General features: G+C 44.6%; 2 protein-coding genes and 1 non-coding gene across 7 annotated transcripts; all 3 read right to left on the bottom strand.

The window, feature by feature from the left end:
* Window positions 20,588–56,251, bottom strand: FBXW12 (F-box and WD repeat domain containing 12). Of its 3 annotated transcripts, none has more exons than XM_005684240.3 (10): window positions 56,112–56,251; window positions 52,225–52,262; window positions 47,900–48,060; window positions 47,359–47,477; window positions 43,413–43,622; window positions 28,182–28,340; window positions 26,597–26,807; window positions 25,352–25,530; window positions 25,133–25,260; window positions 20,588–21,182 (listed from the first exon to the last, which is right to left on the bottom strand). In XM_005684240.3, exons 1-10 carry the CDS (start codon window positions 56,199–56,201, stop codon window positions 21,074–21,076), a joined length of 1,404 nt encoding a protein of 467 aa, XP_005684297.1. In that variant the 5' UTR covers window positions 56,202–56,251; the 3' UTR covers window positions 20,588–21,073. The 3 variants fall into 3 exon arrangements, with proteins under 3 accessions (XP_005684297.1, XP_013821691.1, XP_005684298.1); XM_013966237.2 differs by having other exon boundaries at window positions 47,900–48,025; window positions 56,112–56,248; XM_005684241.3 differs by lacking the exon at window positions 52,225–52,262 and having other exon boundaries at window positions 56,112–56,248.
* Window positions 48,475–48,546, bottom strand: TRNAC-GCA. Its single transcript has one exon. It is a non-coding gene; the product is annotated as a tRNA-Cys (tRNA).
* Window positions 58,967–67,669, bottom strand: CDK20 (cyclin dependent kinase 20). Of its 3 annotated transcripts, none has more exons than XM_018052528.1 (8): window positions 67,293–67,669; window positions 66,818–66,931; window positions 64,102–64,290; window positions 63,737–63,858; window positions 63,474–63,536; window positions 62,206–62,362; window positions 61,623–61,778; window positions 58,967–59,928 (listed from the first exon to the last, which is right to left on the bottom strand). In XM_018052528.1, the coding sequence occupies exons 1-8, from the start codon at window positions 67,365–67,367 to the stop codon at window positions 59,731–59,733; spliced, it is 1,074 nt and encodes a 357-aa protein (XP_017908017.1). In that variant the 5' UTR covers window positions 67,368–67,669; the 3' UTR covers window positions 58,967–59,730. The 3 variants fall into 3 exon arrangements, with proteins under 3 accessions (XP_017908017.1, XP_005684296.2, XP_017908018.1); XM_005684239.2 differs by having other exon boundaries at window positions 62,239–62,362; XM_018052529.1 differs by having other exon boundaries at window positions 64,102–64,253; window positions 66,822–66,931.

Raw genomic sequence — 71,343 nt, 5'->3', positions numbered from 1 at the left:
GTTAGGTTATTTATTTGACTTTTTTCTTGTTTCTTGAGGTATGCCTGTATTGCTATGAACTTTCCTTTAAGCACTGCTTTTATAGTGTCCCACAGGTTTTGGGTTGTTGTGTTTTCATTTTCATTAGTTTCTATGCATATTTTGATTTCTTTTTTGATTTCTTCTGTGATTTGTTGGTTATTCAGAAGTGTGTTGTTCAACCTCCATATGTTGGAATTTTTAATAGTTTTTCTCCTGTAATTGAGATCTAATCTTAATGCATTATGGTCAGAAAAGATGCTTGGAATGATTTCGATTTTTTTTAATTTATCAAGGTTAGATTTATGGCCTAGGATATGATCTATCCTGGAGAAGGTTCCATAAGCACTTGAGAAAAAGGTGAAATTCATTGTTTTGGGGTGAAATGTCCTATAGATATCAATTAGGTCTAACTGATCTAATGTATCATTTAAAGTTTGTGTTTCTTTGTTAATTTTCTGTTTAGTTGATCTGTCCATAGGTGTGAGTGGGGTATTAAAGTCTCCCGCTATTATTGTGTTATTGTTAATTTCCCCTTTCATACTTGTTAGCATTTGTCTTACATATTGTGGTGCTCCTATATTGGGTGCTTATACCAAAAGGCAAAGACTGGCCGAATGGATACAAAAACAAGACCCCTCTATATGCTGCCTACAAGAGACCCACCTCAAAACAAGGGACACATACAGACTGAAAGTGAAGGGCTGGAAAAAGATATTCCACGCAAATAGAGATCAAAAGAAAGCAGGAGTGGCAATACTCATATCTGATAAAATAGACTTTAAAACAAAGGCTGTGAAAAGAGACAAAGAAGGCCACTACATAATGATCAAAGGATCAATCCAAGAAGAAGATATAACAATTATAAATATATATGCATCTCTAATTCTTAATCCAGCACCACAGAGTACATTATAGCCTTCTTCCTTTATTTTTAGTTTCTTTCTCATACAGAGAGAATGAGAGTTTCTTTATCTGTAACATATTCACTTCTTACTCACTCCTAGAATACACATATATTGGCACCACCTCCAATCCTTTTCTAATTATTTTTGAACACATAAAGTTAACACATTTCTAAATGTAAGAACAATTAAACTTATATTTAAAGCACCTCTCTTCCTGTTCCTATTCCTCTATTACCATTTCCCCATCCTTTCCACTTACCCTTTCCCATCTCTGTCACCTCATTCGCTTTTAGTTTATATTTTCTGTGGTTTTTTTTTTTTTTTGGCACATATGTATATTTTGCTGTTTCCTGTCCTTATATTAAAAGTAGACAGTTCATGAGGAAGTTCTTATCTTTAAGTCTAATCTAATACCTAAACAAATGATAAAATCTCAATTATTTAGCAACTTCAAGTGGGTATATAAAGAAATGACAAATAGCTTTAGAAACTAAACTGAATTATTGAGTTTTCCTTTTTTTCTTTGTCCATTCTGGTCCTGATGGCGTGCGTGCTAAGTCACTTCAGTGGTGTCTGACTCTGCGACCCTATGGACTGTAGTCCTCAAGGCTCCTCTGTTTCCATGGGACTCTCCAGGTAAGACTATTATAGTAGGTTGTCATGCCCTCCTCTAGGGACTCTTCCTGACCCAGGGGTCGAACCCATGTCTCCTGTAGCTCCAGCATTGCAGAAGGGTTCTTTGCCACTGAGCTACTGGGGAAGCCCTAAAGTCCTAATTAGGAAACACCTAATGAGATGGTTTGGAGAAGGCAATGGCACCCCACTCCAGTACTCGTGCCTGGAAAATCCCAGGGACGGAGGAGCCTGGTAGGCTGCAGTCCATGGGGTCGCAGTCGGACATGACTGAAGCGCTTAGCAGCAGCAGCAACAGCAGCAATGAGATGGCTGGATGGCATCACCGACTCAATGGACATGAGTTTGGGTAAACTCCAGGAGTGGTGATGGACAGGGAAGGCTGGTGTGCTGCAGTCCATGGGATCACAAAGAGTCAGACACGACTGAGTGACTGAACTGAACTGAAAAGCACTTACCATTCAACCTAAGTGTAAGCGCAAAATAACAGCAGCCATCCTGTTGCCATTCTGGTCTACTGAAGTATTCATTTGTATTTCTAAACTAAGAATATATGCAAGCTTAAAAACTTCTGATCAATAAATATAAGGTTTGAGCTAAGTGTATCTCTGATGCCACTTAGCTCCAAGGTTCTGTGAGCCTCTGTTCCCATGGTGCCATGGTTCTAATATTCCAAACCAGAGGAGAATCATTTTACTGAGACATTTAACAGGCAGTCCTACTCTCTTGTTTTGGACTTCTTCTACCGAAGTTTGAACATGGGTGGAATGAGCTACACAGTGAAGAAGGGCACAAGAAAAACAGGAGATCCTGTATACCTGCGGAAGGCCCTTGTGTACAACCTTGGAGAGGAGAAGAGAACCAGGATCCACATTCAAAAACTTCAGCAGGCTTTAAATATGCGGTTCAGGGAGATCGATAAAGAGAAAGCAGCCTTGAAGAAGTTTTTGGTTAAGCTTCAGCAGACAACTGGGTATTTTCCTCAAACGCCCTTCTGGTGACCAATGCCAGTGTAGGTGAGGAGTCCCGTGAAAGGTCCAATACAAAACACATCTGCATCTCCTTCTGTTATCGCTGTGACCCAAGAAAGCATTATAAAAAACCATTGGGACAAGTAAAAAAAAAAAAAAAAAAAGACTATACAATTGAACATAAAAATGAAATGTCTAGAAGAAAATCAACAAGTATCTCCTATGAAAGAGAGACTAGAGCATTATTTTTTCCAGATGATTCCATATATTTACAACTTGAAGAGACTAGAGCATTATTTTTGCAGATGGTTCCATATATTTACAACTTGAAGTGGTAATATGCAGTGCATATATTATTTCCATTCAGAATTTTCCTTGAGACCAGAATAAAGCTTAGCCATTGTAGAGATCTTTCTGATATTGATGGTAGCATGCATATATTTGTCTTAATTCTGTTTTTTTCTCATTGATGTCATTTTCCATTGTTTTTCTATAGTTTTATAGCATGAATAAAAGTTAGTTTGAGGAACTTCCCTGATGGTCCAGTAGTTAAGACTTCATGCTTCCAATGCAGGGGATGCAGGTTTGATCTCTGGTCAGGGAACTAAGATCCCACATACCACGTGGCAGGGTCAGAAAATAAAAATAAATAAAATATGAACAATAAAATAATTTTTTTAAGTTAGTTTGAAAATAATGATATAGTAGGAAAAACCTAGAATCTTGATTCTTTAGTTGTTTGTTGTTGTTCCGTCACTCAGTCATGTTCAGCTCTTTGTGACCCCGTGGACTGCAGCACACCAGGCTTTCTGTCCTTCATCATTTCCCAGAGCTTGCGCAAACTTATATCCATTCAGTTGGTGATGCCATCCAACCGTCTCATCCTCTGTCACCCTCTTCTCCTCCTGCCTTCAATCTTTCCCAGCATCAGGGTCTGCTCTTTGCATCAGGTAGCCAAAGTACTGGAGTTTCAGCTTCAGCATCAGTCCTTCCAGTGAATATTCAGAACTGATTTCCTTTAGGATGGACTGGTTTGATCTCCTTGCAGTCCAGGGGACTCTCAAGAGTCTTCTCCAACACCACGGTTTCAAAGCACCAATTCTTCAGTGCTAAGCCTTCTTTATGGTCCAACACTCACATCCATACATGACTACTGGAAAAACCATAACTTTGATTATATGGATCTTTATTGGTAAAATAATTTGACTCTTTAAGGGAACTTGATCAAATTTAGGTTTGGCCATGCATTACCTGTGTAATCCTGGATTTAGAAACGCTTTTCTTTTACCCAAGATAGAGATAATAACACATATCAAAACACTGCTTTAACAAGACAATCTATATATAGATTAAATGAGATAATATATGTACAGGGGTACTGCAGACACCCCCAAGTGGTAATAGTTGACATTGTAGTTAATTTTGTTTTAAATATTATTTTATGACTATATAATAATTAACTCATTTAAATTATAACTCAGATTCTCTTCTTAGCTCTTCTACTAACATTCTGTCTCCAAACAAGTCCGTTTCCATTCCTAGGCCTTGGTTTTCGCAAGGCTATAATGTGAAAACTGGACTGAGTGAGTGAAGTTGGCTCAGTTGTGTCCGACTCTTTGCAACCCCGTGGACTGTAGCCCACCAGGCTCCTCTGTCCATGGGATTCTCCAGGCAAGAATACTGGAGTGGGTTGCCATTTCCTTCTCCAGGGAATCTTTCCAACCCAGGGATCGAACCCAGGTCTCCCGCATTGCAGACAGACGCTTTATCGCATTGCAGACAGACGCTTTACCGTCTGAGCTGGCTCAGAGGTTAAAGCATCTGCCTGCAATGCGGGAGACCTGGGTTCAATCCCTGGGTTGGAAAGGTCCCCTGGAGAAGGAAATGGCAACCCACTCCAGTATTCTTGCCTGGAGAATCCCATGGACTGTGGAGCCTGGTGGACTACCGTCCATGGGGTGGCAAAGAGTCGGACACAACTGAGCGACTTCATTCGTAATGTGAAAACTGGACTAAATCACCCCTAAGGTCCCTTTCAACTTTAAATTCTTTGAAACTAAAACTCCATAGTTCTACTTTGAAATGTGCTTGTGGGACAGAAAAAGGATCCAGCAATCAGAAAACATGTCAAGGTGACTTCATGGCCTTGGATATATTTTTCCTGTTTAACCCTGACTTATCTACCGATCCTATGTTTAAAGAAACATGCTATTCAAATATGATATATTCTCATGATATATTTGCTGGGTGATGGCAGAGCAAATGCACCTCACTTCTTGAAAGCCCTTGGGATTAAGTTGCATGTCTTTATTATTTCTTTAGGCTCTACAGTGAAATAGACATAGATTTTGCTAGATATTACTGTTTCAGTTCAGTTCATTCGCTCAGTCGTGTCTGACTCTTTGCGACCCCATGAAGCGCAGCATGCCAGGCCTCCCTGTCCATCACCAACTACCGGAGGCTACCCAAACCCATGTCCATTGAGTCAGTGATGCCATCCAACTATCTCATCCTCTGTTGTCCCCTTCTTCTCCTGCCTTCCATCCTTCCCAGCATCAGGGACTTTTCAAATGAGTCAGCTCTTCGGATCAGGTGGCCAAAGTATTGGAGTTTCAGCTTCAACATCAGTCCTTCCAGTGAACATCAAGGACTGATCTCCCTTAGGATGGACTGGCTCGAGTCTTTTCCAAAACCACAGTTCAAAAGCATCAATTCTTCAGCGCTCAGCCTTCTTTATAGTCCAACAGTCACATCCATACATGACTACTGGAAAAACCATAGCCTTTGTTGACAAAGTAATGTCTCTGCTTTTTAATATGCAGTCTAGTTTGGTCATGACTTTCCTTCCAAGGAGTAAGCGTCTTAATTTCATGGCTGCAGTCACCATCTGCAGTTTTTGGAGCTGCAAAAAATAAAAACACTGTTTCCCCATCTATTTCCCATGAAGTGATGAGACTGGATGCCATGATCTTTGTTTTCTGAATGTTGAGCTTTAAGCCAACTTTTTCACTCTCCTCTATCACTTTCATCAAGAGGCTCTTTAGTTCTTCTTCACTTTCTGCCATAAGGGTGGTGTCATCTGCATATCTGAGGTTATTGATATTTCTCCCAGCAATTTTGATTCCAGCTTGTGCTTCATCCAGCCCAGCGTTTCTCATGATGTTCTCTGCATATAAGTTAAATAAACAGGATGGCAATATACAGCCTTGACGTACTCCTTTCCTGATTTAGAACCAGTCTGTTTTTCCATGTCCAGTTCCAACTGTTGCTTCCTGACTTGCATACAGGTTTCTCAAGAGGCAGGTCAGGTGGTCTGGTATTCCCATCTCTTTCAGAATTTTCCATAGTTTATGGTGATCCACACAGTCAAAGGCTTTGGCATAGTCAATAAAGCAGAAATAGATATTTTTCTGGAACTCTCTTGCGTTTTCAATGATCCAGCAGATGTTGGCAATTTGATCTCTGGTTCCTCTGCCTTTTCTAAAACCAGCTTGAACATCTGGAAGTTCATGGTTCATGTATCAGTGAAGCCTGGCTTGGAGAATTTTGAGCATTACTTTACTAGCATGTGAGATGCATGCAATTGTGTGGTAGTTTGAGCATTCTTTGGCATTGCCTTTCTTTGGGATTGGAATAAAAACGAACCTTTTCCAGTCCTGTGGCCACTGCTGAGTTTTCCAAATTTGCTGGCATATTGAGTGCAGCACTTTCACAGCATCATCTTTCAGGATTTGAAAGAGCTCAACTGGAATTCCATCACCTCCACTAGCTTTGTTTGTAGTGCTACTTCCTAAGGCCCACTTGACTTCACATTCCAGGATGTCTGGCTCTAGGTGAGTGTGGGTGATCACACCATCATGATGATATGGGTTGAAGATCTACAGTTCTTCTCTGTATTCTTGCCACCTCTTCTTAATATCTTCTGCTTCTGTTAGGTCCATACCATTTCTGTCCTTTATCGAGCCTATCTTTGCATGAAATGTTCCCTTGGTATCTCTAGTTTTCTTGAAGAGATTCTCTAGTCTTTCCCATTCTATTGTTTTCCTCTTTCTTTGCACTGATCACTGAGGAAGGCTCTCTCTCTCCTTGCTATTCTTCGGAACTCTGCATTCAAATGGGTATATGTTTCCTTTTCTCCTTTGCTTTTTGCTTCTCTTCTTTTCTCAGCTATTTGTAAGGCCTTCTCAGACAGCCATTTTGCTTTTTTGCATTTCTTTTTCTTGGGGATGGTCTTGATTCCTGTCTCCTGTACAATTTCATGAACCTCCGTCCATAGTTCATCAGGCACTGTATCAGATCCCTTAAATCTGTTTCTCACTTCCACTGTATAGTCATAAGGAATTCGATGTAGGTCATACCTGAATGGTCTAGTGGTTTTCCCCACTTTCTTCAATTTAAGTCTGAATTTGGCAATAAGGAATTCATGATCTAAGCCCCAGTCAGCTATTTGTATACCTTCATGTATACTTTAAGTTGCTTATATTTTTAAATTGTACATATGTCCATGGGGTCGTAAAGAGTCAGACACGACTGAAGTGACTTAGCACACGTCTTTCCTCCATTTTACTGCCTTTGTATTTCATCAAGATCAGTGACATTTTCACAGAAATACAGTGATATTTACGTGAGTCTCTTTCAGGGTTCTTCATTCTGTTCCAATTATCTATATTACTGTTTTTTCATCCAATACGACACTTGGTTACTGTAGCTTTATTGTAAGTCGTGAAGTCAGGCAGTGTTGGTCCTCCACCTTCAGTACTGGCAATTCTGGGTCTTTTGTCACTTCAGATATATTTTAGTATCACTTAGTTGACAGCCACAAAATAATATGCTGGCATTTTAATAGGAATTGCATTGAACCTATAAATCGTTGTGAAGAATGAACATCTTGACAAAATTGAATTTTCCCATCCATGAACATCTACCTATAGTTCTTTTAAAATTTCTCTCATCAGAGTTTTGTAGTTTTCCCCATATAGATCTTATATGTATTTTCTTAGATTTACATATAACTAATTTTTTTGAGTGTTAATGTAAATGGTAACATATTCTAAATTTAAAATTCTACATGTTTATTGCTGGTATAATAAAAGTGTTAATCACCTTTTGTACATTAACCTTGTATCCTGTAAACTTGCTGTAATAACTTTATTAGTTCCAGAAAATTTAAAATTCTATATAGACCATCATGTAATAAATTAACATCTTATTTCCTCTTTTCCACCCTCTGTAACTTTTATTTCCCTTTTTTGTTGTTACCACATTACCTAGATCTTCTACTATGACGCTGAAAAGGAATGGTGAGAGGACATTGGCCTTGTTCCTGCTCTTAGTGGAAAAGCTTCCAGTTTCTTGCCATTATGATATCAGCTGTAGATGTTATCAAGTTGAGAGTTCCCCTCTATGCCTAGTTTACCAATTTTATAAAAAATGAGTGATGGATTTTGTCAAATACTTTTTCTGTATCTACTGATATAATCATGTGATTTTTCTTTGTTAGCCTGTTGATGTGGTACATTAATGGATTTCCAGATGGTAAACCAAACTTGCATACCTGGAATAACTTCTTTGCATACATTTTCGTTTTGATTTGCTAATATTTTGTTGAGAACTTTTGCATTTATATTTATGAGAGAGATTGCTCTATAGTTTTAAAGGCTATCTGGTTTTGGTTTTAGAATAATGCTGGCCTCATATAAAGAGTTAGGAGGTTCCCTTCTGCATCTTATCTTCTGGAAGAGATTGTATAGAATTGGCATAAATTCTTCCTTAAATGTTTTAATTCACCAGTGAACCTATCTGGGCCTGCTGCTGTTCTGAAAGGTTTTAAATTATTGATTCAATTTCCTTATTAGATACAGGCCTATTCAGTCTTTTTCTTCTTAAGTTTTGGCAGATGTATTTTTTAAGGAATTACTCCATTTAATCTAGGTTACCAAATTGGTGGACATATGGTTGTTCATAGTATTTCCTGATTATCCTTCTAATATCCATGGGATCTGTAGTAATGTCCCTATTTTATTTTGGATCTTACTAATTTGTATTTTCTTTCAGTTAGCTTGACTAGAGGCTTATCAATTCTATTGATCTTTTCAAAGAACTATCTTTTTTTTTTTAACTGAAGCATAATTGACCTGTAATACTTTGTTAATTCTAGGGGCACAACATAGTGATTCAGTATTTCTATACATTACAAAATGTTTACTATGGTAAGTTAGTTATCTGTCACCATACAAAGATATTACAGTATTACTGAGTATATTCCACATGTTGTATATTTCATCCTCATGACTCATTTATATTGTAACTGGAAGTCTGTACCTCTTACTCTCCACCTATTGCATTCAACCCACCACTCCCTCCCTTATGGAAATCACTATTTCTTCTCTGTATCTACTGTCTTCCTTTTTTCATTTGCTGTTTTTTTAGATTCCACACATAAGTTAAAATCACACTTCATTTTTCTGACTTATTTCACTTAGCATAATAACCTCTAGGATCATTCATGCTGTCACACTGAAATCATATAAGATTTTTCTTTTTATGGCTAATATTCCACTATGTATAATATATCACATCTTCATCCATTCATCTATTGCTGGACATTCAGGTGGTTTCCATATGTTGCCCATTGTAAGTAATGCTGCAATAAACATAGGAATGCATACATCTTTTCTAATCAGGGTTTTTTTCCTTTTAAAAAATATGCAAAGTGGAACTGCTGGATCACCTAGACAGCATATTAAAAAGCCGAGACATTACTTTGCCAACAAAGGTCCATCTAGTCAAGGCTATGGTTTTTCCAGTGATCATGTATGGATGTGAGAGTTGAAGAAACCTGAGTGCAAGAATTGATGCTTTTGAACTGTGGTGTTGGAGAAGACTCTTGAGAGTCCCTTGGACTGCAAGGAGACCCAACCAGTCCATCCTAAAGGAGATCAGTCCTGGGTGTTCACTGGAAGGACTGATGCTGAGGCTGAAACTCCAATACTTTGGCCACCTCATGCGAAGAGTTGACTCATTGGAAAAGACCCTGATGCTGGGAGGGATTGGGGGCAGGAGGAGAAGGGGACGACAGAGGATGAGATGGCTGGATGGCATCACTGACTCGATGGACATGAGTTTCGGTGAACTCTGGGAGTTGGTGATGGACAGGGAGGCCTGGCGTGCTGCGGTTCATGGGGTCACAAAGAGTTGGACACAACTGAGCGACTGAACTGATGGTAGTTCTACTTTTAAGGAATCTCCATACTGTTTTCCATAATGCTTGAGCCACCTTGTACCACGAACAGTGCACAAGGGTTTTCTCCATATCCTCACCAACACTTATTTCTTATCTTTTTGTAATAGCTATTCTGACATGTGTGAGGTGTTATCTCATTCTGATTTTCAGTTGCATTCCCCTGATGTTTACTAATGGGAGCTTTTTTATGTTGAGCATCTTTTCATGTGTCTTAGTCATATGTATCTATTTCTTTGGAAAAAATGTTTATATTCAGATCCTTGGTGGGATTGTTAGTCCTTCTGGTGTTGAGTTCTATGAGTTCTTTGTGTATTTTGGATATTAACCCCTTATCTGATGTATTATTTGCAAATAAATGCCTCTCCCATTCAGCATGCTGTTTTTCATTTTGTTAAGTTTCCTTTGTGGTACAAAAGCTTTTTGGTTTGATGTAGTCCTGTTTGTTTATTTTTGCTTTTCTCTTGCCTAAAGACACATTAAAAAAAAATATTGCCAAGACCAATGTCAAAGAAGGTACTATGCTTTTCTAGAAGTTTTATGTTTTCAAGTCTTAGACTTAAGCTTTAATCCATTTTGAGGTTTTTAGTGATGTGGGAAAGTAGTCATTTCTTTGGCATGAGACTGTCCAGTTTACCCAACACCAATTATTGAAGACACTGTCTGTTCCCCATTGTATATTCTTGCCTACTTTGTCATAATTGCCCACAGTTCTGTCACATCATCTCCCAAACTTGCTAAATGCCTTATCCAGACATCCTGCACAACACTGCCTCACAACAAAGGACCCATTTTACACCAGAGGGGTGACGATGAGCTCATGACTGTGTAATGCGTTGATCTTGTCATGTATCCATCATCCAGAAGTAACTGGCCTGATACAATATGGGATGGCCTACTGAAGGCTCAGCTAAGGTGCTGGCTAGGGAGACAATACTTACTGAGGTTTGGATACAACCTTCCAATACAAGATATGGTGTGTGCTTTGAACCAATGACCAATAATGTGACTATAGCAAAAATATATGGTTAGCAATTAGCCATTCTGCAGTTTAAGACTTGACTTGTAGTCAATGACTAGGGATCTTTATGACTGACAGTGTGACTATAGACAAGAATACACGGTTAGCAGTCAGCATTTTGTAGTTTGTTAAGACTTGACCTGTAGCCAATGACTAGGGAAATTTTTTTTTTTTTCACACATCAATAAATAATAGTTTATTATTTCTAAGACAGATAATAATACTAATTTTGGCTATAAAAGATGGAAATATGTTTATTTATTTTTTTTTAAATTTTATTTATTTTTTAAATTTTAAAATCTTTAATTCTTGCATGCGTTCCCAAACATGAACCCCCCTCCCACCTCCCTCCCCATAACATCTCTCTGGGTCATCCCCATGCACCAGCTCCAAGCATGCTGTATCCTGCATCAGACATAGACTGGCGATTCAATTCTTACATGATAGTATACATGTTAGAATGTCATTCTCCCAAATCATCCCACCCTCTCCCTCCCTCTGAGTCCAAAAGTCCATTATACACATCTGTGTCTCTTTCCCTGTCTTGCATACAGGGTCGTCATTGCCATCTTCCTAAAGTCCATATATATGTGTTAGTATACTGTATTGGTGTTTTTCTTTCTGGCTTACTTCACTCTGTATAATCGGCTGCAGTTTCATCCATCTCATCAGAACTGATTCAAATGAATTCTTTTTTATGGCTGAGTAATACTCCATTGTGTATATGTACCACTGCTTTCTTATCCATTCATCTGCTGATGAACATCTAGGTTGTTTCCATGTCCTGGCTATTATAAACAGTGCTGTGATGAACATTGGGGTACATGTGTCTCTTTCAATTCTGGTTTCCTCAGTATGTATGCCCAGAAGTGGGATTGCTGGGTCATAAGGTAGTTCTATTTGCAATTTTTTAAGGAATCTCCACACTGTTCTCCATAGTGGCTGTACTAGTTTGCATTCCCACCAACAGTGTAGCAGGGTTCCCTTTTCTCCACACCCTCTCCAGCATTTATTGCTTGCAGATTTTTGGATCACAGTCATTCTGACTGGTGTGAAGTGGTACCTCATTGTGGTTTTGATTTGCATTTCTCTAATAATGAGTGATGTTGAGCATCTTTTCATGTGTTTGTTAGCCATCCGTATGTCTTCTTTGGAGAAATGTCTATTTAGTTCTTTGGCCCATTTTTTGATTGGGTTGTTTATTTTTCTGGAATTGAGCTGCAGAAGTTGTTTGTATATTTTTGAGATTAGTTGTTTGTCAGTTGCTTCATTTGCTATTGTTTTCTCCCATTCAGAAGGCTGTCTTTTCACCTTGCTTATATTTTCCTTTGTTGTGCAGAAGCTTTTAATTTTAATTAGATCCCATTTGTTTATTTTTGCTTTTATTTCCAGAATTCTGGGAGGTGGATCATAGAGGATCCTGCTGTGATTTATGTCTGAGAGTGTTTTGCCTATGTTCTCCTCTAGGAGTTTTATAGTTTCTGGTCTTATGTTTAGATCTTTAATCCATTTTGAGTTTATTTTTGTGTGGGGTGTTAGAAAGTGATCTAGTTTCATTCTTTTACAAGTGGTTGACCAGTTTTCCCAGCACCACTTGTTAAAGAGATTGTCTTTACTCCATTGTATATTCTTGCCTCCTTTGTCAAAGATAAGGTGTCCATATGTGTGTGGATTTATCTCTGGGCTTTCTATTTTGTTCCATTGATCTATATGTCTGTCTTTGTGCCAGTACCATACTGTCTTGATGACTGTGGCTTTGTAGTAGAGCCTGAAGTCAGGCAAGTTGATTCCTCCAGTTCCATTCTTCTTTCTCAAGACTGCTTTGGCTATTCGAGGTTTTTTGTATTTCCATACAAATCTTGAAATTATTTGTTCTAGTTCTGTGAAAAATGTTGCTGGTAGCTTGATAGGGATTGCATTGAATTTGTAAATTGCTTTGGGTAGTATACTCATTTTCACTATATTGATTCTTCCGATCCATGAACATGGTATATTTCTCCATCTATTAGTGTCCTCTTGATTTCTTTCATCAGTGTTTTATAGTTTTCTATATATAGGTCTTTAGTTTCTTTAGGTAGATATATTCCTAAGTATTTTATTCTTTTCGTTGCAATGGTGAATGGAATTGTTTCCTTAATTTCTTTTTCTACTTTCTCATTATTCGTGTATAGGAATGCAAGGGATTTCTGTGTGTTGATTTTATATCCTGCAACTTTACTATATTCATTGATTATCTCTAGTAATTTTCTGCTGGAGTCTTTAGGGTTTTCCATGTAGAGGATCATGTCATCTGCAAACAGTGAGAGTTTTACTTCTTCTTTTCCAATTTGGATTCCTTTTATTTCTTTTTCTGCTCTAATTGCTGTGGCCAAAACTTCCAGAACTATGTTGAATAGTAGTGGTGAAAGTGGGCACCCTTGTCTTATTCCTGACTTTAGGGGAAATGCTTTCAATTTTTCACCATTGAGGATAATGTTTGCTGTGGGTTTGTCATATATAGCTTTGATTATGTTGAGGTATGTTCCTTCTGTTTCTGCTTTCTGGAGAGTTTTTATCATAAATGGATGTTGAATTTTGTCAAAGGCCTTCTCTGCATCTATTGAGATAATCATATGGCTTTTATTTTTCAATTTGTTAATGTGGTGGATTACATTGATTGATTTGCGGATATTGAAGAATCCTTGCATCCCTGGGATAAAGCCCACTTGGTCATGGTGTATGATCTTTTTAATGTGTTGTTGGATTCTGATTGCTAGAATTTTGTTGAGGATTTTTGCATCTATGTTCATCAGTGATATTGGCCTGTAGTTTTCTTTTTTTGTGACATCTTTGTCAGGTTTTGGTATTAGGGTGATGGTGGCCTCATAGAATGAGTTTGGAAGTTTACCTTCCTCTGCAATTTTCTGGAAGAGTTTGAGTAGGATAGGTGTTAGCTCTTCTCGAAATTTTTGGTAGAATTCAGCTGTGAAGCCGTCTGGACCTGGGCTTTTGTTTGCTGGAAGATTTCTGATTACAGTTTCAATTTCCGTGCTTGTGATGGGTCTGTTAAGATTTTCTATTTCTTCCTGGTTCAGTTTTGGAAAATTGTACTTTTCTAAGAATTTGTCCATTTCTTCCACATTGTCCATTTTATTGGCATACAACTGCTGATAGTAGTCTCTTATGATCCTTTGTATTTCTGTGTTGTCTGTTGTGATCTCTCCATTTTCGTTTCTAATTTTATTGATTTGATTTTTCTCTCTTTGCTTCTTGATGAGTCTGGCTAATGGTTTGTCAATTTTATTTATCCTTTCAAAGAACCAGGTTTTGGCTTTGTTGATTTTTGCTATGGTCTCTTTTGTTTCTTTTGCATTTATTTCTGCCCTAATTTTTAAGATTTCTTTCCTGCTACTAACTCTGGGGTTCTCCAACTCTTCCTTTTCTAGTTGCTTTAGTTGTAGAGTTAGGTTATTTATTTGGCTTTTTTCTTGTTTCTTGAGGTATGCCTGTATTGCTATGAACTTTCCTCTTAGCACTGCTTTTATAGTGTCCCACAGGTTTGGGGTTGTTGTGTTTTCATTTTCATTAGTTTCTATGCATATTTTGATTTCTTTTTTGATTTCTTCTGTGATTTGTTGGTTATTCAGAAGTGTGTTGTTCAACCTCCATATGTTGGAATTTTTAATAGTTTTTCTCCTGTAATTGAGATCTAATTTTAATGCATTATGGTCAGAAAAGATGCTTGGAATGATTTTGATTTTTTTGAATTTATCAAGTTTAGATTTATGGCCCAGGATGTGATCTATCCTGGAGAAGGTTCCATGAGCACTTGAAAAAAAGGTGAAATTCATTGTTTTGGGGTGAAATGTCCTATAGATATCAATTAGGTCTAACTGATCTAATGTATCATTTAAAGTTTGCGTTTCTTTGTTAATTTTCTGTTTAGTTGATCTGTCCATAGCTGTGAGTGGGGTATTAAAGTCTCCCACTATTATTGTGTTATTGTTGATTTCCCCTTTCATACTTGTTAGCATTTCTCTTACATATTGCGGTGCTCCTATATTGGGTGCATATATATTTATAATTGTTATATCTTCTTCTTGGATTGTTCCTTTGATCATTATGTAGTGGCCTTCTTTGTCTCTTTTCACAGCCTTTGTTTTAAAGTCTATTTTATCGGATATGAGTATTGCCACTCCTGCTTTCTTTTGGTCTCTGTTTGCGTGGTATATCTTTTTCCAGCCCTTCACTTTCAGTCTGTATGTGTCCCTTGTTTTGAGGTGGGTCTCTTGTAAGCAGCATATAGAGGGGTCTTGTTTTTGTATCCATTCGGCCAGTCTTTGTCTTTTGGTTGGGGTGTTCAACCCATTTACGTTTAAGGTGATTATTGATAAGTATGATCCCGTTACCATTTACTTTATTGTTTTGGGTTCGGGTTTATACACCCTTTTCGTGTTTCCTGTCTAGAGGATATCCTTTAGAATTTGTTGGAGAGCTGGTTTGGTGGTGCTGAATTCTCTCAGCTTTTGCTTGTCTGTAAAGCTTTTGATTTCTCCTTCGTATTTGAATGAGATCCTTGCTGGATACAGTAATCTGGGCTGTAGGTTATTGTCTTTCATCACTTTAAGTATGTCTTGCCATTCCCTCCTGGCCTGAAGAGTTTCTATTGAAAGATCAGCTGTTATCCTTATGGGAATCCCCTTGTGTGTTATTTGTTGTTTTTCCCTTGCTGCTTTTAATATTTGTTCTTTGTGTTTGATCTTTGTTAATTTGATTAATATGTGTCTTTGGGTGTTTTGCCTTGGGTTTATCCTATTTGGAACTCTCTGTGTTTCTTGGACTTGGGTGATTATTTCCTTCCCCATTTTAGGGAAGTTTTCAACTATTATCTCCTCAAGGATTTTCTCATGATCTTTCTTTCTGTCTTCTTCTTCTGGGACTCCTATAATTCGAATGTTGGAGCGTTTCATATTGTTCTGGAGGTCTCTGAGATTGTCCTCGTTTCTTTTTTTTTTTTTTTGTCCTCGTTTCTTTTAATTCATTTTTCTTGTTTCCTCTCTGATTCATTTATTTCTACCATTCTATCTTCTATTTCACTAATCCTATCTTCTGCCTCCGTTATTCTACTATTTGTTGCCTCCAGAGTGTTTCTGATCTCATTTATTGCGTTATTCATTATATTTTGACTCTTTTTTATTTCTTCTAGGTCCTTGTTAAACCTTTCTTGCATCTTCTCAATCCTTGTCTCTAGGCTATTTATCTGTGTTTCCATTTTGATTTCAAGATTTTGGATCATTTTCACTATCAATATTCGGAATTCCTTCTCCGGTAGATTCCCTACTTCTTCCTCTTTTGTTTGGTTTGGTGGGCAACTCTCCTGTTCCTTTACCTGCTGAGTATTCCTCTGTCTCTTCATCTTGGTTATATTGCTGCGTTTGGGGTGGCCTCTTTATATTCTGGTAATTTGTGGAGTTCTCTTTATTATGGAGCTTCCTCACTGTGGGTGGGGTTCTATCAGTGGCTTGTCAAGGTTTCCTGGTTAGGGAGGCTTGTGTTGGAGTTTTGGTGGGTGGAGCTGAGTTTCTTCTCTCTGGAGTGCAGTGGAGTGACCCGTAATGGGTTATGAGACATCAAAGGTTTTGGGATAATTTTGAGCTGCCTGTATATTGAAGCTCAGGGGAGTGTTCCTGTGTTGCTGGAGAATTTGCGTGGTATGTCTTATTTTGGAACTTGTTGGCCCTTGGGTGGAGCTTGGTTTCGGTGTAGGTATGAAGGCATTTGATGAGCTCCTATTGCTTACTGTTCCCTGAATTCAAGAGTTCTCTAATGTTTTCAGGCTTTGGATTTAAGCTTCCTGCTTCTGGTTTTCAGTTTTATTTTTACAGTAGCCTCTAGACTTCTCCATCTATACATCACCGATGATAAAACATCTAGGTTAAAGATGAAAAGTTTCTCCACATTGAGGGACACTCAGAGAGGTTCACTGAGTTACAAGGAGAAGAGAAGATGGAGGGGGTAGTTAGAGGTAACTGGAATGAGATGCGGTGAGATCAAGAGAGGAGAGAGCAAGCTAGTCAGTAGTCACTTCCTTATGTGTGCTCTATAGTCTGGACCACTCAGAGGTATTTACAGAGTTATACGGGGAAGAGGAGAGGGAGGAAGTAGACAGAGGTGACCAGGAGGATAAGAGAGAGGAATGAGTAGGAGAGAGACAAATCCTGCCAGTAACCAGTTCCTTAGGTGTTCTCTACCGTCTGGAACACACAGAGATTCACAGAGTTGGATAGAGAAGAGACGGGGGAGAAAAGAGACAGAGGCCACCTGGTGGAGAAAAAGGAGAGTCCAGAGGAGGAGAGAGTGGTCAAGCCAGTAATCTCGCTCTCAGGTAAACTTGGGTAGTGAAGTTTGGGTTTTTAAATGTACAAAATTGACAACAAAAACCTAAGAGCAAAGATTAAAAATCTAGAGTAGAGGTTGGATTTTCAAAGATACAGTATTAAAGAAAAGCAGAAGGAAAAAGGAAGAAAGAAAAAAATTATTAAAAAACAAACAAACAAACAAACAAACGAAAAAAAAACACACCAACAACCATCCAAAGAGTATATATGGTGTTTGCCTTAAAAAAAAAAAAATAGTAATAATAGGTTATAGAAATAAAAATTAGAGGAGAAATAGAAGACTTAACAATTAAAAAAAGCTAGAAAAAAAAAGAAAAAAAAACAAAAAAGCAAAAAGCAAAAAAAAAAAAGGAATGATTTTAAAAATATTAAAAATATATCTAGCCCTTCTCTGATGTTATGGGCCGTGTGGGCTCACTTCCAAGGTGGTTCCCTCTGTTTAACTTCTTCTGTTTGCTGGTTTTTTAGGCTCACTAGTTCAGTCACTCTGTGGGGAGGGGGGATGCTGCAAACAAACAGCACTGTCGTGTGCACACCGCATCTCAGCCCCACTTGACCTGTCCTTTCTCGCGGAGCACAAACCGCTCCGGCTCTACGATGCTCAGCCGGGAACCGTCTGGGGCCGGCCCTAGGCTGCGTGCACTTCCCCGGTCCAAGCCGCTCAGATTCGGCGCTCAGGCAGCCCTCAGAGGCACAGATTCGGCTGGGACTGCGCTTTGTGCCCTTTCCAGGTCTGAGTAGCTCAGGTGTTTGGCGAGCACGATCGCCGAGGCTTGTCACCTTTTCCGCCGCTGCCGCTCAGCTCTCTGGGTGGACCGCTGGCGCACCCCGTGAGGCAGACTGTGACTGTCCAGCACCCCCAGAAGTCTTAGCAAAGGAGCCTGCTTGCAGTTAGGTACATAAAGTCTCTCCGGGTCTGCAATTGCCCCTTTCCAGTCCTTACGGCTCTGGCTGCCTGTCCCCGGCGGGGAATGGTCTGCAGCCGGCTTTTTCCGTTCCGTCCTTTGTTCTGTGCTCGGTCCTGGCGGTGTCTTATGTTCAAGCTTTTCGCGTGGTAGCTATCCCACAGTCTGGTTTGCTAGCCCAAGTTAGATCGTTCTGGTTGCGCGTGGGGTGTTCCTGCCCGATTCTTACAAAGCTCTGCAGCCCGCGCTTCCCTCGCGTCCCTGCCCTGCCCCCACTTCCCAATGGCGGATGCAGGCGTCTGTGCTGCTTTTCCGCTGGGGGAATTACTGTTGGGCTTGTAATCTGTTGGTTTTAATTATTTATCTATTTTTCCTTCCTGTTATGTTGCCCTCTGTGTTTCCAAGGCTCGCCACAGACTCAGCAGGGAGAGTGTTTCCTGGTGTTTGGAAACCTCTCTTCTTAAAATTCCCTTCCCGGGATGGGCTTCCCTTCCCGGGACGGAGCTCCCTCCCCACCTCCTTTGTCTCCTTTTTCGTCTTTTATATTTTTCCCTACCTGTTTTTGAAGACAATGGTCTGCTTTTCTGGTTGCCTGATGTCCTCTGCCAGCCTACAGAAGTTGTTTTGTGGAGTTTGCTCGGCGTTGAAATGTTCTTTTGAGGAATTTGTGAGGGAGAAAGTGATCTTCCCGTCCTATTCCTCTGCCATCTTTCCCTCTCCCTGACTAGGGAAATTTTTAAAAAATTAATAGAGAATACATATGCCTACACCAGGAGTTAATGGAAGGTCTCACAGAGATGTGGATGCTTCTGTAGGATTCGAGGAGGACCAGTTACGCTGCTTAACTGGAACAGTGCCCATTGCACCTCATAAAACAAGCCTTCAGGACCTTCAGGACTTGGACTTGAAGGACTTTAGAGCATGACATACTAAGTGCCTATTCCTGGGGCCATGGCACCACACCCCAGTAGACCATGTTTTCCTGACTAAAGCCCATCTGCCAGACTCAGGACCTACCCTTGTCAAGACCCACAGAAATCCCCAGAGCTCCCTAAGTTCCCATAGAGTCCCTTACAAACCTCCTACACACAACCAAAGCAGGGACCCCTAGAACTGCATCTGTTCTTGGGTAGGGCTGCCATTCCCAGACATGATACCTAATGTAGCAGCTGAGGACAGAGTGCCTGGATCTGATTAGCTGGCCTCCCCTAAGAAATGACAACTGCTTTCCTAGCCATCACGTGTCCAAGTTTCTTAGGTGAATCCACCCACTCAAGAGTTCCCTTGTCTGATCTCCAATCTCTTGCCGACACCCCAACCCCTTTCCCTGTGTCTTCAGAAAACCTTCCTATATCTCAATTTATCTGAAGTTTTCCCTTCATCTCTGAACAGCTATTTCCTTTCCTGCTGTGTCGCATGTGTGTGTGTATGTATATTTATTTCAGCTAATTTCTCATCTCCTTCCCCTTTCCCCACTGCTGCATATACGATGCATTAGTACTTAGTTCATGAGTTTTGGAACATCAAGCAAAATTGTGATAGACCTAAAAGAGAGATTCACACCCCTAAGAGTTCTGACTTGAAACCGGTTCCCACAACTAACAAAGACCTTGGGTTTTTAAGTGTACCAGTTATGCAAGATTTAATGCATTACAGAAGCTGGGTAAAGGGCACATGGGAACCCTCTGTACTATCTCTGTGAATGTTCTGTAAATTTAAAATAACTCCAAAATAAACCTTATCTTAAAATTAAAAGAGAGAGAGAAAAACCTTAGATTTTCTCCTCTGGGTGAAATGACTGCATGTGGTCTTGGCTACATAGTATACAGGTGCTGTGTTAGGCAAAAAAACTATTGTTAAAAGGCAAATATAGGAACTAGGGTATATTGGGTACTAGGCAGCCACAACAGCAGAATGTAGTAGAGAATGTTTTAATCTTTATTTTCTATTTTTGAGGAGTTTTTCACTGTATGAATCTTGGTTGTGAGTACCTACTATTAAAGCTGAATGGGCCAGACTCTCCCATCCTCAACTTGATGGTGTGGGTGTGTGACCCAGGCCAGTAAATCCCATACGCACACTCCACTGAGTCTCAAAGAGTCACCCTTCCTTAAGGAAGTTTTCAGATAATGGCAGTGATGCCTGTTCAGTGACAGCGATGGGAGCATGGTGGCAGAGATGTGGTGGAGCCAGAGGGGAAACAGGGATATGAGCAGCAAAGCTAGGGAGCCAGGCCTTGCTGGAGCCGGCCCTGGTTGTCACCTGCTGCCAGCTTCCCATGGTGTCAGGCCTACTTCTCAAGCCTGCACACTGCCCCTCTATGCTACTCTTTCTAATAAATTCCTTTTTTGGTGTTAGTGATCCAGCCTGCTGTTCCTATTGCCTGCAATTAAGAACTCTAAAGACAGACCCGCTAACCCAGTCAGGGCTTCCAAGTGGACCAACTCCAGAGGCATCATTGTCACAAGGCACAGAATGATGCCCTGCAGCCATGCAATGTTGTGCCACAGAACATCTGTAGGACATCCAGAGCTATTTATTAATGTGTGTCTAAAGCACGTAACACAGACTACGAAGATAAAAAAAAATTTACTTCATTAATTACATATTTGGACAACAAAAAACAATTATATTGCAATCTGAGTACTTTAAACCTGGGTTCTCTAGCACCCAAGGCCTTGCATTCATGCTTCTTGGCTACTTACTGTTTGAATAACCTTGGACAGTTTGTTTGATAGCTGGAAAATGGACTAACAGTGGGTTACTACTCTTCTACTACATTTCAACTTCTTTGAAAAATACAGACAGTAATATATACACTTCATTGGCTTCTGCTGAGGATTTAAAAATAAAATCACCTCACACACTTGTGTGGCCCACAGTAGGTATTTGAGAATCATTCCTTCTTTTCCCGATGTTGATACAGTAATTACTTTAGTCCCTGAATGCAGACAAGCCCCTCGCCAACTGTGGTGACAATCACCAGCTGATGCAGTCCTCTTAGCCACACTGCACTTGGAAGTAATATGACCTCAGAATACTAGTTCCGATGTTTCTGGCTTCCACGCCTACAATGCTCATACTGTCACTCTCCACATGAGTGAATCCACTGTGAAGGAAGGGATATGCTGTATGTTAACTTTGGAAAAGGACAAACGTTTAAGTCACAAAGCTTTTACACAAAGATGGACCTTAACCTTGTACGTTCTCCACCCAGTCCACCCCATCTCTGAGTATACTGGGCTTTGACTTGAGGACCAGCGTTCATTTGTATCAAGTAGCAAAAATCATCACATTCTTGAGTGTGATCAGTTTGAGGTCCTCCTGATGGTAGCTGCCTGAATCACAATGATTCCAGCTACTTAGAAACTTCTCCTGATACAGGAGTTTGGGGTACCTCATCCAATCTGGGCAGGTCAGAGTCATTTCTCCAGAATTTAGAATTACTATCAATTCCTAACCAGTCTCAGTGAAGGAGATGTAACTGCAGGAGCCAATGGGGCCTTCAGTTTCCACAAAAACACAATGCTGCTGTGTTGCACTAAAGAAAAATGGAGCAAGTGTGTAGAGAACCAAACCAACAAATAAAAAAAAAGAACTAACCAACACACACACACAGAAGGAACTTGCTGAGTTTCTCACAGAAGCCCAGTTTTTGTCTATATAGACTGCTTCTGAAACAAGCTTTGGCTTTCATGAACTACCTTTCAGCTTAGAGTAAATCCCATGCTGACTTACTCAACTTAAGAGATTAATAAACCACTATAATACTGTAAAGGAATTAGCGTCCAATTAAAATAAATTAATTTAAAAAAATGCATCTTGTGCAAACAACAACAAAGAGATTAATAACAAGAGTGGAATGTGGCAGTTTGCAGACTGTGTCAGAAAACTGCAGGATTGGGTTGGAAAATTGCAGGCCTGGCTGGTCTGCGTGGGGCTGAGCAGGGCAACAACTGCTCCCTGAAACAAGCAGTCAGTCAGCAGTCTCCTTGGTTTGTTTGCAAATAAGGTTGAACTAGCACCGATCTTCTTTCTTTTCCTCTTTATAGACTTCCTCTTCATCTTCCCCCACCCCCTCAACTCATCTTTAGTAAATTTGCAGAACTCTGTAACTATCACTAAAACCCAGTTTTAAGAACATTTCCATTGGCCCAAAAAGATCTGTTGTAGCCATCTGCAGTAAATCTCATCCTACACTCAACCCTGGGCAGCAGTAATTAACCTCCTATTCCTATAGACCTGCCTTTTCTATATGTACCATATTAAAGGAATCATTCAATATGTGACCTTACACATTTGGCTTCTTTCACCAGCACAATATGTTGGCAGTTCACCCACATGTATGTCATATGCCATACCTCTTTATGGCTGAATAACATTCCCCTGTATGGATGCACCACAGTGGATTTATCCATTTACCAGTTGATGGGTATCTCCACTGTTTGCACCTTTAGGGTTTTCTTAATAAATTTGCTAAGAACATTCAAGTACAAGTCTTTGTAGACATGTTTTATTTCTCCTAGGGGTATGCTGCTAGGTTTGCTATTAAATTTGTATTTAACATACCCATTTTCTTTGGAGAATCAGAATATGTGTTTACACATTATAACATTTTAGGAAACTGAAAAGCTCCTAAAAAGTAATGAAGATAGATGAAACGCAGTCCATAGCTGCCCATCCTGTGGGGATCAGCACGGAGCTAGGTTGCTGGGTTTATCATTGCCAAATGAAGCCCTCAAAGGGAAATTACCACTTGCATTAACCAAGGATTTCTGAGGAATCTGTTATGAATTAGCAAAGAGCAGAATTCAAGGTTGTAATACATTCCAGGGTTCTGATTAATGCACATTTATGTTACTAAGTGTGCTCTGCTCATTGAGAAAATGTAATTTCAGTGAATGGTTTACCATCCTATAAAATGGGTATGTCAGTCACTCAGTCGTGTCTGACTCTTGTGACCTCATGGACTGTAGCCCGCTAAGGTCCTCTATCCATGGAATCCTCCAGGCAAGAATAGTCATTCCCTTCTCCAGGGAATCTTCCTGATCCAAGAATTGAATCTGGGTATCCTGTAATGCAGATGAATTCTTTACCATCTGAGCCACCAGGGAAGCCTCCGAATAGCACAGTTTAAAAACACATATAAAACAGAAGTTTCTGCAACTTCCCTGGTGGCTCAGTGGTTAAGAATATGCCTGCCAACAATATAGGGGACACGTCTGATCCCTGGTCTAGGAAGATCCAACATGCCACAGGGAAACAAAGCCCGTGCACCACAATTACTAAGCCCATACTCTAGAGCCTGAGCTCTGCAACGAGAAGCCACCACAACTGGATAAAGCCTGCGTGCAGCAATGAAGACCCAGCAGAGGTAAGCAAACAAACAGTAATTAAAAAAATGAGTGTCTGATCGTGCACAGTGAATATTTCAGTGAATAAACGTGTTCTGCTTTGTGTGATGCATGTAGAGCAGTGTTTAAAAACGTAAAAAAGAAGTTTCTAGAAGTGCTACTTGCTTACTAAGCTGACAACAGTGTTATTTCAGTGAAAAAATGTTCTAACCATTCAGTAATGATACAGGGAATTCTTTAAAGACACATATAAAAAAGGAAAGGAAAAAAAAAGCACATCTTGGGAGACCAGCATCGCTGGCAAGCTCTTCAGTGGCCTCCTTCCAGTGGCAAGAAGTGTTTGTTCACACACACGTCTCCTGCCACTGGAGGAAAAAAATCATTACTGAGGAGTCATGAGTGGATGACAGACAGAACAGAGCAAGGCCACCTCCCCTGAGCACAGGGGAGGGTAGATAACAACATATTAGGGTCTTGAGTAGGAAATATACAGCCCCTCATGGCCTGCAGTGTGGAGATGGAATGTTACGGCTCTCAAACTCAGCAACTAGGTAGGTTTGTTATACTGGAGTGAGTTGCCATTTCCTTCTCCAGGGGGGATCTTCCTGACCCAGGGATCAAACATGGGTCTCCTGCATTGCAGGCAGAAGCTTTACCATCTGAGCTACTAGGGCAGCAGGTTTGTTACAGAAATCTTTAATTGTAAAAATATTTAGTTTGGGGCATTGTACTTTTTTTAATTAACACTGTAAGATGTTTGCTACAAGAGGCTGAATTAATCCCGTAACTCATGACAAGTAACTGATGGTTATGAAGTAGGAGGTGTTACCTTAAGTAACCCAGTGAAACAGACAATCTGGAAGCCCTGTCCTTACTTTGCAGGACTTACTCTGATAAGAAAAAACATGTCAGCCCCCAATTCTGGGCTTCCCTGGTAGGTCAGCTGGTGAAGAATCCACCTGCAATGCAGGAGACCCCGGTTCCATTCCTGGGTCTGGAAGATTCCCTGGGGAAGGGATAGGCTACCCACTCTAGTATTCTTGGGCTTCCCTGGTGGCTCAGGCAGTGAAGAATTCACCTGCAATGCGGGAGACCTGGGTTTGATCCCTGGGTTGAAAGATCCCCTGGAGGAGGCATGGCAACCCACTCCAGTATTCTTGCCTGGAGAATCCCCAGGGACAGAGGAGCCTGGTGGGCTACAGTCCATGGGGTTGCACAGAGTCAGACACAACTGAGCGACTAAGCACAGCATCCCCAATTCTAACTGTAAACCAGAGCACAAAAATCACATTCTTTTCAACTTTTATAGTCTTGCCCCTACGGCCACCTAGGTTTGGTAAAAGGACCTGGCATTGTACAGGTTACAGAGGTGGGCTAAGGGCTGCATCCAGGCTGACCCCGGCTTCACTGTGCATCCCCATGGGCCTTTGGGCAAAACCCACGTGGCTGATTGCATCTGGGAAATGTAGGTGATGCTAACTGCAGGTGGTGGCTTTGTATATTAAAGGAGATAAGGCACATGATGCATAGTGTAGCGTCTTTTTTAAAACCAGAAGATAAATATGAACAGTGACTTGCCCATAGGGAGGGAAAGGCTGGGCTAAGACCCCAAATCCCATTCTCATTCTTGCCAATGGTATCCTCTTGCTGGGAGGCCAGGAGAGGCCATTGTGTAGGTAACATTTAAAAAGTCAGAAGCAATTACCTGGCCCATCTGTGGGACCCACCAAGCAAATGATAGCAGCTCTTGAGGACAGGAAATTTATTTTCCTTGTTCCACATGTAGACTCGCAGGGAGAGGTCAAAGGAAGAGGTGATGACTCGAGTCTGGTCCTTGAAACGAAAGACCAAGTGAGGCAGGGATGTGGGCTCCAAGGCACGGAGCTATGAGGCTGGCAGCAGGCAGGCATGGGGCCACACTCACCACCCACATGGACGTGATGGGCCTCTGGTGGTCCTGAAAGGCCACCAGCTGCAGGCCGTGAATGGTGAAGAGCACCAGCTCTGAGCCGGACACCAGCAGGATCACCTGGGAGCCGTGGCCCTTCATGAGGTGAGGAGGCATCATGGTGTCTGGCAGCAGGAAGCTCGCAATCTGTCGTACTTTTTGAAATAAAGGCACACAGATTGTCATGTCCTAGTAGCAGCTGGGGATCTGGAATAGACATGCCTCACCTACGAGGATGTGGAATAATGAAAAGAGCAACGGCTTTGTGTTGCATCTGCAATCACATGCATTTATTCCCCTAGTCTACTGGTCATCAGCTGTCAAACGCTGGTGAGGTTCAAGGTGATACGCACATGGAAGTGACAGTATCTGGCCCATGATACTATCCAGGGGTGAGGCTTCCACCCTGCTTTCTACCCTTCCCCATCTACGACAGGGGGATGTAAGACATGACCACATGAGAACTATGACGTTTATGACATCTGCTGAAAACTACTGTTGAAGATTCTTTTATACTGTACAGCATTCCTTGTTAAAAAGAAAAAATTTAATTCGATCATTTCCTTATGGAATTTAGTTAGCACCAGGAAAACAAAATTACCTCTTTTGAAGAGTTCATGCGTTTTCTCGTATCAGACAAGGGATTATATTACACATCCTGTTTCCCTTTTTTTCCTCGGCTGCCAGGAAGCTCAGAGTAAAATTTATGGTCAAATGATGATAGGAAAACAAATGAATATAATACAAAGGAAAAAATGCTAAGGAACAAAGAAAAGGCCTATCAGGGTGATGTGGGGTTTGGAAAACAGAGGAGACAGGAAAGGACAAAAATGTGGGTCTTATTTTCCTACTGGACTAGGAGCTCCTTAGGGAAGAGATAGTTGTGGCTTTTATTCATCTCTGTGTACACTCAGTGCTGAGAGTGGTGACTCTCTGTGTGCACTCAGTGCTGAGAGTGGTGACTCTGACACAGCTGTAAAAGGAGAGGTGGGGATGAATGGATGCAGAGAAGGGAGAAGAGTGGACAGCAGTTAACCTCTGAATCCCACGGCCATGCAGAGGGCCCCAACACACAGCAAGTGTTCACCCACTCCACCAGCACACAACAGCACTAGAAACCATCTGTGGGTCACTACGATGCACTGAGAGGAAAGACAAAGGGCCCCAAAGGAAACGTGAGGAAGCACTGTAAGGTAGTGGTGGTGACATGGGGATCCTTACCAAGAATCTCCACTCTATCCCTGGACTTCCTGGTCCCTAGCTCGTAGGTGGTGATGACCAACTGCATGCCGCTGTCATTTCTGTGCATCACCATCAGCCTGGCTGCCTCGTCGGGGGCCCAGCAGGCTCTGGACGTCAGCCAGATGGGGAGAGTGGTGGAGGCAGGAGTCTCATCTTCCGACCGGCACAGCAAGGATTGAGTATAGAACACCTGGGAAACAGCACCGCACATCTCATCGCCGGTGAGCGAGGAGACTTCTCCAACCAGGAGCACTCCGAAAGCCCCCACTAGACCACATCCACCGTGACTGTACTGGGTCTCACAGGGTGCCTCATGTGGACCCGCCTTTCTCAAACACCCTTACCAGGGAAAAGAGGTTAACCCCGCCCCATGTCTGGCCCTGCTGGAAAGATCTTGGCACGCCAGTCCCAGTGAGGTCAGCATAATGGGTGAATCAAATAAATGGATTTTCTTTTCCTGAGCGCCTGTCACCATCTTGCTTCTGCCTCCAATGTCTTCCTCCATATTCCTTTCCTATCTTCTTGCAGTCTGCCTCCAACCCCCATCTTGGTCCCTGGAAGTGATCTGAGGCTGCCCACCGATCCTACGGCCTCTCTCCTTTGGCTGCCCTTCCTGACCCCTGGCCTCCCCTGACTCTCAGGTCCCGGCACTGCCAGTTCTGTCCAGCTTGGCCACTGCTTCTCTTTTTCTGTCCTTCCTTGCTCGCCGACTCCAGTATGTCTCAGGACCCGCTTCAGCTGCCTGCTTTTTACTCTGGTCTAATTTTCTAATTCAGGCTTTCCGGGTGGCTCAGTGGTAAAGAATCCACCCGCCAATGCAGGAGACACAGAAGATGCAGGTTTGATCCCTGGGTTGGGTAAATCCTCTGGAGTAGGAAATGACAACCCACTCCAGTATTCTTGCCTGGGAAATCCCATGAACAGAGGAGCCTGGCAGGCTACAGTCCATGGCATCAGAGTTGGACACAACTGGAACAATAGAGCTCATGGGTCCATCTGCACACCCCCACACACACACTTTTCCAATTCACACCCTGGCACTCAGCCTGAGCATCTCTGAGCCCATGAACCACTGGCAGAGGCAACCATTCTCACAGGCAAGCTGTGTATGGGCCTCCAGGTAATGGCTACCGTCCCCACGCTGTCAGCATTTCCTCCATGCTGGCCCAGACACTGTCTTCCTTACTCTTGTTGAAGCCTGTTCTCAGGCCACCAATACCTCATGAGCATTTCCACCAGGAAGTCCTAACCTTTTCAAAACTGAATTCTGTCATCTCCAGTAAGGTAGCTGACCCCCTCCAGCCTGTGGGGAACACGGGAGCCTGGAAAGAACAGAGGCTCCTGGGTGAGGCTGCCATGTCTCAGCTCAGCTGGTGGCCTGAGAAGGCAGTAATTGCTGTGAAAGGTCACAGATGACTCAGCATCACCCATGCAGGCTGTGGGGTTTGGTCCTACATGAGAAGCTGCCCCCACCAGATGCACCCCAAAAGCCTAGGGCACAGGACCCACCACCCTTGTGCACAAAGCCAGACCCCTGAGGCAAGGGACACAGCCCACCACTGACCTCCGGGCTCAGGTCTGAGTTCTGGGTGGACGCTAACACCCACTGCCGGTCAGGTGAGCAGAGGAGACTGGTGGGGTTGCCAGGAAACACGTTGACTCTGGAGAGCAGCTGCAGCCAGGGCACCGTAAGTGTGTAGAGTGCCCCTTCAGCACAGGCGGCCTGCAAGCGACAACAAAAATGGGACCAAGAACCATAAAGAATCAGAACGTGTCCAAGGAGATAAGCAAAGGTCTAAGAAACACAGAGAGGAAGTTCCTACAGAAGAAAAATCAAATAATTAACAGACTAACACTGAAAATCCATGTACAAGGACTTCCCTGGTGGTCCATGGTAAAGAATCCCCCTTCCCATTCGCAGGGGACGTGGGTTTGAACCCTGACTGGGGAACTATGATCCCACACGCCCCTGAGCAACTACGCCTGAGCGCCAAAACTACTGAGTTCATGTGCTGCCACAAACACGTGGCGGAGTCAAAAAAACAAAGTTCATGTGCAATAAAACTTTCTGGAAATAAATCCTGGGGAAGTTGAGCTGGGATGGTCACCACAGACACATCACAATACAACTAACTACTAGGCTTTAAATCTTTCAAAAAATCCTTTAGGCCTTTGATGTTTAAAACTCCAGTATCTAACAAGAGAAGTAAGGGTGGCAGTAGCCTTCTCCAACAGAAACACTGTGGCGTAGTATCTCCAAAAAATTCAAGGAAAGCATGAGCCAGGGATGCAGTGTCCAGCCAGGCCACTCTTCCAGCCCCTCGACTACAGAACACAATGCTAAGGCAGGACCTGCATCGTGGGCCCGTCCTCGGGACCTGACCAGGGGATGGGCTTCATCAAATCACAAGATCCAACGAAAACGCCACCAAAAGAACTAGTGTGGTTATGATATACATTAAACCGTAAATCAAAGAGCTAATTAAAAAAAAGGCAGACACAAGAGAAGAGCAGGGTGTAAATACTTTATGTTCTCAAAAAGCTGGAAATAATACATCTTTAAAAAGTGAGGAGGATCAAAACAGAATAACTCACTGACTGTCATGGGAGTAAAGGCGTAAAGACAACAAATACAACAGGTGACAGGCCTAAATAAGGAAAAAGGAGAAAAAGTGTTCAGGTAAAGAAACCCGGGGCTTCCTTGGTGGTCCAGTGGCTAAGAATCCCCATTCCCAGTGCAGAGGGCCTGGATTTGATCCCTGTTCAGGGAACTAGATCCTGCATGCCTCAACTAGGAGTCCACATGCTGCAACTAAAGATCTGAAGTGCCATAACTAAGATTTGGTGCAGCCAAGTAAGGGCTTCCCAGGTGAGGCAGGGGTAAAGAATCCGTTTACCAATGCAGGAGACACCAGAGACTTGGGTGTGATCCCTGGGTTAGGAAGATCTTCTGGAATAGGAAGTGGCAACCCACTCCAGTATTCTTGCCTGAGAATCCCATGGACAGAGGAGCCTGGCAGGCTACAGTTCATGGGGTCACAAACAGCCGGACATGACTGAACACACGCAGCCAAATAAAAGAAAACACTGCATTTTACTGATGACCTGACCATGCAGAATGCCCCTCCATGTACTAATGACCATCTGACTGTATGCTTTTGAGAATGCTGAAACTACTGCACAATTACACGCATCACACACACAAGCAAAGCAGTGCTCAAAATTCTCCAAGCCAGGCTTCAGCGGTACATAAACCATGAACTTCCAGATGTTCAAGCTGGATTTAGAAAAGGCAGAGAAACCAGAGATCAAATTGCCAACATCCAGTGGATCACTGAGAAAGCAAGAGAGTTCCACAAAAACATCTACTTCTGCTTAACTGACTATGCCAAAGTCTTTGTGTGGATCACAACAAACTGGAAAATTCTGAAACAGATGGCAATACCAGACCACCTGACCTGCCTCCTGAGAAATCTGGATGCAGGTCAAAAAGTAACAGAACTGGACACGGAACAATAGACTGGTTGCAAATAGGAAAAGGAGTACATCAAGGCTGTATATACTGTCACCCTTCTTATTTAACTTATATGCAGAGTACATCACGAGAAACGCTATGCAGAAGCTGGAATCAAGATTGCTGGGAGAAATATCAATAACTTCAGATATGCAAATGACACCAACCTTATGGCAGAAAGTGAAAAGAACTAAAGAGCCTTTTGATGAAAGTGAAAGAAGACAGTTAAAAAGCTGGTTTAAAATTCAACATTCAGAAAACTAAGATCATGGCATCCAGTCCCATCACTTCATGGCAGATAGATGGGGAAACAATGGAAATAGTGAGAGACTTTATTTTGGGGGGCTCCAAAATCACTGCAGATGGTGACTGCAGCCATAAAATTAAAAGGTACTTGCTCCTTGGAAGAAAAATTATGACCAACCTAGACATCATGCTAAAAAGCAGACATTACTTTGCCAACAAAGGTCCGTCTAGTCAAAGCTATGGTTTTCCCAGTAGTCATGTATGGCTGTGAGAGTTGGACTATAAAGAAAGCTGAACGCTGAAGAATTGATGCTTTTGAACTGTGGTACTGGAGAAGACACTTGAGAGTCCCCTGGACATAAAGGGATACAACCAGTCCATCTTAAAGGAAATCAGTCCTGAATATTCACTGGAAGGACTGATGCTAAAGCTGAAACTCCAATTCTATGGCTACATGATGTGAAGAACTGACTCACTGAAAAAGACCCTGATGCTGGAAAAGATTGAAGGCAGGAGAAGGGGATGACAGAGGATGAGATGGTTGGATGGCATCACTGACTTGATGAACATGAGTTTGAATAAGCTCCAGGAGTTGGTGATGGACAGGGGAGCCTGGCATGCTGCAGTCCATGGGGTCTCAAAGAGTTGGACACGACTGAGCGACTGAACTGAACTGAGGACCGTTCAAATCCTTTGCGTAATGTAAAAGCTGTGTTGTGTCCTTTTTCCTGAGTGGTACCAGTTCTTTATATATTCTGGACACAGTCCTGTGTCATGTTTAAACATAAGTTTGAAGTTTGCCTTTTATTTTTCTTAACAACGTCTTCTAAAGAGTAAAAGTTCTGAACTTGATGAAATCGAATTTGTTTATTTTTTATTACACAGCTAGTCCTTTGTGAGTCCTAAGAAATTGTTACCTTTGAAAATTTTCTACTAATCTACTCCCCCCAAAACCAGTTAGAATTAATAGGTGGAACTTCCCTGGTGAGCCAGTGGTTAAGACTTTGCACTGCTAGTGCAAGGGGCACAGGTTGAATCCCTGGTTGGGGAAGGTCCTGCAAGTCGCACAGTGCGGGCAAAAAATAATAAAAATATTTTTTCTTTTTTACCAAAGAATTAATAGGTAAATTTAGCAAGGCTGTTGGATACAGGTAACTACACAAAAGTCAAATGCACTTCTATGTATATTTATACAGAAATTATTTCTATGTGTGCTACATAGTGATGCATGGCAATTTCTTTATAAATACAAAACCATACATTCTCCTATTACTCTTGGTCTGCACCCTACCCACTTACGTAGCCTCAAGACAGAAGAGTCTGGAGTCAACAATGGTTTAGTGGATGGGGGAGCTTATGTCTGAAGCAAGGCCCTTAAGTGACCATATGCAGCAGGGAGCAGGCAGGACATAGCAGCAGTCTTCACTAGCGAGGGGGCAGTTGGTGTTGTTCAGTTGCTCAGTTGTGTCCAAATCTTTACGACCCCATGGATTGCAGTATGCCAGGCTTCCCTATCCTTCACCATCTCCTGGAGTTTGCTCAAACTCAAGTCCACTGAATCAGTGATGCAATCCAACGATCTTGTCCTCTGTCATCCCCTTCTCCTAATGCCTTCAATCTTTCCCAGCATCGGAGTCTTTTCTAATGAGTCAGTTCTTTGCATCAGATGGCCAAAGTATTTGAGCTTCAGTTTTAGCATCAGTCCTTCTAATGAATATTCAAGATTAATGTCCTTTAGGACTGACTGGTTTGATCCCCTTGCAGTCCAAGGGACTCTCAAGAGTCTTTTCCAACACCACTGTTCAAAAACATCAGTCTCTGGAGTTCAGCCTTTATGGTCCAACTCTCACATGGCATGACTACTGGAAAAAACCTTACCTTTGACTACACAGACCACTGTTGGCAAAGTAATGTCTCTGCTTTTTAATATGCTTTCTAGGTTGGTCACAGCTTTTCTTCCAAGGAGCAAGTGTCTCTTAATTTCGTGGCTACAGTCACCATCTGCAGTGATTTTGGAGCCCAAGAAACTAAATTCTCTCACTGTTTCCCAATCTATTTGCCATGAAGTGATGGGACTGGATGCCATGATCTTAGTTTTTTGAATGTTGAGTTTTAAGCCAGCTTTTTCACTCTCCTCTTTCACTTTCATCAAGAAGCTCTTTAGTTCCTCTTTGCTTTCTGCCATAACGGTGGTATCATCTGCATATCTGAAGTTACTAATATTTCTCCCAGCAATCTTGATTCCAGCTTTTGCTTCATCTAGCCCAGCATTTCGCATGATGCACTCTGCATATAAGTTAAACAAGCAGGGTGACAACATACAGCATTGATGTACTTCTTTTCCCATTTGGAACCAGTCTGTTGTTCCATGTCCAGTTCTAACTGTTGTTTCTTGACCTGCATCCAGATTTCTCAGAGGCAGGTCAGGTGGTTTGGTATTCCCATCTCTTGAAGAATTTTCCATAGTTTTGTTGTGATCTACACAGTCAAAGGCTTTAGCATAGTCAATGAAGCAGAAGTATGTTTTTCTGCAATTCTCTTTCTCTATGATCCAGCATATGTTGGCAATCTGATGTCTGGTTCCCGTCTTTTCTAAATCCAGCTTGAACATCTGGAAATTCTCGGTTCACGTACTGCTGAAACCTAGGTTGGAGAATTTTGAGCATTACTTTGCTAGCATGTGAGATGAGTGCAATTGTGGGGATAGTCTGAACATTCTTTGACATTGCCCTTCTTTGGGATTGGAATGAAAACTGATCTTTTCCAGTCCTGTGGCCACTGCTGAATTTTTCCATATTTGCTGGCATATGACTGCAGTTCTTTAACAGTATCATCTTTTTGGATTTTAAATAGCTCAGCTGGAATTCCATCACGTCCACTAGCTTTGTTCATAGTAATGCTTCCTAAGGCCCACTTGACTTCACACTCCAAGATGCCTAGATCTAGATGAGTGACCAGACCATCATGGTTATCTGGGTCATTAGGATCTTTTTTATATAGTTCTTCTGTGTATTCTTGCCACCTCTTCTTAATATCTTCAGCTTCTGTTAGTTTCATACCATTTCTGTCCTTTATTATGCCCATCTTTGCATGAAATGTTCCTCTGGTATCTCTAATTTTCTTGAAGAGATCTCTAGTCTTTCCCATTCTATTGTTTTCCTCTATTTCTTTGCAATGTTCACAGAGGAAGGCTTTCTTATCTCTCCTTGCTATTGTTTGAAACTCTGAATTCAGATGGGTATGTCTTCCCTTTTCTCCTCTGCCTTTTGCTTTTGTTCTTTTCTCAGCTATTTGTAAGACTTCCTCAGACAACCATTGTGCCTTTCTGCATTTCTTTTTCTTGGGGATGGTGTTGATCGCTGCTTCCTGAACAATGTTACAAACCTCTGTCCATAGTTCTTCAGACACTCTCTCAGCTCTAATCCTTTGAATCTATTTGGCACTTCCTACTGTATAATCGTAAGGGATTTGATTTAAAGTGTGTTAGTCTCTCAGTCATGTCAGACTCTCTGCGACTTCATGGACTGTAGCCTGCCAGACTCCTCTCTCCATGGGGTTCTCCAGGCAAGAATACTGGAGTGAATTGCTATTTCCTACTCCAGGGGATCTTCCTGACCCAGAGATCGAACTCGCATCTCCCACATTGAAGGCAGATTCTTTACTGTCTGAGCCGCCAGGTAAGCCCAGGACTGTCTTTATTCAGACTTAATAATAACAGTTTACTCATTTCCCTGCTTTCCAATCCTCTTGCATCCCACTTCTTGCTCTTTCCTTCCCCTTTCTTTTTTCCTCCTGGCTGAAGATTGTGCTTTCCCAGGAAGGGCTTTATTATCAGCCTGTGTGCTCTCTGCTCAGGAGGCTTATGCTTCATTCAAGCCTGTTTCCGTCCCTCGATACTCCTGTAACTCCTTCTGTCTGTGGTCCAGTTTATGGTCAGAGTTATGGAATTGATTTAGATCATACCCTTATGCCTAGTGGTTTTCCCTACTTTCTTCAATTTAAGTCTGAGTTTTACAATTAGGAGTTCATAATCTGAGCCACAGTCAGCTCCTGGTCTTGTTTTTGCTGACTATATAGAGCTTCTCCATCTTCAGCTGCAAAGAATATAATCAACCTGATTTTGGTATAGACCATCTGGTGACGTTCATATATAGGAGGAAGACCAATTACAGAGGTAACTGACGTCAGGCTGGCTTGTCAGTTACCAGGGAAACCAGCAGAGAAGCCCATCCCTCCTCATGTATGGATGTGAGAGTTGGACTGTGAAGAAAGCTGAGTGCCAAAGAATTGATGCTTTTTGAACTGTGGTGTTGGAGAAGACTCTTGAGAGTCCCTTGGACTGCAAGGAGGTCAAACCAGTCCATTCTGAAGGAGACCAGTCCTGGGTGCTCATTGGAAGGACTGGTGTGAGGCTGAAACTCCAATACTTTGGCCACTTCATGTGAAGAGTTGACTCATTGGAAAAGACTCTGATGCTGGGAGGGATTGGGGGCAGGAGAAGAAGGGGACGACAGAGGATGAGATGGCAGGATGGCATCACCAACTCGATGCACATGAGTTTGAGTGAACTCCGGAGTTGGTGATGGACAGGGAAGCCTGGCGTGCTGCGATTCATGGGGTCGCAAAGAGTCCGACACGACTAAACTGAACTGATGCTTAGAAGACTGAATAAGGTGTCAGTTGTTCCCAAATCAATGTACAGATTCAAAGTAACCAAAAACTAAGGAAGCAGTCTTACAGAAATTGATGAGCTCACTGGAAAAGTTTTATGGAAATTTTATGGAAATTGATGAGCTCACTGCAAAAATTTTATGGAAAATAGATATATTTTCAAAGAAAGGCAATGTGGGAGGTCATGACTTAACTAAAATCTGTGGGAAACAAGACCCCATGTGACTGTCATCAGGACAGACATACAGATCAGTGGAGACTGACTCACAGGTTTGACACAGAACACCCATGACACATTTGGTCAGTTGATATTTTGACAAAATGAAGGTGATAATGTAATTCGATGAAGAAAGTATGGTCTTTCTTGTAAGTTTTGGATGACCATTTGTAAGTAAAAATGAACCCTGATGCTGACCTTGCACACAAATGTAATTTAACTTGAAATGAGCCACTGACCTAACAACTTCCAAATAACCCGTGGAATGTATAAAAAGTCACACAAAGCTGAGTCAAGGTGTCAGGGTACTGGGTTCTCATTTGAGCACCCATTCAGGTCACTGAGGCTGCAGGACTGAGGTTTCCCTGCCCACTGGCTGGCAGCAGAGACCATCCCCATTCCAGGCCCACCAACAACCTGGCAGCCAGCACAGGAGGCCCCCATGCCCTCACCTGCTGTGTCTCTGACTTCCTCTTCTGTGACCTGCCAGAGAAAATGCTCTGCCTTTACAGCATCCACGGAACTAGAGTGGGCCCACCCAGATCATCTCTCTTTAACCAGGTAACAGAAATGTCTCATCATACAGATGGCTAACAAACACAAGAAAAGATGCTCAACATCACTCATTATCAGAGAAATGCAAATCAAAACAACAATGAGGTACCATTTCACGCCAGTCAGAATGGCTGCGATCCACAAGTCTACAAGCAATAAATGCTGGAGAGGGTGTGGAGAAAAGAAAACCCTCTTACACTGTTGGTGGGAATGCAAACTAGTACATCCAGTATGGAGAACAGTGTGGAGATTCCTTAAAAAACTGGAAACAGAACTGCCTTATGACCCAGCAATCCCACTGCTGGGAATACATACCGAGGAAACCAGAACTGAGAGAGACAGGTGTACCCCAATGTTCATTGCAGCACTGTTTATAATAGCCAGGACACAGAGGCAACCTAGATGCCCATCAGCAGATGAATGGATAAGAAAGCTGTGGTACATATGCACAATGGAGTATTACTCAGCCATTAAAAAGGATACATTTGAATCAGTTCTAATGAGGTGGATGAAACTGGAGCCTATTTTACAGAGTGAAGTAAGCCAGAAAGAAAAATACCAATACAGTATACTAACGCATATATATGGAATTCAGAAAGATGGTAATGATGACCCTATATGCAAGACAGCAAAAGAGACACAGATGTACAGAACAGTCTTTTGGACTCTGTGGGAGAGGGAGACAGTGGCATGATTTGGGAGAATGGCATTGAAACATGTATAATATCATATGTGAAATGAATCGCCAGTCCAGGTTTGATGCCTGATACTGGATGCTCGGGGCTGGTGCACTGGGACGACCCAGAAGGATGGCATGGGGAGGGAGGAGGGAGGGGGGTTCAGGATGGGGAACACGTGTATACCTGTGGTGGATTCATGGATGTATGGCAAAACCAATACAATACTGCAAAGTAATTAACCTCCAATTAAAATAAATAAATTTATATAAAAAAAGAAATGTCTCATGATGCATGTAGCTTTGACCATTTCTCCTTGAAATCCTACACATTACTTTTCAATATATATTTTAGACCATATTCTAAAATGCATTCAAAATTAGCCCTGGGATTTTCCTGGTGGTCTAGTAGTTAAGATTCTGTACTCCTAATGCAGGGGGCACAGGTTTGATCCCTGGTCGGGGAACTAAGATCCCGAAAGCTACACCAAAAAAATGAGGCCAAAAAAAATAGTCTTGCTGTATCTTCCCAGGAGGCTTACCTAATTACTATTCTGATATAAGACCCCTAAGATCCAGGAAAGACTTTCACCTCCAGTCTTCTTGTCTAACATTATTAGCTGTATCAGCTTGCTTCTGGTAACATCTCTAATACCTATCATTTTCCCATCATTTTAATTCCAACCCTTCCTTAAGTGTTCTGTCTTATAGGAGTTTTATATTAGTTTCCTTTGGCTGCAGTAATAACACAGGGTGGCTTATAAAAACAAAAAAATGTATTCTCTCACAGTTCTGGAGGGCAGAGCCCCCAAATCAAGATGCCAGCAGGGCTCTGCTTCCTCTGAAGGAAGACCAGAGCCAGTCACTCCTCCCTACTCCCTCAAGCCATTTCCAGAGCTGAGTCCTAGAAGCCCGCCCTGCTCTCCCAGGGAAGTTTGATAATGAAACCAATGAATCTTTTCACATCCCCTCAGAGCATGTGTGGCATCATGAGTTTTGATAATGAGAACTAAAAATGCTGCCTGCCATATCTGTAAACAAAAGGATGTTGCCAGCACATCACCGCCACTCCCGATGGTGAGCTCTGAGGGGACTCGGGATGTGAAAACACAGGATAGTGGCCTCAGACAGTGAAGGTTCATAAAATGAAAGTGTAAGTTGCTCAGTCGTGTCTAACTCTTTGCGACCTCATGGCCTATACCGTCCATGGAATTCTCCAGGCTAGAACACTGGAGTGGGTAGCCTTTCCCTTCTCCAGGGGATCTTCCCAACCCAGGGATTGAACCCAGGTCTCCCACATTGCAGGCAGATTCTTTACCAGCTGAGCCACAAGGGAAGCCCACATCAAAGGAAGGTCCATATCAAAGGAACAATTCAGTAAGCCCAGACTCTTGCATTTCCCCATACATAGAAGAGTGTTAAATTCCTTGAGATATCATATCTGGTTTTCAATAATTAACAGTAATCTTTTGATGTTCCAACCACCTGGTCATTTGTTGCAAAAAAAAATCCTATATATCCTGGGTCCCCCCCCTTGCCTCTTCAGAACAGTTTTCTTAAGATCATCTGAAAGTCTGCTGAATGAAACAAAACTCTCAGCTTCTAGGTTGTGCTTTTTTTTTTCCAGTTGACAATAACCAAGCCAAACTTTGGGTCGGGTTGATCCTGCCCCTAGAGGGAAACCACAAGACACATTGATCTTCCTTTTATGATTTAGAAGCTATTTGCTGTATACTATTTTGGGAGTTAGGTGAGAGATAACTGTTTGCAAACTGCCTTATAAAGTATATGACTAATTCCCATCACTTCATGGGAAATAGATGGGGAAACAGTGGAAACAGTGCCAGATTTTATTTTTTGGGGTTTCAAAATCACTGCAGATGGTGATTGCAGCCATGAAATTAAAAGACACTGACTCCTTGGAAGAAAAGTTATGACCAACCTAGATAGTATATTCAAAAGCAGAGACATTACTTTGCCGACTAAGGTCCGTCTAGTCAAGGCTATGGTTTTTCCAGTGGTCACGTACAGATGTGAGAGTTGGACTGTGAAGAAAGCTGAGCGCCGAAGAATTGATGCTTTTGAACTGTGGTGCTGGGGAAGATTCTTGAGAGTCCCATGGACTGCAAGGAGATCCAACCAGTACATTCTAAAGGAGATCAGCCCTGGGTATTCTTTGGAAGGAATGATGCTAAAGCTGAAACTCCAGTACTTTGGCCACCTCATGGGAAGAGTTGACTCATTGGAAAAGACTCTGATGCTGGGAGGGATTGGGGGCAGGAGGAAAAGGGGACGACAGAGGCTGGATGGCATCACTGACTCAATGGACTTGAGTTTGAGTGAACTCCGGGAGTTGGTGATGGGCAGGGAGGCGTGGCATGCTGCATTTCATGTGGTCGCCAAGAGTCGGACATGACTGAGCGACTGAACTGAACTGAATCTCGGACAGTTCAAGGAGCTTAGCAGACCTAGTTCCTCATAACCTTCTCCTAACCTAAATGGTGAAGTTATTCATTTTATTTCTACATATAAAATCCACAAGGCATTGTTGCTGCTGCTTTATACAGGATATTCGTTTAGATTTCCTAAGACTTACCATCGTTCTTGCTCAACAATCTTTCCTGCTTCTTCTGAAAATTCACCTGTGATCATTCTCCCACTGCCTGAAGCAGTCTCATTACTATTACACTTAAGGTAGTTCCCCTCACTGCTGTTAAATAGATCTGTCTTAGTCTTCAATTATCTCAGTTCACTCTGATGGGTCTATGTGCAAATTTATTTTTATTTACCTTACTCGGGGTTTGCAGGACCTTCTTGACCTTCATGGATTAATGTTCTCAGTCTATTTTGGAAAAATATCTACCATCTTGTCACACATTTCTTAGGCTCCCACCCCACCCCACCCCCCAGCTTGATAGGGAAAGAGTAAAGAGACAAAGTAGGTCATAAAATAGTTAATTCCCACTAGGGGATTGTAAGTTTTAAAAATTGGGGAGACCCCTGGGAATTAATGATCACTCAACAAAGCAAATTTAGTTAACCTCGAAAGCAAGCTGGCTTGCTTAGCAACAGAAGCATGAGTCATGCCCCCAAACTGCAAACCAGTGGTGGCATGAGTCCACATCCTGCCCAGGGAGCTCAGTCAGCTGATGATCCCCAGGACATGCTCTCCGCATACATGAAAACAGTAACCTGTGGACCTGGTTGGACCATGTAGGGACAAGAAAACTCCCCTGCTCAACCTGGAGGAGGAACTGACGATGGAAGGGTGACATTATTCAACAAAGACAAAGAAGATCTCCTCCTCCTCACTTTTCCTTTGATTATAAAACTGTAGCCCACTGAGTTCTCAGGACACAGTGCTCCCTCACCCATTTGCTTGTAAGCCTCACAAGCACCCTATTCTAATAAATCACTTATCTATCACTTCACCCTTCGCTGGATTCTTTCTGCGTGGAGACATAAAAGATCAGGGCTCTTTGGAGCCCCATGAAATGACACCCTGACTCACCTACTCCTAAGATATCAAATAAACAAATAACTAAAGTTTTTCATGGGGCCTTTAATGGCCTTGATACTCCAAGTGTGGTCTGTGACCTGACGGCATCAATATTCTCAAGAAGCTCCTAAAAAACTCAGAATCTCAGGTATTCCCAGGGACCCACTGAATCAGAATCTTCATTTAAACGAGGTCCACAGGCAAATAACATCCCATTCAAGTCTGAGAAGCACTGGGCTCTGTCTCTCAGCCTCTCTTCCACATTCACCACTCCTGATGTCCCCACTGCATTCTACAGAACTACTTTTATCTTCCAGTTCACTAATTCTTCTACAACTTAGCTTCCTAATTGATGTATGTAACACACACAGAAAATTGCACAAAGCATAAACATTAGAGCTCTGTAAATCATTACAAAGTAAATACTCATATCACCACCCATGGCTTCCATGTCTTGGTTATTGTAAATAGTGCGGCAGTGAACATCAGGATACATGTATTCTTTTGGATAATGGTTTTCTCCAGGTGTATGCCCAAGAGTGGAATTGCTCGATCATATTTTAAGTTGTATTTTTAAGTTTTTTAAGGAATCTCCATACTGTTCTCCATAGTGGTTGTGCCAATTTACATTCCCACCAATACTGTAGGAGGGTTCCTTTTTCTCCACACCCTCTCCAGCATTTATTGTTTGTAGATTTTTTGATGATGACTATTTTGACTGGTTTGAGATGATCTCTCGCTGTACTTTTGATTTATATTTCTCTGATAATTACTGATACTGAGTACCTTATCATGTGCTTTTTGGCCTTTAGAATGTCTTCTTTGGAGAAATGTCTATTTAGGTCTTCTGCTCATTTTTTGATTGTTTTATATATATATTGTTTATATATATATGAGAGAGACAGACAGAGAGCAAGCTCCATGAGCTGTTTCATATCTGGGGGATTATTCTCCCATTCTGTGGGCTGTCTGTTCATTTTGTTGATAATTTCCTTTGTTGTGCAGAAGCTTTTAAGTTTAATTAGTCCCATTTGTTTATTGTTGTTTTTATTTTCATTACTCTAGAAGGTGAATCCAAAAGGATCTTGCTGAGATTTATGTCAGAGTGTTCTGCCTATGTTTTCCTCTTAAGAATTTTATAGGGTCTGGCCTTACATTTAGGTCTTTGATTCATTTTCAGTTTTTTGTGTGTGTATGGTATCAGGGAGTGTTCTAATTTCATTATTTTACATGTAGCTGTCTAGTTTTCCCAACACCACTTACTGAAGAGACAGTCTTTTTTCCACTGTATATTCTTGCCCCCTTTGTCATAGATGAATTGGCCACTGGCGCATGGGTTTATCTCCGGGCTTTCTATTTTCCATTAATCTACAGTCCTGTTTCTGTGCAAGTCCCATATTATTTTGATTACTGCTGCTTTGCGGTATAGTCTGAAGTCAGGGAATCTGATTCCTCCAGCTCCCTTTTTCTTTTTCAAGATTATTTTGACTATTCCAGGGTCTTCTGTGTTTCTATATAAATTAAAAATTTTTTGCTCTGGTTTTGCGAAAAAGTAGTAGTTTGATAAGGATTGCATCAAATCTGTAGATTGCCTTGGGTAGGTCATATTATTTTATCTCTACTTATCTCTGAAAGTAAAAGTCGCTCAGTCATGTCCCACTCTTTGCGGCCCCATGCACTATCCAGTCCATGGAATTCTCTAGGCCAGAATGCTGGAGTGAGTAGCCTTTCCCTTCTCCAGGGGATCTTCCCAACCCAGGGATTGAACCCAGGTCTCCCGCATTGCAGGTGGATTCTTTACCAGCTGAGCCAAAAAGGAAGCCCAAGAATATACACCATTGGTAGTTTGGTAAGGACTGCACTGAATCTGTAGATTGCCTTGGTAGGTCATGTTATCTTATCACTACTTATCTCTAAGAGAAGTTGCTCAGTGTCCGACTCTTTGCGACCCCATGGACTGTAGCCTACCAGGCTGGATTGCCATTTCCTTCTCTAGCAGATCTTCCTGACTCAGGGATTGAACTCAGGTCTCCCACATTGTAGACAGATGCTTTACAGTCTGAGCCACCAGGGAAGTCCTATTTATCTCTAAGGGAGTGCTAAACACTGTACTTGAAAAGAGAGGCATGGGGAGTCTTATCTTTCTCTAGAAAGGATTTTCATTTACTACCACCAGGTAACTGGGCAGCTGCAGCCATTGCAGGGACTGTTTATTTTCAGACCCTCCTCCACAACTCTCAGGTTCCAACATTCGATAACACATCCAATGTAAGAGGATTCACAGGGCTCCAACCCTTCATGGCCCTGCACTCCAACCTTCATCTACTTGGCTATCTCCCTGCTTAGCTCCTTGGCCTTGGAGTAAACATCTCCAGAACAAAAGCAGCCCCAGTGTTAGGCTCAGCACTTTGCTTTCTGCCATCTTCTGAATCTTGGCCTAGAAACTGTTTGCTATTTTTAGCTCTCTGATTTGATATATATTCTAACTTTCCTAACTGTCCTTCACCGACAATGAAGTGTGAATCATGTGGTCTCTCATTCCCTGGAGAGAACTACAGTGGCTTCCTCTTCCTCTCTACAATATATTCTCAAATTGCTCTGGAGGTATTAATTACACTTATTCCAAAGTCTCCTTTAAACAACTACAGAGTTATTTATATGAAATATGTTTTATCAGGTCTTACTGTTTTTGTTCATGAGCTTAATTCCTTTACAGAATTAGTCCTGTTTACATAAGAAACTGTTCCTGGGGGTGTCCTCATCTTGGTATTTGGGAGGCCAGCTTGTCCACACTCTCTAAGACCTCCTTCCCTCCAGGAGGAGGATACTGCTGCCAGGTGAGAGCCACATCCTCGACCTGCCAACTTACACCCCCTTTCACCCTTTCTCTCTGGTCAAATGCTCCCTCGCAATACTCAAGAATCACCTCCAAACCCTATGTCCTGGCAACAGAAGGCCTTCATCATCTCAGGCAAATGCTTGCATTCTGTTGAACATGCCTCAGTTTTCCTTTGATTTGGGCCCTTGCTGAGACTTGAAAGGGGGAGAGAAGGGTGAGAATGCAGTAGTGAGAAGTAACCAGAAGGGAAAGAAAGACTATGAGCAGGACTAGGAGACAGGAAAGCAGGGGCATGTGGACAAGAAAGCACTGGCAGCCCAGGGGGCTGGACCTCACTGGGAGAGGGTGAGAGGCTGCAGAGACAGGTCCAGGGAGCAGGCTGCGGCATGTTAGAACTGAAGGGGCATGTGGAGTCTGCCCTCCACACGGCAGGCAAGGAGGCGCAGGGGGGACTCAGCAGAATAACTTGGTCTGCCACATGGAGGGCCTGGCTTGAGGTGCCACCTGACACGGTGGTCTGGTGCCAGGCCCACAGATGCTGGAAAACAGGAGAGGCTCCTAGGAGCCAGGTTACTCACCAGCAAGAGGGGACCCTCTGGAATGTCACAGGCCTCCAATGTGGATGAATACATGGGCAGCAAGAAGGCGGCTTGCTCACACCCATTCTCTGCTTCCCATACTTTGATCAGTCCCCGCTCATCCACAGTGACAACCAGTTGCAGTCGAGGGTAGGTCACCAGATTCACCAGAGCAGCAGACTGAACAGGGCTCGACCAGAGCTCCACACCCTGCGCAACAACAAAATGAATGTAACAACTCACACAGGGCTCATTATTTCTTCATCACTTACTGGTTTCATTCATTCAGCCATCACCCAGGGCACACTGGGGACATGCAGGATGAGGGGTGTGATCCCCATCCTCACAGGATGCACAGCACGATATGGGATACAACACAAAAGAAATGTTCCCCTGGACTTCCCTGGTGGCCCAGTGGTTAAGAATCTGCCTGCCAATGCAGAGGAGATGGGTTTGATTCCTGGTCCAGGAAGATTCCACATGCCGTAGGGAAACTAAGCTCGCGTGCCCCAACTTCTGAAGCCTGTGCACCCTTAGAGCCTGCCTGGCAACAAGAGAAGATCATGCAGCAATGAAGACCCAGCACAGCCATAAACTAAATAAATAATATATTTATTAAAAAAAAAAAGTGATGTTCTACCACAAAGGACACATTTGTCCTAGAGGAGAGCAGTGGCTGAGCGTGGGTGCGGCGAGTGCCTGGGGCTAGAGCCATGGCCAGGAGGACTGAAGGTGGGGTCTGGGGTGCACACTGGGATGTCTGAAGCACTACCAGTGGTCAACTATGGCTTAACTGAGGAAGGCTGGGCAGGGAAGCAGGACCAACACCACCCTCCACCCTGCCCTGGACTGGAGCTGTACTCAGGACCTGAGTTCCAGAGGGCTGCATACAGAGAACTTCCACACAGAGCATCCCACCTCGTCCCCAGGAAGCCCAAGTTTACAGATAAACTAATTTAGGTTCATGGATGCAAACAGTTTCTGTTGCATAACTGCAGCTGCCCTGCTCGGGGCACGCCGTTCCCATCGGGGTGCCCAGTGGTGCTACCACGGGCCTGGCCTGGCCAAGGTCCACGCCCTGTCATGGCCATTAGCACAGAGAACAACTGCTCTGAGATGGGCTGACTCCCAGCTCCCCGGTCTCTCCCCCCAGGATTCTGAAAGCTAGAAGATTGAGGTAAAGAGCAGGCCCATGGCACATTAACAAAGGGCATCAGAGAACCAATCCTACAGCCATTGTTTCAGAGTTTTCCAGAGCTGTGACGAAGTTTTTTCTTTTTTTTTCCTTCCAATTTGTAGTTATTATGGTCCTTTTTGTATCAGGTGTTATCTTGTTAGCACAATCTTTTCCCAGTTATGATATCCCAGTATTCTTCCTCTCTCTTCTTTCTTCCCCCTCACATCAACATATCAATAGCTGATTTCTGCTGCTGGAACAGCTAACAAGACCATCACCAGTAGAAACTCTGCACCAGTGACTGGCTCATGTCAAGTAGGTCTCGGAGACCACACGTTACTCCCCAGTGGCCAGTGGTATGGAAGTAGGCAAAGTAGCAGTGAAACTTCCCTTCTCATGTCAGAATCGAAAGCAGTGACCAGGGGAAGAGAGCATGGAAACAGGCTACATATTGCATGACTCCAACCAAATGACTGAACTTTTTAAAAATAAAGTAAGATTGGAGATGTGCTCACAAGAGGGATTAAGATAGGGAAGCAGGGAGAATGGATGCAGAGTGGTCTAGCCCTATAATAAACAGACCACAGTAGAGTTCAACCACGGCCTGTACCCAAACCCAGCCTACTGCCCAGTTTTGAATTTTAGCTAAAGGAAAAAAACAAAGAGCATTTCATGACACTTGAAAACAACACGAAACTCACATTTGAGTGTCCATAGTTATGCTGGAACACAGCCACCCCCTTTTGTTTACCTGTTATCTATGGCTGCTTTTGCATTACAGCCACAGTTAAGTTGTTGCAGAATCACATGGTTTACCGTGCTTGAAATATTTGCTCTCTGGTCTGCTGACCAGAGAAAGAAAAGGTCTTACAGAAAGGTCTTTGACCCCTGCACCAAAGCTCTTTCAAGTCAAGATCTTTTTGTTTTGGCAACTATGGAACCTCGCAGCCTTTGGGTCTCATTCCTGCCCAAGGTCCCTAACCTACTAAGCCTGCAAGGTCTCATGTCCACAGCCTGAGGCAGGTCTCTTTCAGGGCAACACAACTGCAATGAGACAGAAACCAGCTACATGCACCCATGGTCACCAGAGACCTTCACGTGGAATTATGTCAAATATCATGGCATATATATGAGGAAAATAAAGCACATGGAAGAGAAAAATCCATGATAAACAACTGAAAAACTGACTATGGAGGAAAGACATACGATGCAAATGACTGTATCCTTTAAACAAACAAAAATAATAATTATAATCAAATATGAAAGAGTTCCTAGTAATTAAAAATGTTTCTGTAAAGCAGTCAACGGATACTCTCTAAAGTATACAGACCAAGAAACAGAATTCACTAATAAAATATAAAATTTAATAAGATCAGAAATGAATAAAAAAGTGGTTACCTCTGGAAATATAACCTTAGAAAAGTGGAAAGGCGATTTTTTTTACTTCTTATGAATTATCATTTAGTCCCATTTTCCCTTTCATATAAAAGTGTTGACAGTGTTTTATGAAAATCAAAGTAAATTAGAACTACCCAAAATTCATTCCCAAATTGCTCTGCCCCTTTGCCCTCTCACTGCTCCCATCCAGTGCCCCCAACCTTCCTCCCTTTCTGAGTTCCTATCCCAGTTTCTAGAGTCCCTCAGATGGCCTGGTTTGTCATCTGGCATCTGTCGAATCCTGGGCTGGAGCCCAGCTAGGGCTATCGGACTCACTCACTCACTGGCAGCCAAGCACCCCCATCGCCTAAAACGGTTCACACCATTTTCTCTCATGGCTTCTACCATGAAGTCTGGGCAGAGGAGCAACCCCCAAGGCAGGCACAGGGGCTCGAGAATGCGGCTACCACATGGACTGAGAAGTCAAGCCCACAGATCACAGTCAGGTCTCTGACCACCGTGCCCTGTTCATGGGGGCAATCTGCGGGTCGTTAGGTAGGGCTTCCTGGTGCCCTACTCAGGAGCTTGCCCTCTGCTCACTCTGCACTAAGTTCACGTGGAAGGAAACTGTCATGTCCAGCAAACCCAAACAATAGCACAAGATGAGCAACCACCTCACCAAGTCTGTCTACTTAATAATGCAAGGCTCTAGAGGGACCTCTCCTTGTCTAGGGTGTTTGAAAACATAAGTTATCTAGTTTTCCAGGAAAAGATCCATGGGCCCAGGCAGAAGCCCTGGATCTGCAAGTGACCACGTGGTTCAACTCAGATGCTTTTCCTCTGTCTCAGTCTAAACCTGTATAAAATTAGGATGATAATAATAATGGATACTGTGAAGAATACTGGCTACTGTGGGAATCAAATGAGAAAATGGATAGGAAACTTTTTAACTATAAGTGCCAACCAAGTCTGAAATTACTAATAGTTATTGAAGTTGTTAACAGTTTACAAATGGGTGAGTAAAAGTTGCATCATCTGGGCAAAACCACCCAGAGGCCAGCATCAGCTCCAATGCGGACATCACAAAACTGGGCAAGCCAGCTGCCATCCCCTTGTATGAACAGCCTCCATCAGGCACGGTAAAAATGCTCATCTCCCTGAGGCAGGGCAGCAGACAGTTAAGGGCATCTGTGATCAATCAGACTCAAGCTTGAAGAGTGACCTGGCACAGTGACTGAGCCTCCTACAGCTCACACTTTTCACTGTACAATGGGACTCCCACACCTCACAAGTTGACTGTGATGGTTAAAGAGAATAAAGGCAAAGGGCTGCAAGACTGAGGTCACAGCAGAATCCATAGCACTCATCCTGGCCCCCTCCCAGGCAGCTCACCTCATGCAGATCCCAGGCACGCACGGTGCCATCTGAGGACACGGTGCACACCACGGACTTGTCCTGACCATCAAACCGGTACTCGCTGGTTGAGATGTAGGCCAGATCATCTATCTCTCCTGAAAGAGAACACAGACTTGCCTTGAGCACACATATGGGTGCTCAGGATATGAACACTCAGCTTGGTAGGTGGGACAGTCATCCCTCTTTCTCTCTCAGCAGCAGTGCTGATTCAGGGCACAGTGGTAGACAGACAGAGTTTGGGCTTCAGACTTACAACCCGGGTATCATGCCCAGGACTGCCTATCATCCCACTGGTCATGTAACTGTGAACAACTTCCTTACATTAGTTTCTTTCTACTCTGAAACAGATATAATGATCTCTGTGAGGATCAAATTATATAGAACAAGTATACAAACCAGCAAGTGCATATCCTCATTAAGTGGTACTTTCCAACTAACTGGCTGAAAGACCAAATCCCTGCACACGTGACAGGGAAGCCGTGGGAATGTACAGAGCTACCACTTTGTCACCCCATACCTTTATGCCCAGCAAGGGCTCTGCAGGTAAAGTCCTCTGGCCGCCCAGATGCCATTCGGAACTCGAGCTCAGATCGGCGGAGATAGTACTGTTTCCATGTCTGTGTGCCCAGGGTCATCTGGGAGGCTTTACAGGAGGACCAGCGTCTCAGACACAGCTGCCTGAAACACAGGCCCCAGTCCCAGACAGAAGAGGAGTCATTTGAAGGTGTTTTGGCATCAGTAGGCCTAGTTTCAATTCTCAGTTTCAGCATCTATTAACATTAGCCTGGACAACTCACTTTGTCTATGTAGGCCTCAATCTCCTTTGAGGGATCCAGTGCTGAGGTGGGATGCAGGTTTTCCTATACTCACTGAAACTCTGCTTATTCTACCAGAAGTAGCATACTTACAGCCTGTGGGCAGAATGGGTATCCAGATTACCTTGTTTGGTCTGCTTAGGACTGAAAGCAAAAAGTGAAGTCACTCAGTCATGTCCAATTCTTTGTAACCCCATGGACTGCCAGGCTCCTTTGTCTGCAAGATTTTCCAAGCAAGAGTACTGGAGTGGGTTGCCATTTCCTTCTCCAAGGGATCTTCCCAACCCAGGGATCGAACCTGGGTCTTCTGCATTGCAGGCAGACTCTTTACCATCTCAGCCACTAGGGAATCCCTTTGCACAGGACTGGCCTACATGAAGTAGTTGCACACACTTAAAAATCAAATTTCACACACAAATCAGGTAAAAGATGATGATTTAGCTACACTGAAATCAAATTACCACCTGGTAAAACTTGTCTGGGGCCACAGAGAACTGTTCCCTTCAGACAAGAATGGGCTGTCAGGAAATTCCCTGGCAGTCCAGTGGTTAGGCTCTGCACTTTCACTGCTGAGGACCTTAGTTCAGTCTCGGAGGGGGCGGGGAACAAGGATCCCACAAGCTGAATGGCACCGACAAAAAAAAATGAATCAGCTCCGCCAGAGCCTTCACCATCTGTGTCATCTCCTGGACTAAGGAGCTGAATGTCAGCTGCCTCACATCATTACTCTCATGTTGCTGATTTTTATTTAGGTGAAATAAGCACAAAGGGGAATTTCTTGTACACATATGTCAACTTAAACAGTTTGAAAATAAAAACTAGACCAAGAAGACAATGTAGTTTTAAGAAAAAAAGGGAGAAAACATGTTTCCTTGTGGAAGTGAAGCCTGTTTCTACATCTTTAAGGCCATTATACATCAAACCGTAAGTAGGAACCATGATGAACATTCAGAAGAAATAAAACCAAATGATCTGACTAAAAAAGGGCACACTGTCAATACGGTTGAAGTGTGCGTACGGGTAAAGTATATACATCTCTGAAATACAAAGATGTACCAAGTGAAAAAATCAAAACCCTGGGCATCAAAACCTTTCAGATACCAACTGATAGCAAAACAATCTAATGTACACAACAGAAATCACGTACCTTAAACAAAAGGAAATGTTTGCAGTTTTATTTTAACCAAAAAACTAATGCTTAGTGTGTTAAAGAAATGGCACAATATAATTAAAAAGTCAAAGGGGAAAAAAAAGGTCATGAAGCATTTTAAAGAAGTAACATGAAGTATTTTAAATTAGAATTAGAATACATATTAAAAACACATGATCAGTTAATCACATTCATTGACTGTGTCCATAAGAATTTCACTGGGCCTGAGGAATTTTGGGCTCTGGTACCCACACAGGAACAGCATCAGAAATGATATGTGCATGTTACAAAGCTCCTGGCATGTGTTGTCCCAGAAACAGAAACCCAGTGTTTTTATATGAACACAGGTACAATCTTAAGCAATGACTTTATGCTAAAAAGAGTTAACACCAGATACTGAAAAATAATAATCAACCGGAAACCCATCTGTGACTTGGCAAGCTGAACAATCTGCTTCAGGAACCTGGAGGTGCATACAATATGGTGACACACGACACACATGTGGGGGTTAGGTGATAAGCTGCTGCAGAGATTTTTTTGAATTGCTGCAAGAAATATACTTACTTGCGTTACTTAAAGGGAAATTTCTACCCCAGCTTATCAGTAAAAATGAAAACAAATACTAGGGTTTAGGGTTGGCATTCTACCCATTTCAATTGTGAGCACTGTACTACAAGTTCAGTTCAGTTCAGTCGCTCAATGGTGTCTGACTCTTTGCGACTCCATGGGCTGCAGCACACCAGGCCTCCCTGTCCATCACCAATTCCTGGAGTTTACCCAAACTCAAGTTCATTGAGTTGGTGATGCCATCCAACCATCTCATCCTCTGTCATTCCCTTCTCCTCCTACCTTCAATCTTTCCCAGCACCAGGGTCTTTTCAAATGAGTCAACTCTTTGCGTCAGATGGCCAAAGTATTAGAGTTTCCGCTTCAGCATCAGGCTTTCCAATGAATATTCGGGACTGATTTCCTTTAGGATGGACTAGTTGGATCTCCTTGCAGTCTAAGGGACTCTTAAGTCTTCTCCAACACCACAGTGAAAAAGCATCAATTTCTCAGCACTCAGCTTTCTTTACAGTCCAACTCTCACATCCATACATGACTACTGGAAAAACCATAGCTTTGACTAGACAGACCTTTGTTGTCAAAGTAATGTCTCTGCTTTTTAGCTTGCTGTCTAGGTTGGTCATAACTTTTTTTCCAAGGAGCAAGCGTCTTTTAATTTCATGGCTGCAGTCACCATCTGCAGTGATTTTGGAGCCCTCCAAAATAAAGTCTGACACTGTTTCTACAGTTTCCCCATCTATTTCCCATGAATTGATGGGACCGGATGCCATGATCTTAGTTTTCTGAATGTTGAGTTTTAAGCCAACTTTTTCACTCTCCTCTTTCACTTTCATCAAGAGGCTCCTCAGTTCTTCACTTCTGCCCAAAGGGTGGTGTCACCTGCATATCTAAGGTTATTGATATTTCTCCCAGCAATCTTGATTCCAGCTTGTGTTTCTTCCAGCCCAGCGTTTCTCATGATGTACTCTGCATATAAGTTAAATAGCAGGGTGACAATATACAGCCTTGCTGTACTCCTTTTTCAATTTGGAACCAGTCTGTTGTTCCATGTCCAGTTCTAACTGTTGCTTCCTAACCTGCAGACAGGTTTCTCAAGATGCAGGTCAGGTGGTCTGGTATTTCCATCTCTTTCAGAATTTTCCACAGTTTATTGTGATCCACACAGAATAAACCACACACAATTCTGGCCTCGGAGTACAGAATGAAGCAGGGCAAAGGCTAATAGAGTTTTGCCAAGAGAACGCACTGGTCATAGCAAACACCCTCTTCCAACACCACAAGAGAAGACTCTACACATGGACATCATCAGATGGTCAACATCGAAATCAGATGGATTATATTCTTTGCAGGCAAAGATCGAGAAGCTCTATACAGTCAGCAAAAACAAGACCAGGAGCTGACTGTGGCTCAGATCACGAGCTCCTTATTGCCAAATTCAGACTTAAATTGAAGAAAGTAGGGAAAACCACTAGACCATTCAGATATGACCTAAATCAAATCCCTTATGACCATACAGTGGAAATCAGAAATAGATTTAAAGGACTAGATCTGATAGACAGAGTGCCTGATGATGCCTGATGAATTATGGAGAGAAGTTCGCGACATTGTACAGGAGACAGGAATTAAGACCATCCCCAAGAAAAAGAAATGCAAAAAAGCAAAATGGCTGTCTGAGGAGGCCTTACAAATAGCTGTGAAAAGAAGAGAAGTGAAAAGCAAAGGAGTAAAGGAAAGATATACCCATTTGAACAATGCTGTTACAGCAAAGATGAAATCAAAATGGCTTATCTGTCCATCAATTTGTCTATCAGCCAGCTGCATTCAATCTGCTATACACGTCTGCCCGAGTTTAATACCCCCACCCCTAAGATTAACCTCCACTTGATTAATAAAGTCTTTTTTATTTCAATATACTATTATATATTATATGAGCTTCCCTAGTGGCTCAGATGGTAAAGCATCTGCCTGCAATGCGGGAGACCTGGGTTCGATCCCTGGGTTGGGAAGATCTCCTGGAGAAGGAAATGGCAACCCACTCCAGTATTCTTGCCTGGAGAATCCCATGGACGGAGGAGCATGGTAGGCTACAGTCCATGGGGTCACAGACAGTTGGACACGACTGAGCGAGCTTCACTTCACTATTAAAGAAAAGTCTTATTCTCCAAGTAGGGAGGAGTTTCCTGCTGGTAGGGGCTGTGGATTGTCTGTTCCTGTCTCCTTAACAGAAATGCAGCGAGTGCTGAAAAGGGCCACCCCTCTCTCCTTCAAGGCACACTCTCTCCTGAGAGGCCTGGTTTTTCCTTCACTCACCTCCACAGTTCCTTGGTCCTTGAAGCCTCATTCCAGACCTAAAAGAGGAGGAGAGAGAAGACAGTCATCTGTTCAGTCAGCAAGCAATCAGGGCCTAGCCTGCCAGGCCCTGTGGAGGCAACAGAGCGCTGAATGAGATCCAGTGCTGGCATTCAAGAACACTCACCCTGAGTTGACATATTCAGACAATCAAATAAAACCCACCAAACAACGAACGAGGAAGGAAAGAAGACCAACTCAACTGGGGCCAAGAGGTTCAGAAGAAATGATGGATCAAACCCTGAGGATGAGTGGCTGTCCTCTAAGAAAATGCCTGAAGCGATTTCAGGGAGAGACATCCACCTCGGCAGAGATTCACAAGTGTGAAAAAGATGATGAGCAGGTTGCCTTCATCAGAACACAGAGAAAGGAGCTGAAGACAGGCTTAAACCAACTCTTGGAAGGGCAAAAACAGTGAGACGTCACTTGAGAATTGTAAACAGCAGAGCGACAAGCCAAACTGTGTTTCAGGAAGGTCACTAGAGGCTAGGAGAAGGAAGAACTGAAGAAGGCAGAGCGGCAGGGCCCATAAGAAGCCTGCTGCAATGGAGTAAATTAAGGCCCTGGCTAAAGAGATGGCCCAGAGATGTCAAGGTGGCAGAACGGAACTCCTATCTGGGGAGGGTACATAGGCCCTATTCCCACAAACTGCTCTCTGCAGAAATGTCTGGAAGAGGCTCAGGTGGCCCTGGGACAGGATCAGAGTGCCATGCCTCCCTCTCCCTCAGGCCACACCTGCATCCTGGAACCCCTTGGCCTCTCTAGCTGGGCCACACTGGATTCAGGAGCCTACTCATCCTCACGGAACCCACTTGGGAGCTTTCTGTGGCCCAGACCTACTGAGGCTCCCATCCAGATATGTGGCTTACCAGGCCCTGGTAGAAGTAACAACCATCCTGTCTGAGCCCAGGCTCCTACTTCTGCAGCCCTCACTCATCCAAGTTCAAAATATTTCAGCCCTTAAGAAGTCTTTTTGGAGGCTTCCCTGGTAGTTCAGGTGCTAAGACACCGTACTGCCAATGCAGAAGCCTGGGTTTGATCCCTGATCAGGGAACTAGATCCTGCATGCTGCAGTGAAAACTGAAGATTCTGTGTGTGACAACTGAGAACCAGTATAGACAAATTTAAAAAAAAAAAAAGGAATTTTTGGCTGGAAGGAATGTAAAGTTGATATTTTGCAAAGATCAAACCTGGCAAGATTATCCATTTTCCTTTTACACAGTTCCCAGTTCAAAACCCAACTGAGATCTTATTTCCCTAATACTTATAATCCTTAATAATTATAAAATGTAATGGAACCTACAAAATAGATGCTACCCACCTTTGGGCTTCCCTGGTGGCTCAGATGGTAAAAAATCTACCTGCAATGCAGGAGACCTGGGTTTGATCCCTGGGTCAAGAAGATTCCCTGGAGAAGGGAATGGCTATCCACTCCCGTAGTCTTGCCTGGAGAATTCCATGGACAGAGGAGTCTGGCAGGCTACAGTCCATAAGGTCGCAGAAGAGTAGACACAACTGAGCAACTAACATTTTCACTTTCAAGTCTTCTGAGAATCTCTCTGTTAGAACCTGACCTTCATGATGACACTGTGAGGCAGGGTTTACTGACCTCATTTTAACTAACAGGGGAACCAGAACCTAGAGAATCTGCTACTAACAAAGGGTAAAGGGCACCTCCCTTTCTGAATCTGTTGGGGGACTACCTGGGTGACCTCAGCCAACACACTCACTACCTGATACTCATTTTCCTTACTGGTGTGCATGCATGCTAAGTCACTTCAGTTGTGTCTGACTCTTTGTGACCCCATGGACCATAGCCCACTAGGCTCCTTCCTCCATGGGATTCTCCCCACAAGAATACTGGAGTGGGTTGCCATTTCCTCCTCCAGGGGATCTTCCTGACCCAGGGATGAAACCTACGTCCCCGACCAAGTAGTCACTTGCACTGCTAGGCGGGCTCTTTACCACTAGCGCCACCTCAGTTCAGTTCAGTTGCTCAGTCGTGTCCGACTCTTTGCGACCCCATGAACCACAGCACACCAGGCCTCCCTGTCCATCACCAACTCCCGGAGTTCATGCAGACTCGTGTCCATCGAGTCAGTGACGCCATCCAGCCATCTTATCCCCTATCGTCCCCTTCTCCTCCTGCCCCCAATCCCTCCCAGCATCAGAGTCTTTTCCAATGAGTCAACTCTTCGCATGAGGTCGCCAAAGTACTGGAGTTTCAGCTTCAGCATCATTCCTTCCAAAGAAATCCTAGGGCTGATCTCCTTCAGAATGGACTGGTTGGATCTCCTTGCAGTCCAAGGGACTCTCAAGAGTCTTCTCCAACACCACAGTTCAAAAGCATCAATTCTTCGGCGCTCAGCTTTCTTCTCAGTCCAACTCTCACATCCATACATGACCACTGGAAAAACCATAGCCTTGACTAGATGGACCTCTGTTGGCAAACTAATGTCTCTGCTTTTGAATATACTGTCTAGGTTGGTCATAACTTTTCTTCCAAGGAGTAAGCGTCTTTTAATTTCATGGCTGCAGTCACCATCTGCAGTAATTTTGGAGCACCAAAAAGACACGTAATACCTTACGGGTACAACTGGGGATAACAACCCAGGATTTTACTCTACACATTTAAACTATAATTACACAAAGCAGGTAAAGGTCTGTTTACCTTTTGTAAAGCGATACGATAATGTATTTTTAAAAGTGAAGAAATTCTTTCACTCAACAAACATTTACTGAGGACCCTAAATATCAAGGGGGTTGAGATGGTTGAATGGCATCACCGATTCAATGGACATGAATTTAGGCAAACTCTGGGAGATGGTAAGCAACAGAGAGGCCTGGCATGTTGTAGTCCACGGGTCGCAAAGAGTGGGACAGGACTTCGCGTGACTGAACAATTAACTATCAAGCCATATACTGAGTGTAGTCTTCCCTGGTGGCTCAGAGGTTAAAGCGTCTGCCTCCAATGCGGGAGACCCGGATTCAATCCCTGGGCCGGAAGATCCCCTGGAGAAGAAAATGGCAATCCACTCCAGTATTCTTGCCTGGAGAATCCCATGAACGGAGAAGCCTAGTAGGTTACAGTCCACGGGGTCGCAAAGAGTCGGACACGACTGAGCGACTTCACCTCACCTCACCTCACATTGAGTGTATACACACGATGATTATACAGTGATTTTATACACAGTGATGCAAGAAATAAATTCCCCACTCTTAGAAATGAGTCTAGTGGGGGTGGGGGGTGAGGAGCAGATATTTAACAAATACACAACACTGTACGATCATTTGGTTACAGCTATGCTGAGGGAGCACACAGAAGAGAAAGCGCTCACAATACCTGTAACATGTGCAGAAGCGCAGACCAGACTACCACATTCAACAGGCACTTAGGCTTCACAGCCAGTATGAGAGTTCGACTGGCTGAGAAGGGGTAGCCCGAGCCTGCAGGAGGTGCCACTCACTGGGAGAGCAAGGATTTCCGGGCAGGCCCCAGAAGGGAACTTTCAGAACATTCCAGAAGAGGAGGGATTTCTAAGTCAATCTTGGGGTGAACTCTGTTCACAGGTACCCAGAGCATGTCAAACCAACAGGAGCTCTGGACACACTATAGACAGATGGAGGGACGGAGGAGTAAGAGGCTTTCTGAGCGACCCCTTCAAACGCTGAGGAGGTCACCACCTCGGGGGCCACGAGCGTCCTCTGCTGACTCCGGGCGGATTCAGGGCCGCCGCACGCCCCCTCCCAGATTTGGGAAACTGAGGCCTAGAGGGAACGGACCAACCGTGGACACACCCATGACCATGAACCCAGCCCTGCCTCCCACCTGGGACAGGACGCACTACCTTGTCCACTTGGGCGGCGCAGAGCAGGTCGCGAGCCTCCAAGAAGGAAAAGACATGCAACAGTTCATGCAACCCCAACTGCGGTTCCATGGCGCCCGCCGCCCAGGACGCCGGGGCTTTGCCACGCCTTCGCTGCGCTTCCGCCCCCGTAGGCCGAGCCCCGCCCCCGTAGGCCGAGCCCCGCCCCCGTAGGCCGAGCCCCGCCCCCGAGGCCGAGTCCCGCCCCCGTAGGCCGAGCCCCACCCCTCAAGCTGAACCTCTTTCCGCAGGCCGCGCCCCGCCCAACCCGCCGGCTTCCGGCCGGCTGGCATAATTCTTGGCCAGCCGCGGTGCTGTTACTACTTCCAGTGATAGCACGCCGGCTCCGCTTCTGTTAGTCTTCAGCTGGCTTTTGAGCTTCCCCTCGGCACTTGCTCTTGTCCTGACAGTAGCCCAGAACCTCGCTCACCCCCTTATACTGACATTCATTTTCGTTCTAACCTTCGCCCTTGCACTACCCCTTACACTGGAACTTGTGGTGCCCCTGCACAAAGTACCTCCTGAGCCCTTGCCCTGGTGCTGGCCCGTATCCAGACCTTGTCCCTTTTCTTCAGCCTCACCCTAATCATTGCCCTTGACCTCATTAGCATCTGACATCTACCCACCCCTATTCTTACCCTCACCTGACCCTGACACACCCTAACATTCCTTCACCCCGAATTTTGCCCTAGCCATGACTCTCACCTTCACAATCACCTTCACAGAGACCCCCAGCCTCCCCCTTACCCTGGCACTGGTCCTCACCTAGTGTCTCCTTTGTCATGACCCCTGCCTTGGACCTGACCCTGGACCTCACTCTGGACTCGGTCATGACCATATCAAAGATCAGAGTTAGTGTAAGGGTGAGGAGCATGATCTAGCTCAGTGTCAGAGCAGTTAGGGTCACAGTCAGGATGAGCGTAAGATCAGGGACAGATTGATGAAGATCAGAAATAGGGTGACTGTCCGGTTCAAGGTAAAATTCTATGTCAGGTTAAGGGTTAAAATCAGAAAAAGGTCAAGGTCATGTCATTGGAATCAGGTTCAAGGACAAGATCAGTGTGAAGGAAATTTTAGATCCAGGGTTAGTTTCAAGATCCAGTTCAAGTTTGAGATCAGTGTGACAGTCAAGATCAAGTTGTGCCTCCATTGCAGAGGGTCAGTGAGAGGATGAATGTCAGGATAAGAAAGATGGTATTTTGGGGATGAAAGTAAAAGTTGGGTTCAGGTTGACAGTGCATATCCAGTTCTGAGTAGGATTCAGGGTCAAGTTGAGGGTGAGGTTGATGTTCAGAATTAGAATCAGTGTTGGATTCAGGGTCAAGATCAATGTGAGGATGATGTCAGTGTCAGGGTGAGCATGACGTTATGAAAGTCAAGGTCAATTAAGTCAAGGTGGGGTTCCATTTCTACTCCTGCTGGCAGGAATTAAGTTCTCCTCCAACTCTCCCTCCTCTCCCCCAATTACACTGGCCCAATCTGCATAATCCAGGACACTCTTTACATCTCATTCCTTTAATTATATTTGCAAAATCCCTTCTGTGTGTAAAACAGCATATTCATAGCTTAGGACATGGGCATTTTTAGGGGAACATTAGTCTGCTTACCACAGAGGGTCAGAGTTTGGCTTATAGTCAAAATCAGGCTTAAGTTTCAACGTGAGGATAGGTCAAGATGGAGGTGATGATTAGGCTGAGGATCAGAGTCATCATAATCATGAAGGGCTATATCACCCTGAAGTTCAATTTCAGGTGGGTCTAGGTCAAGTTCAAGGTCATGATGTGATTAGGGTGTCAGTGGTGTCAGCCAAGTGTGAGTCCATGGCAAGATGAATGTCAGAACCAGAGTCATGATCAGGTTTGGGGTGCAGACTAGTTTCAGTTTCAGCTTGAGTACAGTGGCTCAGACAGTAAAGTATCTGCCTGCAATGCAGGAGACCAGAGTTCAATCCCAGGGTCAACATGAGAAACAAAGTAAGATAAATATCAATTAGACAGTCATGGTTAAGGTGAAAATGAGAGCCAAGTTCAAGGACAAGGTTAAATTTTAGGTCAAATGAGGTCAGAGTTTGGATGAGGGTCAGAGTCAATGCAAGATCAAAGTCAGGCCAGTGCCTGGGCTGGGGGTTGGATGGGGAAGGGGCTGCTAAAGAACTGAGTGAAGGTGAGAGTGAGGGTATGTGCCAGGGTCAGGGGTAATAGAGTCAGGTTAAATTTAAGGCTCAAGGTCAAGGCTAGGGTCTGTGTCGGGGGTGGGGGTAAGGTTTATAGAGTCTTTGTGAGCAGAACTGGCTGAGTGTCAGTGATCAGGGTTTGGGTCTAGACCCACATTTATATGGAGGTGAGAGATACCAGAAATTGAGCTAGACTGAAGCTTACTTAGTCTTCAGATGTGGCTGGACAAACACGAAGAAGCCAGATCCTTAAAATACCTTTAAAGTCACATGAAATACTTAAACTCATCCTTGTAAGCAACAACTGAGTTTACTGTGCTTTACCCTCAAAGAGCCTAGAGGGCAGTGATGGTGGCAGTTAGCCACCTCTGTAACCTCAGTGCTTGCAGAAGTTTATACATATGAGCACAAAATGTATATTTTGAATAAAATACTGCTAGTAAGTTTCTCTCACTTGTCTGTTTTTAATCTGTCCATGAACAAATAGTACACTGTCTTGTTTACTATAACCCTATGATATGTCTTGGTATGTATCTGATATGGTAAATCCTTTCATTGCTTTTCTCCTTTTCTTCTGCTTCTCCCTCCTTTTAACCTTTTCACTTCCACATATATATTTTAGAGTTGGCTTACCAAATTATTAAATAAGAAAGACAAAAGCAAGTTCAGATTGTTTTGATATTTACTGAATTAACAAATGAATTCCAGGAATGTCTGTCTTATTTGTAAGATATCTCTGAGCGAAGAGGATAAGGTTCACCTTTATCCTGAGGGTGATGCTGGTAAACCAGTTTAAAGTGTGGAGGGTCACTACTGGGTCCCCCACTTGAGCCATCCCTGGCCCTTGCCTTCTGCCACCTCACCTCTAAAAGGAGCTCTGTTACATGAAGAACCTAGGAAGCCCGCAAGACTAACGTAGCCATGAATGGGGCCACTTTCCAAGTGACCAGAGAGAAACAAGGGTCAAGAGATGATGCCACCTCGGCCACTCTCTCTATATGAACTATGGAAGAGGGGCGTATGTCACATAGAACTATTCAGGGTTTTTATAATAAATCTCAAAGTTGAACTAGTGTTTAATGTCTGAGAACAAAATCAAACCAAACTTTCCTTCTCACTTGGGTTTCCAACATGAGGACATGGTAAACTCAGTGCTGCCTTATATGGTTCCACTGGGACAATCCCTGACCGGTGGAATCCCTGATGATGACAGGCATAGCAGTGGAACTCACTGCCTCCTTCAGCACACAGGTGGGAGGCCGACAGCACAGGTTGCGGGCGCCCTCTGCTGGGGCTGGATGGCCTCATCATCTGGCCAGGACCAGGGCCACTGTGGTCGAAATCAGGCTGGAGCAGAGAGTGGCTTGGGTTGTCCTTGGGAGGGGCAGGAAGTTGGGGGGACAAGCCAACAGGGCCTGGCCCTGCATCTCAGCCCTCCGGGATGAAAGGCCGAATCAGCTCCGGGTTCAACAGTGACTCCTCGAGAGGCCGGTCCACGTGGAAGTCATGGACGTGCGGGGGTCCTGGGTGGGCCTTGGGGGCAGGTCCCCCTGGGCGCTGGGGGATCGGCAGCTCCGAGGGGTGGACAGGCAGGGGAGCTGTGAAGAAGTAGTGGTGCAGGAGGGCCTGAGGGGAGTGAGAAAGAGATAGCAAAAGGAAATCGGTCACTGCAGCCTTCCAGGTTCAGCTCATTTCCCTCTGTGGGAGCAGCGGGGGATATGAATACCCCGGAAGAAATTTTCTCATTCACGCATTCTCCATTCAAGATGATCCCAACAGCTCTGAGTGTTCACTGTTTCAGCACTGCTCCAAAGACAGGAGATGTAGCAGTGAACTGAACAAAGAGCTCTGCCTTCAAGTCTTCCATATAGTCAGGGGCTGGACATGATTGAGCGACTAAGCACAGCACAGCACAAGGGGGGATAAACAAGATATAGTAAGATAAACAGTGCATCAGATGATTGGTGCTGTGGGAAAGAGAAAGTCAGAGCGTGGACAAGGAAAACTAGGGCAGCTGCAGGCCTGAAGAACAGGAGGGTAGGCCCCAAGAAGTAGCACTTGAGCAGAGATCTGAAGCTGAATGAGTGAGGCTCTGGGACAGAAGTGCACAGACCTTAGGACCTGGAGGAGGCCTGAGGTCCCAGAGAGTGAGCAAGGGGAAGGGAGCTGCAGGGTCACAGACGTGACGGCCCCACGTGTGTGATGCCTGTGGGCCACTAGGACCTGGGCTTCTTGGCTGAGGAGAGAGCCCTGCAGGGGAAGATGTGACAGCCTGCCTGGACAAGGTCCCTCTCTCTGCAGGGTGGAGAGATTGAATGGGCAGGAGGAGAAGCAGACTCTGGGAGGCAATTGGAGACTTCCGGGGAGGCAGGAGGCGCTTAGACTGGAGGCAGCAGCGCGGGGCTGAGAAGTGGTCGGTTGGCTTTGTGCGTGTGTGCTAAGCCGCTTCAGTCACGTCCAACACTTTGCCCGCCAGGCTCCTCTGTCCTTAGGATTTCCCAGGCAAGAATACTGGAGTGAGGTACCATTCGCTTCTCCAGAGGATCTTCCTGACCCAGGGATCAAACCTGCATCTTTTTTTTTAATGTCTCCTGCACTGTCAGGCAAATTCTTTATCACTAGCACTACCTGGGAAGCCTCGGTTGGCTTCAGTACATCCTAAAGGCACTGCTGACATTGGAACTCACAGTGGGTGTAGGTAAACACACACTGCTTGTTCCAAGGGCAGGGAGGTAAGGCTGCCGTGAGGCCAGATGGACAGGTACATGTGACAGAGGCCTGATACCATGAGCCATCAGCCCATGGTTCTCCCCTCCTCCCTCGCCTGCAGCCACAACCTACCCCTTCTGGGTCCTCCTCTCCAGGCCTCTGCTTATTATTTCTCTCGGGATAATAGACCCCGCCCCTGCCCTTCTCCAGAAGACCTGCATGACCCGAGAGTCAGTCCCAACATCCCTCCCCTTGATGCCCACAGACTGGCTGCCCTGCCCCACCACAGGGTGGAGAGCCCAGAGGAACAAGTCACATCTGTTCACTCGGCATCAGGACCCAAGACAATGCCGGGCACATGCCAGATGCTAGTAAATTCTTCTTGAAGGAATGAAGGGATGAAGAAGCGAGATGCACTCTTCAGCAAGGTGGGCATGCCCTTTTAATATGGCCACTCCTAGCCACCTGCTGCCTCTCCAGGGTGCACACCTTCTCCATGACCCCTGTCTCTGGGGGTGCTGTTCCCAGCCCATCACAGGTTCTGAGGACCTCAACCTGCTAGGTCACAGGGGCATGAACAAGGAGGGTCAGGACAATGGGTGTCTCCCTACCTGGGAGGCAGAGATGCGCTGCTGTGGTGGGTAGAGGAGGAACCGCCCTAGCAGGTCCAAGGCCTGGGGAGAGGCGTCAGGCAGCACCTCCTCCAGGGGCACGGGCGCCTGCTCCTTGAAGGAGATCTTGTTGTAGTCAGGCAGCTCAGTGATCTCCTGGAGGAGAAGGGGGCTTATTAGGGCTGGCGCCCACCCCGTCAGCCCCCTCAGGAGTCAGTTCTTGCTTCCTGTCACCCACCTGCTGCCACTCACTCACAGAGCCCCCATCCACCTGCCCCTGCTCACACCACATCACTCATGACATCATGCGCTCACAGCACGATGTGAGTGAACATGTGCACATCTCAGGCACCTGCTCCATGCCCAGCTTGGTATGGGCTGCGTGTGTGCTGGGGATTCACAGGAAGGGGTCGGGGCTGGACCCTGGTCCTTCCTCCTCCAGCAGATCAGGGATGGAGGAGATCCCATGCTGGGCCAGGACCAAGGTCTGGGAGCGTCTAGGACGTGTGGGGGCCATGAGGCAGAAGACAGAAGATGCAGGGCAGGCGAGTTAAAAGCTGCTGGGGGAAAAGAGGATACCCACCCCCACCCCTCCAAATGGTAGGCCCCTGCAAACCGGCCAGACTTGAGGACTGGGGGTGCCCAAGATTCGAAGCACACAGCAAAGCTGTTCGATGTCATTCTCTCCTGGGAAAAGGGGAGACCCGTTCAACAGCTCCCCCAGGATGCAGCCCACGGCCCTGCAGGTACAGAAGCCAAACATCTCAGAGATCTCACACCAGGGACACAGGTTTCCCCACACCAGCACCCACACCTCCCGCTGTGGTCAAGACACCCACAAAGTAGCCTACAGATCCCCAGCTTCACACAGTCCAAAGCTTCAAGCCTAGAATACGGAGCACAGCCCCTTCTCCAAATAGGTCTCAGGCCTCAACTCTGAAACACACATCAACCCAATAGTTTTGGGAACTTCTCAGAAACTCATACTCTGGGACACACAGCCACCCCCTCCCATTCTGGGGCAGACCTCCAAAACAGCCCCCAGATCTCGAACTCTAGGAAGTGAAAGTCACTCAGTTGTGTCTGATTCTTTGCGATTCCAAGGACTGTAGCCTGTCAGGCTCCTCTGTCCATGGAATTCTCCAGGCAAGAATACTGGAGTCGGTAGCCTTTCCCTTCTCCAGGGGATTGAACCCAGGTCTCCCACACTGCAGCAGGATTCTTTACCATCTAAATCACCAGGGAAGCCCAAGAATACTGGAATGGGTAGCCTATTCCTTCTCCAGCGGATCTTCCTGACCCAGGAATCAAACTAGGGTCGCCTGCATTGCAGGCAGATTCTTTACCAACTGAGCTACCAGGTAAGTCAGTCATGTCTGACTCCGCGAGCCTATGGCCTGTAACCCACAAGGCCCCTATGTTCATGGAATTCTCTAGGCAAGAATACTAGAGTGAGCTGCCATGCATCCAACTCCAAATAAAGGTTCAGGGCCTTCATACCCAGGGACCCAGGCCTCTGCATAACTCAGGGACACTACATCCTGGGGTGTCATCCCCTGTATACCAGCTTAGACGCCCCATGCCTCGGACTGCCTTCCCAACCTCAGCCCAGAAGCTTCCTACAGGGACAATCACTCCAATTCCACTTGTCCCCTCCCAGCTCAAAACTGTCATGGGGAGGATCACTGATTCCAAACTCCTCAGAGATACTCTAACCAGAGGGGACACTCCCAAGGCAAACTAGAGCTCACAGCAGGGAAAACCCCCAAATGGCTTAGAGACCTCAGTGTCCAGGAGGAGAGGTGACTCAGCTACCCACATTCCCCCTTGTCTAGCCCATAGGAGTCTCACCAGAGGTCGACACCTTGATCGTACTGGCGGGCACCATACAGGAGCTCGGGGGCTCGGTACCACCTATGAGAGGAGGGCAGGGGGTCACAGGTAGGTCGCCTGTCTGTCAGGAAGCTGCCCTGGAAGGTCACCCTGACCCCCACACCAGCCCCAGGAGCACTTGTTTGAATAGAACATCTCTGTCCAAAATCATCTCTTCCCCAGTAGGAAGGCTGGGGGCCTATCCTTTGCCATATCCTGCCCTGGAAACTGGTCCTCCCTACCTGGTGGCCACCTGGTGTGTGTAGAGGCGGTTGCCATCTGGGGAAAAGACCCGGGCCAGGCCAAAGTCCGCTATCTTGAGCTGGCCTGAGGCACTGATAAGCAGGTTGGCTGGTTTCAGGTCCTGAGGGCACCAAAAGAAGCATCAGTTCCTCTAGAGCCCCCAGTGGACCTCAGGACAGGAGGGCTTGGCAGGCTGGCCACCTGGGTGAGCTCAGGACCTGGTCTCCTCCAGGGCCACAACTCTGGTCACTTGTCCCCAGGCCCTGCCCATTCTGTCCCCTCCCAAACCATGCCCTTTATCAAGGGCTGGCCTACTCCCAGCCCAGCCATCCACAGGCCCACCCCAGTCCATGGTGGTACTGACCCGATGCACAATGTTGTTGGCATGGCAGAAGGCGACGCCCTTGAGCAGCATCTGTAAGTAGCTCTTGACCTGCGCCTGGGCCAGTGGCCTCTGGGTATGGCGCACCACCTCAGCCAGATCTGACAGCATGAACTCGAAGGCCAGCACGAAGCCTGCGCCATGTGGGAACACGGCCTTCAGCTGCACAACCTGTAGTGGGGTGCCCCGTCAGCCTGCAGACTCACGTGGCTCAGACTCTCTTGTATCCTCAGCCCCGGCGCCAACAGAGGACCAGGCAGGCAGAGAAGGTGACAAGAGACCTAAGCTCAGCATCAGGGAGCCGGGTGCTGTCTTGCTCCCTTCTCCCAGAAGGCAAGTCCCTACTGGAATCCTGTAGTAAACACTCAGCTGGCGCTAGTGGTAAAGAACCTGCCTGCCAACGCAAAAGACGTAAGAGATGTGGCTTTGACCCCTGGGTTGGGAAGATCCCCTGGAGGAGGACAGGGCAGCCCACTCCAGTATTCTTGCCTGGAGAATCCCATGGACAAGAAGCCTGGCGGGTCACAGTCCATGAGGTCGCAAAGAGTCAGACATGACTGAAGTGATTTAGCTCTAGCAAACCCTCAGGGGAAAGGAGGTCTAAGAAAGGCCACATAGGGCAGTGTCTGATCCCCCACCCAGCCCACGAACTGGAAAGTCATCTGGAAACACACATCCACACAGGTGATCACAGCTCCCAGCACTGGGCGCAGGAGACATGCCATATAAACTGAGGGCCCACAAGATCACAAGGGCTGGCTGCACAGCAATGAGCAGGAGGGAGGGTCAGTGGGTTCCCAAGGACTTTAAGGAGCTCAGGGGACAAATGACAGAAACTAACAAACCTATAGGGTATTCTGAGGAAAACAGAAGAGAACAGACGGGGTGAGGTCTGTTATACAGGGATCTGGGAGGGAGCTGTGGGCAAGGGTCAGCAAACACAAGGCTCGAAGGCAAGAACAGGAAGGAGGCTGCTCTGTTCTATATTCCTGGAGTCTCGATAGTGCTGTTTTTGGAGACATGGAAGAAATTTTGCTGAATGAATGAAGAGGCTGGCATGAGCCGGAGCAGATAGAGATGGTTCTTTCAGAGTGAAGAGAAGCTGCTGGAGCTTTTCAAGCTGGGGAGTGGATTCATCTACAGTTTTTGACTGTGGAGTGGGAGTAGTGGCAGGGAAGGTGGAGGAGGGAACGGGGAGCTCTTGTAGTAGTTCTGATGAGAGGTGAGGATGGCCTGAGCCAGGGGAATATCTGCAGTGTTTTAAAGATAGACCCTTCAGGCCTGCCACACAGGACATAGGACTGTATCACCAGCTTCCCATGGGCCCTCCAACCAGCTCACACAAGCTGTTTGCAAGCCCTTTTACTGTCCTCAAAAAACAAGAATGGCCGTGGTGCTGTTTTTCTGATTTTGATGGTAGCAGACATTTTACAAATTGGGACAAACATAGATTCAGATAATACACAAAATTATAACAAAAAAAAACCCGGCAAAAATAAAATCCTACCACCTATAGTCAACAGTAGGAGTCTATCCCACCAGACTTTATAAGAGACATGGTATACACAGACACATATTCATACATGTGTGTGTGTGTGCGCGTGTTGTATGTGTTAGTCGCTCAGTCATGTCTGATTCTTTGTGAACCCATGGACTGTAGCCCCCAGGCTTATCTGTCCATGGGATTCTCCAGGCAAGAATACTGGAGTGGGTTGCCATGCCCTTCTCCAGCGGATCTTCCCAACTCAGGTATCAAACCCAGGTCTCAGGTATAGCAGGCAGATTCTTTACCATCTTAGCCACCTGGGAAGCCTATATATATATGTATATGTATATATACACTAAATATTCTTATACTAAACCAGGTTGACACATGCAGTTCTAAAACATGCTTTTGTCACAAAATATCATGGACATCTCTAGAGAATAAGAAGCAAGTCAGAGTATTGCCTACTCTTGGGTGCGTGGGCCTAGCCTTGTCACTACCCAGGAAGTTAGGTACATTCTCCACTCAGGAAGGACATGGACAAGAGAGAAAACCATGCAATGAGCCTGGGTGTGTGAGGTGTCTCTCCCCATGTGCCCACAGCCCCTCTCATGCCTGTCACATACAAATCACGCCAAGTGGACCCTGTAGCCTTTGGCTGTCTCCCCTACCACACTTCAGTTCTCAAGAGCAGGTTAGGGGCTGTGTTGCCAGTGCCCAGCAGAAGGCAGAGCCTAGGGGAGACCCTAATGTTAAAACGCTGATTCTGCAATCAGGCCAAAGCCTCCACAGATAAGCTGAGCCAGCTGAGTGCCCATGAGCAGGCCCTGGCCTGAGAGAAGGAGAGCCTGAAACCCGCCTTGCAGTATGGAGGAGAAAACTCAGAAGGTCAGTGTACATAAAAGCAGTTAACCCAGCCTGCAAAATGTAACAGGAGCTCAACAGGTGGCAATAATCGTTATCATTAGAAATCATTGTATGTTTTGAGAAAAAGGATAAGTCAGTCAATGAATGAACAAGTAGGCAAGAAATAAATGAGTGAACAAGAGGGAAGGAGTGAGGAATGAAATAACTGGGTGAATGAATGTGGACAAGAAAGGCAGTGAGTTGAGGGGTGAGGATGCAAATAAGGAAACACAGTGACCACAGGCCCTCAGAGTGGGAGTGAGCAAGGAGGGCGGGACAGCCCCTCAGAACACCAGCCCCACTCACATACTGACTGTCTTCGATCTCCTGCAGGGCCTTGATCTCCCGTAGGACCTGGTTGGGAATGCCATCCTCCAGCCGCCGCAGGGCCACCTTCTTGAGGGCAACGATCTCTCCAGTCTGTTTGGGACAGAACGCAGACACTGCCAGCCCATCCCGGCTGGGAAAAGGGGTGCGACGCCGAGGGTTGAGGTCCTCGTGGGGGTGGAACGCACCCCTCAACCCGTGCTGGAGGGAAATCAGGGCCAACTGGCGCAGAGCTGGGCAAACAACTCAGAGATATCGACGCCAGGCTACTAGGGGAACTCGCTGAAAGCACCGTTGGTAGCTGGCCGCAACTTGGAAGCCCTCCCCTCCGCGGGCAAAAGAGGCGGGCGCACGCTAGGATGAACTACCGGGAGGCAGAAGCTATGGCCCAAGCATGGGTCAGGAAGACGGGGAGATCTCAATGGAACCGAAGGAGGAAGGGCTGGATGCTCACCTCCACGTGCTTGGCTTTGAAGACGATGCCGTGCGCACCCTCCCCTATGCGCCCCAAGATGCAGTACTGCTCCATGGCCCTCTTCCCGGCACCCTGACCCTGCGCAGTCACAGCCCCTCCCTTGCATCTGACGCTTCCGCGTTAGCCCGCCCCCCGGCTCCCGCCCCAGACGCGGCTGCCTAGCAACGGTGCGGAAACGAGCGCCCGCGCCTGGAGGCCGAGGGCAACTAGGAATGGCGTCCTGGCATCTCAGTGCCTTTCCCTAGGTCCTCGCCATCACGCCTCAGTGCGCTTCACTAGCAGAAGTCATCCGAGCGCAGACCGTGCGGGCGGGAGCGATGGTCACCGCCGATCCCTCTCGCCTCTGCCGAGCACCACGTGACCAGTGATGCCAGGTTACGCAACGGGGCGGGGCCACGCAGCCGGAGGGCAAGGCCGAGAGGCTGTGGAAAGTCGCTAAATTGGCGGGAGGGTGGAGCCGCTCTTCAGGGAGGAGGCGAGCACGGGGCGGGGAGGGGCGGGGCCGTCCACCCGGGGGCGTGACTGCGGCGCCGAGGGCGTGGCCGAAAAGTTACAGGGTGGGGCGGGCTCCTCCCCCAGAAGGCCAGGATCCCTCCTCCCCCTTACCTAGAGCTTCCACCTAGGAAAACATACAGGTGCCATTTTCCGCCTTTAAGCCCCAGAGTCAATGATGATTGAAGCAAGACGGGTTCCGGTCTGCGTTGTGGAGGGAGAGTCAAATGGCAGCATTTAAAGACATCTTTTAAAAAGTGCAAAGTCTGATACAGAAAGACAATGTCTGAGGACTTCTAATGAGGAAACCTGGAGGAATTTGCAGACTGAGGGATTTTTAAGAAGTGCATGCCGTCAAAGGATGTTGATAAAAGCAAGTAGCTTTTTAAAACTTCTGAAAAAGTGTTCAATCTCATACACGATGAAATAAACCGTAAAATAATCTAATCACAACTAACATAATAATAAAATAATCACATCACAGCTGTATCTCCTCTTTGACCCACTTCTAGAATCTCCTCCAACAGATACATTGCACTCATGTGAAATGACACATGCAAGGTCGGTCATTGAAGCGCAGATGAATTGCAAAAACTTAGAAACAGCGTAAATATCCATCGATAGGAGACTGTCTAAATTGTGATACACACATCAGTTAGGCTACCTTAAAAATGAACCAGGGTGCTTTTCTGTGTATACTAACGGGAAGATTTCTAAGATGTATTAAGTCATAGGGACAAGACAAAGAACAAAGTATATAGAGTGCCACTGGCTGTGTAAAAAGAAAAGAAGAAAAGAATATAAATAATGCTTGTTCATGTATTACAAGGTGTCTGGAAAATGCTCAAGATTTCATGATTGTGCTTACCTGGTGAAGGGACCAGAAGGATTGGGGACAAGGTAGGAGGCGGTCTTTTCACTGAGCCTCTTTGGATTTTTTGAAATGTGAACCATAGAATTTATTAATTCTTCAAAAAAATAAATATTTTTCTGGCTCAGAAATTGTACTCTACTCTAACAATTTCAGAAGAAGGTCTTGATGTCCATACAGATATATTCACCCTGTTTGATGATGACAGAGGCCAGAAAATAAGTCAAATATCCCATGGAAGAATGGTGAATAAGTTATGAGAGTGCCTTAGAATGGAATGCTTTACAGCTATTACAGATGGTGTGGGTAAATACAGCAGTGGAATGGGAAAGGATGGTCTTCAAAAAATGGTACTGGGTCATTTGGAAAGTCATATGAGGAAGAAATGTCTATTGAAGCAGATCTCAAAGTATACACAAAAATTGATTCCAGATGGACTGCAGACCTAAATATAAAAGATAATAAAGCTCTTAGAAGAAAACATGATATTTTAATGACTTTGGGTTCAGTTCAGTTCAGTCGCTCAATCATGTCCGACTCTTTGCGACCCCATGAATCACAGAACGCCAGGTCTCCCTGTCCATCACCAGCTCTGGGAGTTCACTCAAACTCATGTCCATCAAGTCGGTGATGCCATCCAGCCATCTCATCCTTGGTCGTCCCCTTCTCCTCCTGCCCCCAATCCCTCCCAGCATCAGAGTCTTTTCCAATGAGTCAACTCTTCTCATGAAGTGGCCAAAGTACTGGAGTTTCAGCTTTAGCATCATTCCTTCCAAAGAAATCCCAGGGCCGATCTCCTTGAGAATGGACTGGTTGGATCTCCTTGCAGTCCAAGGGACTCGCAAGAGTCTTCTCCAACACCACAGTTCAAAAGCATCAATTCTTCGGCGCTCAGCCTTCTTCACAGTCCAACTCTCACATCCATACATGACTACTGGAAAAACCATAGCCTTGACTAGACGGACCTTAGTCGGCAAAGTAATATCTCTGCTTTTGAATATACTATCTAGGTTGGTCATAACTTTTCTTCCAAGGAGTAAGTGTCTTTTAATTTCATGGCTGCAGTCGCCATCTGCAGTGATTTTGGAGCCCAGAAAAATAAAGTCTGACACTGTTTCCACTGTTTCCCCATCTATTTCCCATGAAGTGATGGGGCCAGATGCCATAATCTTCGTTTTCTGAATGTTGAGCTTTAAGCCAACTTTTTCACTCTCTTTCACTTTCATCAAGAGCCTTCTTAGTTCCTCTTCACTTTCTGCCATAAGGGTGGTGTCATCTGCATATCTGAGGTTACTGATATTTCTCCCAGCAATCTTGATTCCAGCTTGTGTTTCTTCCAGTCCAATGTTTCTCATGATATACTCTGCATAGAAGTTAAATAAGTAGGGTGACAATACACAGCCTTGATGGACTCCTTTTCCTATTTGGAACCAGTCTGTTGTTCCATGTCCAGTTCTAACTGTTGCTTCCTGGCCTGCATACAGATTTCTCAAGAGGCAAGTCAGGTGGTCTGGTATCCCCATCTCTTTCAGAATTTTCCACAGTTTATGGTGATCCACACAGTCAAAGGCTTTGGCATAGTCAATAAAGCAGAAATAGATGTTTTTCCGGAACTCTCTTGCTTTTTCCATGATCCAGCAGATGTTGGCAATTTGATATCTGGTTCCTGTGCCTTTTCTAAAACCAGCTTGAACATCAGGAAGTTCACAGTTCATGTATTGCTAAAGCCTGGCTTGGAGAACTTTGAGCATTACTTTTCTAGCATGTGAGATGAGTGCAGTTGTGCAATAGTTTGAGCATTCTTTGGCATTGCCTTTCTTTGAGATTGGAATGAAAACTGAGCTTTTCCAGTCCTGTAGCCACTACTGAGTTTTCCAAATTTGCTGGCATATTGAGTGCAGCACTTTCACAGCATCATCTTTCAGGATTTGAAAGAGCTCTACTGGAATTCCATCACCTCCACTAGCTTTGTTCGTAGTGATGGTTTCTAAGGCCCACTTGACTTCACATTCCAGGATGTCTGGCTCTAGATGAGTGATCACACCGTCGTGATTAGAATAAATAAATTGCAGGATTTTTCACCTAATGGAGTGCTACATAGTAATGAGAATAAACAAAACATTGTCATTTGCAACAACATGGATGAATCTCAAGCACAATGTTCAAAGAAACTAGACACAAAATAATATGAAATGGTGTAGCTGCTATGGAGAACAGTATGGCAGTTCCTCAAAAATTAAAAATAAAATCACAATGTGATCCAGCAATTCTACTTCTGAATATATATCAAAAGAATTAACAGCAAGACCTTGAAGAAATATTTGCACTTCCATCTTTATAGTAGCACTGTTCATGGTAGGCAAGAGGAGTAAGCAACCCAAGTGTCCATAGAGAGATAAATGGATAAACAAAATACAATATATACATACAATGGAATACTACTCTTTTTTTCTTTTTTTAACTCAAGGGCATGGTATGTGGGATCTTAGTTCCCTGACCAAGGAAACCTGTGCCCCTAGCTTTGGAAAAACAAAGTCCTAACCACTGTATCACCAAGGAAGTCCTGGAATACTATTCATTCTTAAAAAGGAAGAAAATTCTGCCACATGATACAATGTGAGTGAACCTTGAGGACATTATGCTAAGTGAAATAAACTGGTCACAAAA

This window comes from Capra hircus, chromosome 8 (genome assembly GCF_001704415.2).
Source record: "Capra hircus breed San Clemente chromosome 8, ASM170441v1, whole genome shotgun sequence".
NCBI classification, from domain to species: Eukaryota; Metazoa; Chordata; class Mammalia; order Artiodactyla; family Bovidae; genus Capra; species Capra hircus.
Note: the sequence above shows the minus strand (reverse complement) of the source record. Positions and strands in the feature narration are given on the sequence as shown.

Coding starts and splice junctions, on each gene's coding strand:
- FBXW12 (XM_005684240.3), bottom strand. CDS start 56,201: ATGGAACCGCAGTTGGGGTTGCATGAACTGTTGCATGTCTTTTCCTTC. Junction 48,061..52,224: donor AGGACCAAGGAACTGTGGAG/GTGAGTGAAGGA, acceptor CCTGTGTTTCAG/GCAGCTGTGTCTGAGACGCT. Junction 47,478..47,899: donor AGCCCTTGCTGGGCATAAAG/GTATGGGGTGAC, acceptor GTTCTCTTTCAG/GAGAGATAGATGATCTGGCC.
- CDK20 (XM_018052528.1), bottom strand. CDS start 67,367: ATGGAGCAGTACTGCATCTTGGGGCGCATAGGGGAGGGTGCGCACGGC. Junction 66,932..67,292: donor TCAAAGCCAAGCACGTGGAG/GTGAGCATCCAG, acceptor TGTCCCAAACAG/ACTGGAGAGATCGTTGCCCT. Junction 59,929..61,622: donor AGCGCATCTCTGCCTCCCAG/GTAGGGAGACAC, acceptor CACTCCCCTCAG/GCCCTCCTGCACCACTACTT.